Source organism: Primulina eburnea, chromosome 8 (genome assembly GCF_022965805.1).
Source record: "Primulina eburnea isolate SZY01 chromosome 8, ASM2296580v1, whole genome shotgun sequence".
NCBI classification, from domain to species: Eukaryota; Viridiplantae; Streptophyta; class Magnoliopsida; order Lamiales; family Gesneriaceae; genus Primulina; species Primulina eburnea.
The window spans coordinates 314535-378065 of NC_133108.1; the positions used below are offsets into that span (position 1 = coordinate 314535).

At 35.8% G+C, this 63531-nt stretch overlaps 2 protein-coding genes and 1 long non-coding RNA gene across 3 annotated transcripts in view; all 3 read left to right on the plus strand.

Moving 5' to 3' along the window:
• Positions 1-2421, plus strand: part of LOC140838129 (uncharacterized) — a 4155-nt gene extending 1734 nt beyond the window's left edge. The window contains exons 1-2 of the long non-coding RNA XR_012119540.1: positions 1-375; positions 422-2421. The exon at positions 1-375 is cut by the window's left edge and continues 1734 nt beyond it. This is a non-coding gene — a long non-coding RNA (uncharacterized lncRNA). The remainder of the gene's footprint in view (positions 376-421) is intronic.
• LOC140838128 (protein TPLATE) overlaps positions 1-10261 on the plus strand; it is a 16734-nt gene extending 6473 nt beyond the window's left edge. Inside the window, exons 6-7 of the mRNA XM_073204207.1 lie at positions 8230-8685; positions 9436-10261. Coding sequence (XP_073060308.1) covers positions 8230-8685; positions 9436-9969 — 990 coding nt within the window. The 3' untranslated portion in view covers positions 9970-10261. The remainder of the gene's footprint in view (positions 1-8229; positions 8686-9435) is intronic.
• Positions 10262-36987: 26726 nt separating this feature from the next.
• On the plus strand, positions 36988-38425 carry LOC140838130 (prohibitin-3, mitochondrial-like). The gene is made up of 2 exons (XM_073204209.1): positions 36988-37330; positions 37537-38425. Exons 1-2 carry the CDS (start codon positions 37075-37077, stop codon positions 38118-38120), a joined length of 840 nt encoding a protein of 279 aa, XP_073060310.1. The 5' UTR covers positions 36988-37074; the 3' UTR covers positions 38121-38425.
• Positions 38426-63531: the final 25106 nt, after the last annotated feature.

A 63531-nucleotide genomic window follows, 5' to 3' on the forward strand; every position in this document is an offset into this window, starting at 1 on the left:
CCATTCAGGGATCTTTAGAGCTTCATGTACACTATTATGAATACTAATGACATTTAACTGAGAGACAAACAAACAATAGAAGGATGACAATTTTTTATTAGGGACAAAGTTTGAAATTTGGTGTGTTTTGTGCATGATCGAGTATCTTTTTCTTTGGGCAATGGGAAGATAAATGTTGTTTTCAAGAGTGGCGGGGCATCATTCTGAGTTTCAGGATCAGGCCCACGGGTCTCCCTTTTTCTTTGCACCATTGTTCCTTGTATAAACCAACCATTTGAACTATTTCTCACCTGTCTCCACAGTTATGTTGGATTGATTAAAATTTGAAATTTCATAGTTTGTAAGTTCTATATTAAAATCAGACTCGGTTAAGTGGTCATCTTCACTATCTCTGGACTCTCTCCGAAGATGAGGAGTGTAGAAGGCAGCGAATGTTACATCCATGGAGATAAAAAAATTTTTGGTAACAGGGTCAAAACACTTGTACCCCCGTTTGTTTGCAGGATAACCAACAAAGATACACTTCCGTGCCTTTGGGTCCAGTTTCAAAATACCAGGATCAAAGTTATGAACAAATGCTAGACTACCAAATATTTTCAGAGGGATTTTAGTCAAAAGACGCATATCGGGAAGTTTTTATGAAAAATATTCATGGGGGATTGAAAATTCAAGATCCTGGATGGTAGTCTATTTATCAAATAGGTGGCTGTTAAAATTGCTTCTCCCCAAAGATACTCAGGCACTTTTGTTTCAAAACTGATTGCTCGAGCAACTTCAAAGAGATGTCTGTTTTTCCGTTCAGCCACACCATTTTGTTGAGGTGTATAGGGACAAGAGCTTTGGTGAATGATCCCTTGCTCTTGAAAAAACTTTCCAATTATATTGTTAAAGTATTCCCCCCATTATCACTTCGAAAAATTTTGATCCTAGTGTGAAATTGAGTCTGAATCATTTGGAAATTTTTTGAAATGTGACTCATGCATCAGACTTCTCTTTCAAAAAGAAAACCCAAGTCATACGTGAATGATCATCAATGAAAGACACAAAAACCACCGTTTATCAGTAATTGTTTTTACTTTGCATGGCCCCCAAACATCACTGTGAATCATTGTAAATGGTTTGGACCTTTTATAAGGTTGAGGCGAAAAAGTGGACCGATGATGTTTGGCTAACTCACAATATTCATAATGCAAAGTAGAAGTATTTTTATTGATAAACAACTTGGGAAACAATCTTTTCAAATAAATAAAGTTCGGATGACCTAACCGACTATGCAATAATAAGATATCATCGACACTCGAGTAGAAAATAGAGTTGAGAAACTTGTCTGGATCACGTCTGCCAAGTAAGGATTTGGCAGTAAGAGAGTAAAGACCACCATCCTGTCTAGCATTGCCAATTGTCGTCCCCGAGGCCAAATCCTTAAATTCACAATGAGAAGCCAAAAATATGACTCGACACTTAAGATCAGCAGTGAGTTTGCTGATTGACACAAGATTATACGATAGGGGGAACGTGTAACATATTTGTAAGAGTCGAGGAAGGTGAAATAACAAAAGTTCCTTTCCCGGCAACAGATGCAACGGAGCCATTAGCAATTTTAATTTTTTGGTTTCCTGCACACGGTATATATGAGGAGAACAAGGTCATATGATATGTGGCTCCCGAACGAATTTGCAATATTTGCACAAGGATAAAAATCTGTCTGGGCCAAGTAACACGAGGGCTTGGATTTATCAAGTCGATAATCAAACAATTGGAATAGTTGCTCTAACTGATCCTTTGTAAAGGGGAGGGAATCTGAGGAGGATGAGGGCATTCCAAAATCTTCACCATCTGCTTGAAGGGCTCAACCACCAGGATTCGATTTGTTGTTGCCAACTTTTTTCTTAAGACGGGTTGGTTTCCCATGTATTCTCCAGCATGTTTCTATAGTGTGCCATGGCTTTTTGCACATCTCACAAAATGGTCTACCTTCAGAACCCGTCTCTCTACTCACAAGGGCCGAAACTTCAGACTCTATGGTGGGTTCAGAGTGTTTCAGCATCACTTGGCGTCGAGTTTCTTCACGCCAGACCTCGGAAAACACCTCCCGAACACTGGGCAGAGGTTTTCGCCCAAGTACACGACCTTGAACCTCATACAGATCCTTATTTAATACCGCAAGAAAGACAAACATCCTGTTCGGTCCAGTTTTGCACTGTATCGAGTGCAGTCCTTGCCACTCTCTCACTCATCTACATCGAGGAGGTCCAATTCCTGCCATAGAACTATCGACTTGTTATAATAAGTTGTGACATCTTTGTTGCTTTGTTGCATCTGCCATACACGAGTATTTAGCTCGTACAGTTGAGAGTAATTTTCAGAATCGGAGTAAATTTCTCGGACGGCTTCCCAAACTTCCCGAGCCATGGGTAAGAACATGAATGGTTTGTCAATTGCTGGCTCTATAGAATTGATCAACCATGCTGTGACTAATGAATTTCGGGACGCCACTACTTGTATCTCGGGTCAGTGGAACACGGGAGTTTCACTTCGCCGTTCACAGACCTTAGATTGCCTTTTCCATCAATAACCAGCCGGACTGATTGTGCCCACTCCGAGTAATTCTTCCCATTCAATTTGTGAATCATTATTTGAAGGGAAGAATCTTGGGGAATGACATGCGATTGGGTTCTACCACTGTCACTGCTTGAACCGTCACCTTCACTACTGGAATCATCGCCGACGATGGCTGCTTTAAAATTCATGGTCAATCCCAACCTATTACTCTGATACCATATAGAATAATACAACAGACAATTTGATGAGAAAAAAATTCTCTTATTTTTCCTCTAAAGTCATGGATTAGTATATAGATCAAGGGAATAAAATCAAATCCCAATAAATCTGGAAAATATCCTATCATAACAATAACATAGGATCCTAGTTTAAAATTAAGTCTATCAAATCCTAACTACTCGACAGCGTGTATAGTATTGAAAATATTTTAACTTTAACCACACCAAGGTATTTTTCAAGCGATATATTGAACTAGGAAGACAACAAGGATTTGAAAACAATGGGGATTTGAATGATTCAGCATGAAAATGCAATGCATGTTTTGGGATGTAACATTAGACATAAGCTGCAGGATATCAAGCCTGTGAATGATAAAATATTGTGCTCGAACCTAAGCGAACAGGGTACGAGGAGTGGCTGCATTAGCATAGTTCACTCCACCAGTATACTGTCGTGTTCTAGATGCCTAACGAACCAGGATTAAGGTTCACCGTGCCTTATCGACCAATAACTACATCACAAGCCAGTCATAGCTCTGTATAATCCTCAAACTCCGCCTCAATCAAAGAATATTTATGACATGGCTAACAAGGAACATTGCCCAACATGTGCAATTTAGTCATGTATTAGTATAACAAATTAACAATAAAAAGATGCGTGCTATCAGACTACACTTTCTTCAATGCACCGTAGACAAATGTGATGCCATGGTGATCCATGTACACACGCAGGAGCACAAAAACATATTATGTTGCCTAGTTATAACGTACCTTAATCTGTCATACAATGGCTGAGTGATGTGAAACTATTAAAATGTGATCAATCACTCTAAACAATCACCATCCTCTAGACTCTAGAGTAATCAAAGTAAAAAATATGCTTTATGAAACACTGAATTCTGGTATCTTACGAAACAATAAATGAATCAAAACAAGGGATTGCTAAGTCACGTGAAACCAAATAACTCAAATACCGTTATCAAAATTATACCTTATGTCATTTTAAAGGTTGTAATACTTAATTCAAGAGCTTTAGGACCTATATCTGCCATATTCAACTTGAACAATCAAGTAACCAAGTGAGACAGACATCATTAAGAAGTTCTTGACGTGAAAAACATGGTTTGCAGTAGGTTGTTGGAGTGATGGAGGTTTCGAGGCTTGGCTTTGAAGAAAAGTATGGAGTGAGATGCTTCAGTTCTAGTTTTGGTCTACTGGGTTAATATGACCGGAGAACAAGATAAGCACTCGTATGTGTTTGTGTAGAATACTTATTATATCTATCAGAAGCATTAGTAAGGCCGTTTGCGAAAGTTTACTGTTTAATTTGACCATGGATTTGCGCTAGGTCTGTGCACGGGTCCGTTTATAGTCAAATTCAATAATTTATCATTCATTAACCCGGAGTCATAGTAACTATGTCCACGGGTCTATGTGGACTCTAGAAGCTATTGTCCTACGTGTGGACATACCACAAATTCTAAATGGATCTGTTATGACTAACTATTCAAATCAATATTATTTTTGTGGTTGGGTCCATGGTGTTTCATAGAATTTAAATTTTCTTTTGTTCGAACATATCGATGAAGAGACTTATAATGATTTTAAAATGCAATGATCCTAAGGCATTACAAAAATGCTCCACCACATGGGACCAAAATATGAAATTTTCTATAACTTTTTTTTTTATAGGAAACATTAATTTATTAAATATAAAGTAAAAAGGTTTACATCAGTGCACTAGAAGTTCACTGTCCTAATTAAGCGTAATTAAGAAGGAAAATTTCATTGATACACATAATCCCATTGTCTTAATAAATCAAAAACCGAAACGTTCTTGAAGTCTTTGTGATTTCCAATCCACATGGCAACGTTAATCCTTATCTTCTCCCAACATTTGTCAATATTTGTCTCTTTTTCTTCGAAGATTCTTTGGTTTCTCTCCAACCAAACCGTCCAACAAATGCATTGAACCACAACTTGCCAAAATATTCTTCCTCTCTTACCCGTTGACTGACCCAAGTCCATGCAGAATACTTCCTTTGATGATTTGGGCATCACCCAACTCAACCGCATCTCTTGCAAAGCTTTAACCCACAGTGAGAACGTGAATGAACAGTGGATGAGAAGATGATCTTGAGTCTCTAAATTTTTTCTGCACAAAACACACCAAGATGGAGACAAAGCGATCCCGGGGCATCTTTTTTGAATCATCTCCGATGAAGGTAATTTACCCAGAGAAGCTGACCAAGAGAAGAATTGAATCTTGGTCGGAACAGGAATTTTCCAGATAGATTTGAAAAGATCGAATTTTGGATGTAGATTATCAGGGAAGAAAGACTCATAGAATGAACTGACTGAAAATAAACCCGAGGAATCCCCGGTCCACGAAACAAAATCGTCAACCCCCTCTACTAATCTCACTGGTTCTAGGACTTCTAATAACCCTATCAACTCATCAATCTCCTCATCACTCACCCCTCTTCTGAAATGAAAATCCCACGAATGGTTACAAGTTCCATGTTCAAATTTAGCGAAGAATGAAATAGGCAAGTTTTGAAAAGCAGACAACCGAAACAAGGCTGGAAAACTAAGTTTGAATGAACTAGACCCCACCCATATATCCTCCCAGAATCTTACATTGTTCCCTCTTCTCACCTTGACTAAGGTATTATTCTTAAAATTTGGATATATCCGGGAAATAAACTTCCAAGGGCATCTAAACGTTACATTTCTAGCCAATCCCGCATCCCACCCATTTTCTTGTAACCCATATTTACTAGTGATAATTCTTTTCCATAATGTCCCTTCTTCTTGGAAAAACCTCCACCACCATTTCCCAAGCAATGCATTATTTTTGAATCTTATTTTTGAAATGCCCAATCCTCCTCTTTCCTTCGGTTTGCAAACCCGATGCCATGCTGCCAAATGTATATGTTTATCTCCGTCCGCTCCATCCCATAAGAAGTTCCTAGATATCTTGTCCATCGATTCCTCAACACTTTTTGGGACTTTGAATAATGACAAGTAATAAATCGGGATGGAATTGAGGACCGAAAGAATCAAAGTCAACCTTCCCCCCTTGGACAAAAATGCCTTCTTCCATGTAGCCATTTTTCTGGACATCTTAACAACCAGTGGTTGCCAGAATGTTGCTTGCAATGGGTTGCCTCCCAATGGGACACCCAAGTATGGGATAGGCCATGATTCTTTGCCGCATCGCAATTGTCTTGCTAACCTTTCAACCTGTTCATTGTCACGGTTGATCCCAACAATGCACTCTTTTCCCAATTAATTTTCAAACCCGACATGTCACAAAAAGAGGTCACCACTTGTACCATGAATCTAATGTGGTCTTTTTCCTTTGCGAAAAATAGTGTGTCGTCCGCGAATTGAATATGAGATATGTCAATCAATTCTCTACCTACCTCTATCCCCTTTACTAAGTTCGTTTCCTTAGCTCTGTCTATCAATCTTCCCAACACGTCAACGACCAAATTGAATAGGAAAGGAGACAAAGGATCTCCTTGACGTAGGCCTTTGAAAGCCTTGAATTTTCCTCTCGGCCTACCATTGATCATTACTGAAAATGAAACGTTTGAAACACATCCTTTTATCCAAGATCGCCACTTAGTTCCAAACCCCTTTTTCATTAAGACAAAGTCCAAAAATTCCCAGCACACATTATCATAGGCCTTCTCAAAATCTACTTTAAGAACCCATCCTTTTTTCTTCTTGATCCTCGCCTCTTCTATCGTCTCATTCGCTATTAAAGCACAATCAAGAATCTGTCTGCCCGCGACAAATGCATTTTGTGATTCTGAAATTGTCGAAGCCATCACCAATTTCAACCTTTCTGTCAAGACTTTCGATATAATCTTGTACAGACTTGTTATTAAACTGATCTGTCTGAAATCCCTTACTTTGTACGAGTCAACTTTCTTCCTAATCAAGCAAATGTAAGTCTCATTGGTGATACCGTTTATGATTCCATTTTGATAAAATTCTTCAAAAACAGACATGACATCTGTTTTGACTATTTCCCAACTTTCTTGGAAAAATCCCATGGTAAAACCGTCAGGTCCAGGGCTCTTCCCTGCATCACATTTAAAGACTGCCTCCTTCACCTCATCTTCTGAAAATTTTTTTTCTAGCATTTGATTCATTTCATCTTCGATTGGACTCCAATTCACACCTTCAATACCCCAACATCTAGCAGCCGGCTCGCTATACAGTCCCTTGTAGAAATCAGAAATTATTGAAACAATCTCATCCTCAGAATTTGTAATCGAACCATCGTTTCTTTCAAGTTTGTCAATGGTTGCCTTACTCTTACGATGATTAAGAATTGAGTGAAAAAATTTTGACTTTTGATCGCCTTCTCTGATCCATTTGATCTTGCATTTTTGATAGTTAATTTGATTCAATCGTCTTAACATCTCCTCTATCATTAATTTCGCTTCTTTTCTCTCAAAAAGTAAACCTGCTGAGCCCATCCCCTCACCCTCCAGCTTGTCAATTCTGCTGATTTTGTTAGTTAATTCTGCCACTTTCATTTCCATATTTCCAAAAACCTCTTCATTCCATTTCTTGATGTTGCCCTTAATCGACTTTAATTTCATCATCAGTCTGTAACCCGCCCAACCTTGTGAATTTGAGTAATTCCACCACACTTTAGTCAACTCTTTAAATCTCGAATCCTCTAGCCAAACTCTATAACTTGATGATGTGTGTTGTTAAAAAAATATAAATACATAGTGATGTTGCGCCAAATCACATAATTAGATGATTAATTCAAGTAATCAGCAACATTGAACAATTATCATCAAGTTGAGAGTATCATTAAAGCTAATTAATTTAACAGCAATCACTTCAAAGGGTCCAGTGAAAACAAAACAACTCTCATGAGTATGTTTTGACGGTGGATAGACAAAAATGCTGTCTTAGAACATAGAAATTTCTTCAAAAAAAATATTGAACTCTTCTGCACAAAAATCTGTGGTGCAGCATGTTTATAAGAAACAGGTAAGACCATAATTTCATCACTGCACGGAATTTCTTACATTTACAGCATTTGGCATTCCCGATATTTTCCTCGAAGGTGTAGCTCTACATATAGTTTTTGGTAGGTGCTTTATTTGCTGGTATTATCGTGGCGTGTTTCAACATATTTAGAGTATCAAGGTGCCAACATATGAGCTCACACAGTGTTTCAGACTTTATAATGCGCACTGTTCGTTTTGCATACTAGATCTTAAGTTTTTCCTCAGTTGTCATTACATTTTTTTATCCTGACATTGCTGTTGAATTGCACTAAAAATTGTTCAAATTTTTTGATCCTGACATTGCTGCTGAATTGCCTAAAAAATTGTTCAAATTCTAAATTGCTCTCGTTTTTTTGTTAGTTGTGTGGTATCTTATTCTCTTTTTACCTACTGCATTTCTTTAGGAACCAGTAATCTGCAGCGTCACTGTTGGTGTGTCCCATTTTGAGCGTTGTGCCCTTTGGGTCCAAGTCCTGTATTATCCATTCTATGGTAGTGGTGCTCCCACAGATTATGAAGGGGACTATGCTGAAGAAGATTCACAAATTACGAGACAAAAGAAAAGTCTCAGACCTGAAATAGGAGAGCCAGTTATTTTGAGATGTCAGCCATACAAAATTCCGATTACTGAACTTCTTTTACCACACAAAATTTCACCTGTTGAGTACTTCCGAATGTGGCCTAGTTTGCCTGCTATACTGGAATGTACTGGTACGTATACATATGAAGGAAGTGGGTTTAAGGCAACTGCGGCGCAGCAGTATGGGGAATCTCCATTTCTCAATGGCTTGAAATCTTTGTCTTCCAAGCCTTTCCACAAAGTTTGTTCTCACATTATCCGGACAGTTGCTGGTTTTCAGGTCTGTTTAACTTTCACGACTCCACTACTGTGCTGATACCACTCATTTAGATGGATCTTCTTCATATGCCTTAGATGTTTAATTTTTTCAAGTACTTTCTCCGCCACTGAGGTCTCTTCACATACTTTTTGATTTTTATATAGTTCTTGCACAATTTTTGCGCAAGGATGCAAAATTAAGTTCATAAATTTTTTATAAGCCCTTCTGCTACGCCCGGACGTCTATATACGGGCATGTGCAAACATATATACTTATTGGGTTATTGGGTAAATGAGAGAATAGTTCTTATATATATGTTACATAGGAATTAGCTTGTAAAAAATTGATGAAGGTTTTGTATCATGGACATGCTTTAATCTTCTAATTTTTATCTCTATCCTTAAGCTTTATAGACAACTAGTAAAAGATGCATACGCGTTGCATATGTTATTATTATTTTTAATTTGATCAAATAATACTAAACAATTAACACGAAATTATTTTTAATTTAGAAGAGTTGTTCGATTTAAAAGAAAATTTTTGTTTAGATTTTTTTCTATGTAAAATATGGAGTGACTTGAAGATGTTTTTAGTAGGGTAAGAAGGTTAATTATGAAATTAAATATTTTGGTGTCCTCTAAGGTAGTTACTCTAAGGACCTCACACTTAATAATATAGTATATATTACAATGTCTCCCCGAGCCTTTTTTGGTTTGCGTTTCAACTTTCAAGCAACCAACCTCTCTTGTACAATTTTTGGGTCTTAAACAGCTTTGCTATGCCGCTAAAACATGGTATGGAGGTTTTGTGGGCTTGATGATTTTCGGTGCCAGTGAAGTGAGTAGAAACGTCGACCTTGGAGACGAGACTACGACCATGATATGCAAATTCGTTGTTCGAGCTTCAGATGCATCTATCACAAAGGAGATTGGTTCAGATCTACAGGGATGGATGGATGACCTCACTAATGGTAGTGTTGAATACATTCCCGAAGATGAAGTCAAATCAGCTGTTGCTGAGAGGCTAAGGATCTCAATGGAACGGATAGCTCTGCTAAGAGCAGCACGACCCCGTCCAAAGTCTCCCAAATCTGATGGTGATGAAGAAGAGAAGGAAGAGGATCAAGACGACGAGAAAAGGAAAAATACAGAGAAAAAAGAAAATGAGGGGGAAGACGGTGAAGCAAAGGGGCCTTCCACATTGTTTGAATTAACTGCTGAGGAAGTTGAACATCGTGCTCTTCAAGCCGCTGTTCTACAGGAGTGGCATATGCTGTGTAAAGACAAAGGTATTAAGGCGAAGTAGCTTTTTTTGCCGGTTTAGTAAATTATGCATTCCCATCAGCTTTTGTTGTACTTCTGTTTCATATTAGTTCAATATTTTTCATTTCATCTTTCTCTGTGTATCATGGTATCTTGTAGCAGTTGAGTTGCTTATAGGTTTCTATGTGAGTACACTCTTTCTCGAACTCAACAAATTGAGCTTGAAAAAAAAGTACAGTGAGAGTGAAAGTGTGAAACACGTTCTATAGTGGCTTGTATCTTCGTTCATTTCTCGACATTGACTCGGGAATATGCTCAGAATTTTATTATTATTATTATTGTGTAGCTTTGCTCTCAAGAAAGTGTAGTTTGCTATATGTTCTATAGTCAAGCCTTTTTATACAGATTGAAATTGAACACAAATATTAGTGTGCTAGTGCAAATATAACTTCAACACAATCAAGCTGCATTTCATAGATCACATTGAAATATTTACGGTAGTGCAGGTAAACTTCTTGGACATTATCAAATAATGAGATCAAGTTTCCTGGTCAGTCAATTTTCTTTTGTAATTATTATATTATTTTAGTTATCTATATTTATCGAAATTTCTTTTATATTAAATATCATTACACTAGTCCTTCCAAATAGGGATGTAAACAAACCAAACCGTTCGCGAGCTATTCGGAGCTCGGCTCGATAAAAAGCTTGTTTGAGTTCGTTTGTTAATCATATCAAACCAAGCTCAAGCTCGACTTTGAGCTCGACAATTTAATCAAACCAAGCTCAAGCTTAAGCGTATTTGGCTCGTGAGCTCGCAAACATGTTCGTTAATAGGCACGCGAGCTCGAACTCGGCTCGTTTAGGTGGCTCGTAAGCTCGAGCTTGACTCATTTGTTGAGTTGACAAATAAAAATATTAGTACTAATAAAAGTTAAACTTTTATGTCTAATATAAAATTAGTTCATAGATATATTTAATTTTAACAAGCTCGAATCAAGCTCAAATTCGAGCTCAATTGTATGTTTTACGAGTCAGGCTTGTTAAATATGATAAACGAGCTATTAATAAACCAAGCTCGAGCCCGGCTTGATTAACATGATAAACGATCTTTTAACGAGTCGAATTCGAGCTTTTCACAAGCTTAGTAATTTCAAGACAAGTCGAATTTTAGCCTGACGATAAAAGCTCGAATAAAGCTCGAGCTTGAGCTCGAGCTCTATCAATCTTAAACGAGCCAAACTCAAGCCAGATGATAAAAGCTCGAATCAAGCTCGAGCTTGAGCTTGAGCTTGAGCTTGAATTAATCTTAAACGAGCCAAGCTCAAGCCTGATACTGTTCGGCTTGGTTTGGATCAATTACATCCCTACTTCCAAACAACATTATTTATATATTATTTTTTTTAGAAAAAACTCCTAACATAAACTTGCTTATCTGTTAATCGAAAGGTTGAAAAAATATTTTTATGACGGGACCTTCTGGCGAACGATATTTTTTAGAATCATAGGAACATGTTGAACGATAATTTGTTTTATTGGAAGATGATGATATCAAAATTTTACCACGAGTTCGGTCTGGAAAACGGATCCTCAAATCTTCACAACTGAACGGGTCGGGTCAGGCTCCTAAATTCTGCACATACGAGAATAGGGTTAGGGGGCGATGGAGAGTTTTACAGCGTGACCTATTCGATGCTTTCAGTCCGGAGAGCAAACTTAGGCGTGAAATATATTAGCGCTAAGTGAGAAGAGGAGTGTGAATGTGTAAAACCGTAGCACATATCTGGTATTTATAGAAGAGAGTTTAGTTACCTTGCTGGAGTAGGATTCTTGCTGAGTTAGAAGGAGACTCCAAACACTAGGACTCTATCCTGACGGCGGCTAGGACTCTTGTCTTATCCTGATTAGATTTACCCGAATCTCGGATTTATCGGGGCCCTTATCTATCCCTGAGAATATCTTCATATCTTTTAGTTGCATCGGGGCTCAAAATTGATACGATTTCGTGAACGAATGAAAGCAAGCACGATTATCAAAATCGCACCCTCAACTCAATAATCGAACAAGAATCGATATGTTGTCCCGATTGTTTAAAACAAGTAACAATTTGTGATATTCACCTCCAAGTAAATATACCTAGCAACAAATATCAACGATAATAACAACTGAATCAAGAACGAACCTTCACAAAACGAAGTCTATGACAATCCGAGCGAGATACAATCGACAAACGCCACAAAGATACAATCTTTGATAAGTTTGATTTAAATTTGAAACAAAGCAAAAATATGCCTTGAAAGTTTTGAGAGCAAAGCTCAAGTTTTTGATATAATCTTCAATAATGTTCTTATGATTCAATACATGAATAATATATGCAAACATACAAGAAAAAACGTGCAAAAAGAGTGCCAAAAAGTCATAAAGTGGAAAGTGTACAAATTTGACTCGGAAATGCGCATAAAACAAGAGGGCACGGACCCCGTCTGCACCTCCGTGTACAGGTCCGTGTGCTGTCGGGTCATCAAATGTCGAAGAAAAACAAAAAGCACGGACCCCGTTAAGCCATCCGTGTCAAGGTCCGTGTCGGGCACGGACCCCGTGCCCGGGTCCGTGTGGAGGTCCGTCTCCTCTCTGTCCAAGAAATTCTTCGGCTGTAAAAGGCACGGACCCCGTGTCCGGGTCCGTGTCTACGTCCGTGTAGGCTCTGTCCAAGAAATCAATGTATGAACTATATTCCTTTGGCTTTCTAACATCTTTCCATGCATCACGACCCCTTCATGCTCGCTCATTAATCCTTGTAATGCTTCCTTGAATTTCTTTAATCGACCCCTCGTGACTGGTCCTTCCGGCAACTGCAACGGATCCCATGCTTTTCTTGAAGCTTGGCCATCTACGTTCGCATCATCCTCCCCTTCTTGAAAAAGATTTGTCCTCAAATCCAGCTCATCACCTACATCAAACAACGACAAATCACTAACATTAAATGTAGAACTAACATTATACTCACCTGGCAAGTCGAGTTTGTAGGCATTGTCATTGATCCTTTCAAGAACTTGGAATGGTCCATCGCCCCTAGGTAATAGCTTGGAACGACGCTTCTCCGGAAACCTTTCCTTTCTCAAGTGTAACCACACCCAATCTCCTTTCTCAAACACCATTTTCTTCCTACCCTTGTTGGCTTGTTTCGTATATTGTAAATTCTTCTTCTCGATGTTCGCCTTGACTTTCTCGTGCAAATTCCTAACAAATTCAGCCTTCTTCTTGCCATCCATATTCAACCTTTCACTCACAGGTAAAGACATCAAATCCAACGGAGTTAAAGGATTAAAACCATAAACAATCTCAAATGGCGAATAATTTGTAGTAGAATGCACACAACGATTATAAGCAAACTCAACAAATGGCAAACAATCTTCCCAATTCTTTAAGTTCTTCTGAAGAATAGCACGCAACAGTGTTCCTAAAGTTCGATTAACGACTTCAGTTTGTCCATCCGTTTGAGGATGACATGTAGTAGAAAACATTAATTTCGTGCCAAGTTTAGACCACAAAGTTTTCCAAAAGTAACTCAAGAATTTAACATCACGATCAGAAACGATAGTCCTAGGCATGCCATGCAACCTAACGACTTCTCTAAAGAACAAATCCGCAATGTTTGATGCATCATCAGTTTTGTGACATGCAATAAAATGTGCCATCTTGGAAAATCTATCAACAACAACAAATATTGAATCCCTCCCCTTCTTAGTCCTTGGTAACCCTAATACAAAGTCCATAGAAATATCAATCCAAGGTTCACTAGGTACAGGAAGTGGTGTATACAATCCATGTGGTTGTGTTCTAGACTTAGCTTGTCTACAAGTAATGCATTTATCACAAACACGTTCAACATCACGTTTCATATGTGGCCAATAGAAATGCTCATGCAACGAACTCAAAGTTTTAGCCACACCAAAATGACCCATCAAACCACCACCATGTGCTTCCCTCACAAGTAATTCACGAATTGACGATTTTGGAATGCACAATCGATCTTCTCTAAATAAGAAACCATTATGCAAATAAAATTTGTCATTTGGACCATGCATACATGTTTCAAATATCTCCTTAAAATCTTCATCCATAGCATACAATTCTTTCACATGTTCAAATCCCAAAATCTTTGATTCCTAGGTAGAGATTAGTACGTACCTTCGTGATAGTGCATCGGCCACTACATTTTCCTTACCTTGCTTGTACTTGATTATGTAGGGAAATGTACCTATGAACGCCACCCACTTTGCATGCCGCTTGTTCAACTTTTGTTGTCCCCTAAGGTACTTTAGAGATTCATGATCCGTATGAATCACAAACTCCTTAGGCCTTAGATAGTGTTGCCACATCTCCAAAGTCCTCACAAGCGCGTACAACTCCTTGTCATACGTTGGATAATTCAACGCTGCTCCATTGAGCTTCTCACTGAAATACGCCACTGGTCGTCCTCCTTGCATCAAGACTCCACCAATACCTACACCTGAAGCATCACATTCAATTTCAAAAGTATTAGAAAAATCAGGTAAAACAAGTAAAGGCGCATTAATTAATTTTTGTTTAATAATATTAAAAGACTTCTCTTACTCCTCGCCCCAATGGAATGGAACGTTCTTCTTAATCACCGCCGTCATTGGTGCTGCAATTGTGCTAAAATCCTTTACAAACCTCCGATAAAAGCTTGCAAGACCATGAAAGCTTCGAACTTGACTAACATTGGAAGGTGTTGGCCAATCTCGAATAGCACTTACCTTGTCTTCATCGACTTGTATCCCCTGTGAACTTACCACGAAACCAAGAAAAACAAGCTTGCTTGTACAAAAATCACATTTCTTAAGATTAGCATATAAATGTTCATCTCGAAGTGTTATCAGTACAATTCTCAAATGTTCAACATGCTCATCCAAAGTTTTGCTATAAACTAAGATATCATCAAAGTATACAACAACAAATTTTCCTATGTATGCACGTAAAACATGATTCATTAACCTCATAAAGGTACTAGGAGCATTGGTTAATCCAAAAGGCATTACCATCCACTCATATAACCCGTATTTGGTTTTAAAAGCTGTTTTCCACTCGTCTCCTTCCCTCATTCGAATTTGGTGATAGCCACTCTTCAAGTCAATCTTACTAAAAATACATGCACCATGCAACTCATCTAACATATCATCTAGTCTAGGTATGGGATGCCTATACTTGATGGTTATGTTATTGATTGCCCTACAATCCACACACATACGCCATGAACCATCTTTCTTAGGAACAAGTAAAACAGGTACTGCACAAGGAGACATAGACTCACGCACAAATCCCCTATCTAACAACTCACTTACCTGCCTTTGAAGCTCCTTAGTTTCCTCCGGATTGCTTCGATAAGCTGGACGATTTGGCAATGCACTTCCGGGCACGAAATCAATTTGGTGCTCAATCCCCCTCAATGGTGGTATTCCTTGAGGTAGCTCCTCCAGAAATATATCATCAAATTCCTGCAATAGGGAAACAACAATGCTCGGAAGATTTCCGGCTATATCACTTGTGTTAAAGAGAATCTCTTTGTAAAGAATCAACACAAGTGGTTCACGTGTGTACAATAGTTGCTTCAACTCACTCTTTTGTGCCATGTACATTTTTTTCTTGGCATCTTTCCTCTCATTTTTCTTTTGTATGGTTGTTTCATTCTGTTTTTCAACCATTTCATTTTTCTTTTTCTCTAAGGCCACCTCACTTTTCTTTTCGCTCTTTCTTTCGGCCTCATCTCTTTTTTTCTTTTCTCGTTGGTCATCCATGATTTGTTTTGGTGACAATGGTAGTAAAACAATAGGTTCTTTCTTCAAAACAAATGAGTATCTATTTTTAAACCCATCATGTGTCACTTGCCTATCATATTGCCAAGGTCTCCCTAACAATATATGACAAACATGCATTGGTACCACATCACACATCACTTCATCAACATACTTCCCAATGGAAAATGCAACCAAAACTTGCTTATTCACTTTCACTTCGGCACAGTCATTCAACCACTGTAACCTATACGGTTGAGGATGTTTTAAAGTAGGTAAACCCAACTTCTCAACCATCTCAAGACTAGCAACATTGGTACAACTCCCTCCATCTATGATAATGTTGCAAACTTTGCCATTGACAAAACATCTAGTATGGAATAAGTTTTCCCTTTGGTTAGTCTCTTCTTCCTTGACTTGTGTATTCATGATACGCCTAGTCACTAATGCCTCTCCCACAACTGCTTCATATCCCTCATCAGGATCCTCTAATGCAGGCATCTCATCTTCATCCTCTCCATCATCTCCCTCACTATGAGATTCATACTCCCCATAATTGTTCAACACCATCACTCTTTTGTTGGGACATTGGCTAGCAATATGACCAATTCCTTGACACCTAAAACATTTGATATCCCTAGAACGATTAATAGGAATTTCAGGTTTACCTTGCAATCCTTGCTTTGGCGCCTCCTGTTTAACATCAACTTTAGGTTTAGTCACCACCTTGCCTTCTTCACGTTTGACAACATTGGATCGCCAAGGTGTTGATGCATTCCCCGCTTGAGTGATGCGGCCAACTCCTCTCCTCTTGAGTTGTTGCTCCACTTTTATTGCCATTTGCACCATCTCATCAATGTCCAAGTAATGTCTAAGCTCCACTTGGTCTTGAATTTCCCTGTTCAAACCACACAGAAAACGAGCCATAGTAGCCTCACTATCCTCCTCAATGTTTGTTCTTATCATGACTACTTCCAACTCTTTATAGTAGTCCTCTACACTCTTCACGCCTTGTCTCAATGTTTGTAACCTTTTAAACATGTCTCTATAATAATGATTTGGTACAAACCTCTTCCTCATCACGCTTTTCATCTCCGCCCAAGTTTCTATAGGTCGCTCATTGCATCTTCTTTTAGTGGTCACTAATTGATCCCACCAAATAAGTGCATAATCAACAAATTCAACTACGGCCAACCTAACCTTCTTTTGTTCGGAGTATTGGTGACAATCAAACACAAACTCTACTCGCTTTTCCCATTCTAAATATGCCTCCGGATCGGATTTACCATGAAATGATGGTATCTTCATCTTAATGCTTCCTATGTTACTATCTTCCTTATTACCATCATCGTATCTACCCCGTACGGCTTCTCTTCTCCCTCTACCAAATCCTCTACCTCTTCCGCTTCTACCCCAATTTTCATTTTGGCTCTCCTCTTCTCCTCCCAAATCATATTCATCCCCTTCTTCTTCAAATCTACCCAAACCTTTAGATTTAGTTTTAAATTCACTAGTACTAACTTCAAGCTTATCCAACCTCTCATGTAATGGTTCCAACTCGGCTCTCATCATTCTACTAAAATGCCCAAATAACGCCTCCATTTGAACCTTAGACAACCCCTGGTTCGAACTCTCTCCTACTTCCCTCTCCATTTTAAATTTTAGATTTTTGTACCTGCAATAAAACGTTAGTGGAAATAAAAGATAATCCTTACCCAAATTCTCACAATTCACTCCAAAGAAATAACTCTCGCACTCAAATGATTTTTCACTCGAATTTGATAGTTTTCTCAAAGGCTTGATCAATCTTTATATTTTTGTATCAAACTAACAAGATTCACTTTGTGAACACTTGCAACTGACTCACTTGGACTGCACAATAACAAGAACAAGGATACTCAAATTTTCGAAAATTTCTAGGATCACAAACAACAAAGGATGATAGAAATAACGTAGATCTGACAACAGAACAAAGGATAACATAAATCTGATAACAGAAACGTAATTTTGTTTTTTCTTTTTGATAGATATAACAATAGAAACAAAGGTATAACACAGATTTGACACAGGACGGATTTTTATTTTTGTTTTTGATGGATTTGACACTAGAAACACAAGTATAACACAGATCTGGAAACAAAACAAAGGATAGATCAGATCTGACACAAAAATGAAAACTTACTTGAATCAAACAGAACCAGAAGCTCTGATACCAAATGATACGATTTCGTGAACGAATGAAAGCAAGCACGATTATCAAAATCGCACCCTCAACTCAATAATCGAACAAGAATCGATATGTTGTCCCGATTGTTTAAAACAAGTAACAATTTGTGATATTCACCTCCAAGTAAATATACCTAGCAACAAATATCAACGATAATAACAACTGAATCAAGAACGAACCTTCACAAAACGAAGTCTATGACAATCCGAGCGAGATACAATCGACAAACGCCACAAAGATACAATCTTTGATAAGTTTGATTTAAATTTGAAACAAAGCAAAAATATGCCTTGAAAGTTTTGAGAGCAAAGCTCAAGTTTTTGATATAATCTTCAATAATGTTCTTATGATTCAATACATGAATAATATATGCAAACATACAAGAAAAAACGTGCAAAAAGAGTGCCAAAAAGTCATAAAGTGGAAAGTGTACAAATTTGACTCGGAAATGCGCATAAAACAAGAGGGCACGGACCCCGTCTGCACCTCCGTGTACAGGTCCGTGTGCTGTCGGGTCATCAAATGTCGAAGAAAAACAAAAAGCACGGACCCCGTTAAGCCATCCGTGTCAAGGTCCGTGTCGGGCATGGACCCCGTGCCCGGGTCCGTGTGGAGGTCCGTCTCCTCTCTGTCCAAGAAATTCTTCGGCTGTAAAAGGCACGGACCCCGTGTCCGGGTCCGTGTCTACGTCCGTGTAGGCTCTGTCCAAGAAATCAAAGTATGAACTATATTCCTTTGGCTTTCTAACATCTTTCCATGCATCACGACCCCTTCATGCTCGCTCATTAATCCTTGTAATGCTTCCTTGAATTTCTTTAATCGACCCCTCGTGACTGGTCCTTCCGGCAACTGCAACGGATCCCATGCTTTTCTTGAAGCTTGGCCATCTACGTTCGCATCAAAAATTCTCGACTCCTATGTGGGCTCGGATTTCCCGGCCCTTTTGTGAGCTTAGACTTCTGATAGGGTTAGGGATCCTGGGCTTGGATGGCTGATAGGGTTCGGGTCTTTTTAAGGGTGAGCTCGGATCCGTCCAGTTGTACCGAATTTAGGGAGCATTAGAACAGTTTCATCATTCGGTTTCGCTGAATGCAAACTCCTAACCTTTTGGCCCTTCGTTTTTCGCATAAGTGTTTTTCCTAATCCAGACATATACCGAATGAGTAATGATTGTGGAACTTCTTCTCCTAATCGGACCTTAGCTTCTATTAGAAGACGAATATCTTCTGGAATTCTTTTCTGCATAAATTTTTCTTAGAACATTTTTATAAACAGAGAGAAAATATTTATAAATTTTTGAGAGAATTTCATCCATTTTGAAAAGAAAAGAAATGATTTTTTTTTATTTTTGTATCAGCAATTGTGAGAAACTGATTTAACCGACTATGAGAGCTACGAAGTACCGTTATCCACCATTTAACTGGGAAAATAAAAACATTAAGGAAATCTGAAATAAAAACAAACAAAATTAATTGCAGCACAAAAAATCAAAGATCGGAAAGAGATCTGTCCATCTTGATCATAATTTTTCTGGGAATATGTGAAGTCGAGAATTATAAAGCAAAATTTTTTTACCCATCTCAAATGATTTTCTAATAATTGTTTTATCATGAAATGAATTGATTTTTGCTTTATAAATCTTTGAATTCTCATACGCGTCATTTCTGATTTCATCAAATTCATTAAGTTGCAATTTGCACAATTTGTTGGTATCATCCATGCTTGAATTAAAAGTTTTGATCGCCCAATAAGCTTTATGTTCCAATTCCACAGGCAAATGACAATGTTTTATGTAAACCAACCCATAGGGAAACATATTCAATGATGTTTTAAAAGTTGTTCGATATGCCCAAAGTGCGTCATTAAGTCGCAGAGATCAATCTTTTCTATTTGGGTTAACAGTTTTTTCCAAAATTTGTTTTATCTCCCTATTAGCTAATTCAACTTGTACATTTGTTTGAGGATGATAAGGAGTAGTTACTTTGTGAGTAATACCATATTTTTTCATTTATGAAGCAAATGATTTATTAACAAAGTGAGTTCTCCCATGACTTATCATGGCTCGACGAATTTCAAATCTATTAAAAATATTTTCTTTCAAAAATTTGATGACGATTTTATGATCATTTGTTCGATATGGAATTGCCTCTATCCATTTGAAAACATAATCAACTGCAACTAAAATATACAAGAATCCAAACGCCGGTGAAAATGGTCCTATAAAATCAATTCCCCAACAGTCAAAGATTTCAATTTCAATGATAGGATTCAAAGACATCATGTTTCTTTTTGAAATCACACCCAATTTTTGACAATTTTCACAGATCTTGCAGATTTCGTGGGTGTCTTTAAATAAAGTGGACCAATAAAATCCACACTGCAAGATTTTTGCAGTTGTTTTCTTTGAAGAAAAATGTTTCCTGCATGTTTCTGAATGACAAAATTTAATGACACTACTTATCTCATTGTCGGGTATGCAACGTCGAAAAATTTGATCTGGACAATATTTTAACAGATACGGATCATCTCATTAAAATTTTTTTACCTCATTCAAAAATTTTCTTTTATCTTGGGAACTCCATTGCGGTGGCATTTTTCCTGTCACGAGAAAATTTACTATGTTAGCAAACCAAGGTGTAGTAGTAACTGAAAATAGTTGTTCATCAGGAAAATTATCATCAATTAGTGTCATTTCACAAGATGATCCTGTTACTAGTCTCGATAAATGATCAGCTACGACATTCTCGGTTATTTTTTATCTTTAATTACAATGTCAAATTATTGGAGCAACAAAATCCATCGTATCAGTCATGACTTTGCATCCTGTTTGGTCAATAAATATCTAATAACACAATGATCAGTAAACACAATAGTCATTGATCCAATCAAATAAGAACGAAATTTATCAAATGCAAATATTACAGCAATTAGTTCTTTTTCAGTTGTGGAGTAATTCATTTAAGCATTGTTTAAAGTTCTACTTGCATAATATATCACATAAGGCTTGCTGTTTCTTCTTTGACCCAATATTGCACCGACTGCATAATCACTCGCGTCTCACATGATTTCAAATGGTAAAGACCAATCAAGAGGTTGCATGATAGGAGCTGATATTAAATGTCAAATGATTTTATCAAAAGCATTTTGACATTCTTGAGTCCATTCAAATGCAGTTTTTTTTTGTTAATGGTTACAAATGGGTTTAGAGATTAAACTAAAGTCCTTTATAAACCTCCTATAAAATCCAACATGTCCCAAAAATGAGCGAATTTCTTTAATGGTTTTTGGAGGGGGTAAATTGACAATGACATCAATTTTTGCTTTATCAACTTCAATTCCATGAAATGACACAACATGTCCCAAAAAAATCACAGAAGTAATCATGTAATGAAATTTTTCCCAATTTAAAATAAGACATTTTCTCTCACATCATTTTAAAACTTTTTCCAAATTTTCAAGACAATTATCAAATGTATTCCTAAAAACAGTTAAATCATCCATGAAAATCTCCAAACAATTTTCAACCATGTCGCTAAAAATGCTTAGCATACATCTTTGAAATGTTGTTGGGGCATTGCATAAACCAAATGGCATCTTTCTGAATGCAAATGTTCCAAAAGGACATGTGAATGTAGTTTTATCTTGATCTTCGAGTGCAATGAGAATTTGATAATAGCATGAATATCCATCAAGAAAACAGTAGTAGGGATGACCTACTACTCTTTCTAAAATTTGATCCAAAAATGGTAATGAAAAATGATCTTTTCTAGTGGCGTCATTTAATTTTCTATAATCAATACACATCTGCCAACTAGATGGGACTCGAATTGTTAACAATTCACCTTTTTCATTTTTTATGACTGTGATGCCAGATTTTTTTGGAACTACTTGTGTTGAGCTTATCCACCTACTATCAGAAATAAGGTAGATAATTCCAACATCAAGTAGTTTGAGAACTTCATTTTTCACAACATCTTTCATGTGTGAATTTATTCTCTTTTGTGGTTGTTGAGATATTTTAGCATTTTCTTCAAAGTGAATTTTGTGAGTGCAAATTAATGGATTAATATGCCCTTGAGATCTTTTAGTGTCAAATCAATTGTATTTTTATGTCTTTAAGCATATCAACTAATTTACCTTCTTGATCACTTGATAGTTTGAAAGAAATTACCACCGGATATGTTTCATCTTCTCCAAGGAATGCATATATACTTTAATTCTTCTGGCAAATGTTTTAACTCCAATATGGGTGGTTCATCTTTGTTCTCATATTTTGTCTCAAATTCTTTTTCTGATCCTAGTAACGAGTGATACCTGATAAAATCATCAAGATTAATTTCAATATTTTCTTTAACAGTATCAATTGAACAAATATCTAATTGGTCACAAGTATTCCTTTCTTGAATGTTTTCTTCCACAAGAGTTTCAATAATATTTTCATCTTCACTTTCATCTTCTTTGTCATGTGGTTTCTTACAAAGATTAAAAACATTAAGCTCCAAAGTCATGTTACCAAATGAAAACTTCATTATTCCATTAATTCAATTTATTAGAGTATTAGAAGTTGCTAAAAATGGACGACCCAAAATTACAGGAATTGCATTACAAGCTTCGATAGGTTGTGTATCTAAAACTATGAAATCGACAGGATATACAAAATTATCAACTTGATCAACACGTCTTCTACCATATCTCTTGGCACTTTAACAAATCTATCAGCAAGTAAAAGTGTTACCGAAGTAGGTTTTAACTCGACTAGATTGAATTCTTGATAAACTGAATATGGAAGTAAATTCACACTAGCTCCAAGATCAATGAACCATTTAATTAATAATTTTATAAAAACACCAATTAAAAATTCCTGAAGTTACAACTAATAAAAACTAAATGACATACAATCATCCTCAAACAATTAAACTCAAAAGTACAACTAAAATGATGCCCACATCAACGTGTCATAATCCATAATTTTTTGATCCAAAATAAGTCTACAACACCAAAAACACTAGTTATACCTAGACATGCATATTTTTTTAGCTCGGTGCTCTGGTGAAAATGTTGGCACATCATCTATCTCGAGAGTTGATTTGTAACCTTTATTCAGGGAGAGAATCAACCAAATCCAAAAAGCTTTTGACACAATAGAGGCCGAAGCGTGCCCAGTCACATGCAATTTGTTCAAAAAGGGTTCGTCTGGTTTGCTATCTAAATCCATAATTGGTTCACAGTCCCTAAGCATTCCAATCCCAGTGGACCCTTTAGTTCCAGCAACAAGAAGAACAACTGGCACAGAAAAACAATATCATCAAATTTTGAAACAAAAAAAATAACCTTTTTAATGGAAAAAGATCGAATGTGCCAGGCCTGAACTAAAGAAAAAAGCTAAAACAAGAAATTCTACAATCCATTATATTTGAAGTGTCGGCTAGTGAGTGAGTAAGAGTTAGAGATTTCTTCTCATGAACAACCAGTACAACAATTGAAACAACCAGTATAAAACTACTATATATCTCTAATTGAAGTTCAGACTTTTTACCAAAGCAATAATGCATGAGATAGTTGAAGATCAAGAAGCTGCTTTTGGACTGCAAACACAAACAAGATACTGTGAACAGAGCCCCACCAATTCACCTTACTATCATTCTGCTTAAAACAAAAGGATAAGTAACTAACTTCTAAAAAAAATAATATATTGCTCTCCATGACTATTGAAGCATCCACTCTCATCATTCATGAAATCGACATATCTACATACTAACTCAAAACATAAACATTCAAATATACACAATCCTGAATCTCTTGCAATTGCTTTTGCAAGCATTGTCTTCCCAGTGCCTGGTGGTCCATATAGCAAAATACCTTAAGAATTTTATTTTATCATATCCGTGCTTATCTGTTATTGTTAACCTTTATCATGTGTTCTTTTAATCTGGCCAATTAAAATTTCATATTTGTTGGTTAACCAAAAACCCGAAGGCAATAGATTAATATTTGCTTCACTACATCAATCAACACATGGTTAAACTGACTATAAATAGTATTTGGTTTCAATGTGCGATTTTAGGTCGAAAAACTGAAATTCCACATCGACTTAATGCAGTTGAATATAATTAAATTCAATTACAAAAAAATGGACTGTTATATTTAATTAGATGTATTAATTCGAGAAATAGTTTAATAAATAATCTTGAGAATTTCGTTGTGAATTAAGTAATTAATTTATTGAATTTGAATTTGACACTTAGATTATAAATTTTTCTTGTTATGTCTAAATTATTCTTCCATCATCTCTATTTCGATTTTTCGCTTTATTTTAATTATTTAATTTAGTTTTAATTAATTTATCTTATCTCACTCGAATTTGATTAGTAAAAAAATTAGGAAAATAATTCACATTCGAGTATTTAAACGTTGATCTTTGTGGGTACGATACTTGGACTTAGATTTATTTCTAACCAAAATCATTAGTCAAATTTTTGGCGTAGTTGCTGGAGATCAAATTATTTAATTTTAGGATTTATTATTTTCTTGATATTAGACTTTTACTTAATTTTATTGAATTTACGAATATTCATAAGTTTAAAGTTTGTTTATTTGTAGTTTTTTTTATTTCCATGTGTTATCTAGCAGTGCATGAGCCGTATTAGAGGAGACACGGATTAAAGCCTTTTGATCCAGAGAATGAGAATACTTTTCGACGTAGAAGTAGAGCACAAAGGGAGAAATTCTCATACTCTGACATGGAAGAAGAATTCAAACCAGATGATAAGGTTGAAACTGAAACACCAAAGATCGAAGTAATGGCCAACGAGAAGAATGATCGCATTGTCTATGATCTTATAGACAAACCACTAGAGGTTATGGTTCGAACATCACTCGTCCTACTGTGGAAGCAAATACTTTTGCGTTGTGGAAGAACAATTCAAATCAGATGACAATGTTGAAACTGAAGCACCAAGGATCGAAGCAGTGGCCAACGAGAAGGATGATCACATTTCCTATGATCTTACTAGACAAATTACAGGAGGTTATGGTTCGAGCATCACTCGTCCTACTGTGGAAGCAAATAATTTTGAGTTGAAGCCAGCCATCATTCAAATGATACAATATCAAGTGATTTGGAGGATCGCAGAGTGATGATCCTAATGCGCATCTGGATGGATTCTTATCTACATGTGACACGATCAATTTTAATGGAGTGAGAACGAATGCCATAAGATTGAGACCATTCTCTTTCTCTTTGCATGGTGAAGCAGTCGGATTTGCTTAGGGATCTATCAGCTGGCATTATTACAACATGGAATGGTTTGGTGGAAACATTCATAAATCAGTATTTTCCTCACACCAAGCTAGCACAACTGCGTATGGATATTTCATATTTTCGCCAGAAGGATGGGGAGAAACTACATACAGATTGGGGAAGATTTAAGAAGATGTTAATGATGCGTCCTCAACATGGTTTTTCTTCATTCGAGCAAGTTCATATTTTATATAATGAAATTGATCCTTCTGTGCGTTCCATGCTAGATGCAGTAGCCAATGGTAGTTTATACAGGAAGACCCTACGAGTTGCCTTTGAAATAATTTCAAATATGAATGAAAATAATGTGGTTTTGCTAGACATTAAATGAGAAAAGAAGGCTGAAATCCTGGAAATGGGTATGTTGAATGCACTAACTGCTAAGATTGATGGTTTGACCCATAAATTCTCTTAACTACAACCGAATCAAGCAAATCAAGTCCAATGAATAGTCATTGAGGACCAAACCACTTTTGATGAAGAAGCAGTGAATTTCGTACGAAATCAATGGAGTCACCTGTAGTAGCCCGAATCCCAAATTGGGTAATTAACGGATTATTGGTGATTAAGAAGGTTTAATGTGTAATTTTGACCGAGTCATGATCGGACGGTCCGAAGATGGTTCAGAAGCACCGAAGAGTTCGGAAGGTCCGAAGTGGGTTCGGTGGATCCGATCATTAGGTGTCAAGAGTTGATCGACACGTGGGAGTTCGGACGGTCCGAAGTGAGTTCGGTGGATCCGATCATGAGGTGTCAAGAGCAGCTGGACACGTGCATGTTCGGACGGTCCGAAGCGTATGATCGGAGGATCCGATCATGAGCTGTCAAGAGCCAATGGACACGTAGCGTTCGGACGTTCCGAAGTGATGTTCGGAGGATCCGAACATGGCCTATAAATAGTGCCCGGATTTCTCAATTGTGACTTGCCATTCCTTGAGTTAAGTCTCCTCTTTGAGAGTTTTGGAAGGATTCTAGGGCTAGTTGTTGTTCGAGCGATAGCCAAGAGCTGCCGGGATTGGTAGCATAGCAGCGCCGGAGTTTCGAGGCAATCGACATCAAAGGGCTGTCGACGGACGAAGGTAAACCCTAAACCTTTGGTAGTACTAGGGAGTACTGGTTTTGCTAGCCGAGCATGGTAGTATTGTTCATTGGGTATGCTTTTGATGAATAGGCTTGTTCTAGACCTGATTAGCGGTGTTGCGTAAGGCTAGGCTTGCTGTGATAGAGGTACGAAAGTACTATCCGAGATATCCTGGTTGAGTATACATTCTTATATGTGTTGCATGATTATGTGGTGCATTGATATATGTCATATGATGCATGCTATTATGTCACGTTTATTACTGCACGTTGCATTTCATGTTGAGCCGTATTCTCCTTCGAGATAGCCTTTACTGTTGAGCTGTATCTCTTTCGAGATAAGCTATATCTTGGGGCCGCTCAGCCCTGTCTTGTGGACGCATGGACACCGAGAGTACACAGTGGCCGACGGGTCGGGAGGGCTTCGGTGGTCCGGGACATTTTAGGTCCACGTCCGTCTTGTAGTGGATGCAGTGACCCAGAGGTGTACCGCGCGGCACTATCCACTTGGCGCCTCTAGACTGAGCATTTTGAGATCCTTTGTGATTCCTGTTTCTTGACTACCCCGGTATCATGATCATAGCATGTGCATTTCATATAGGTCTGTATACTCATACTTTTGTACTGGGCGTTCTTATCGCTCACGTCCTCGGTTTGTTTATTCGTGGACACCCCATTCCCACGGGGCAGGCCTCAGGTTGGACAGCTCAGGAGGAGCAGGAGGAGGACGTTGAGTAGCTGGTTGGGTTAGTTTTCGGTATTGTTCTATTCGATATGGTTGTACTTGTATTTTTTAGTTGAGTTATTATAGACTTCGATTGGATTGTATATTTATAGTTTGTTGACTATTTCCGCTGTTATCTCTGATTACTGTTATTAAGTAAAGTGCATGCTTAAGTTCTTGCCTAGTAGGTGATCCTGGAACGGGTCACTACATTTATGGTATCAGAGCATGCATGCGATTTTGGGATATAGATTCTGTTTTGGGATTTCCGTTGACCAATTTACTAGTTTCCCCATTCTATGTTGTAGCAATGGCTGACCACTTTGGTAATGAGAGTAGTCAGGGAAGTGTAGGTCGTTGGGGTGACCAGGACGAATTGTTAAGCGTCATAAGTTACCGCATGTTTCTCTAGACGTCATTCTTTCTGTTTCTACTCCGATGGGTCATTCGGTTTTAGCCAAGCGTCTAGTGATGGGTTATCCTTTAGATTTTGAGAGTAGTGATGTTGTTATTTTCGTTTTTTTCATTCTCTTGCCTAGATTTCGAGGACGAAATCGTTTTAAGGGGGGGAGAATGTAGTAGCCCGAATCCCAAATTGGGTAATTAACGGATTATTGGTGATTAAGAAGGTTTAATGTGTAATTTTGACCGAGTCATGATCGGACGGTCCGAAGATGGTTCAGAAGCACCGAAGAGTTCGGAAGGTCCGAAGTGGGTTCGGTGGATCCGATCATTAGGTGTCAAGAGTTGATCGACACGTGGGAGTTCGGACGGTCCGAAGTGAGTTCGGTGGATCCGATCATGAGGTGTCAAGAGCAGCTGGACACGTGCATGTTCGGACGGTCCGAAGCGTATGATCGGAGGATCCGATCATGAGCTGTCAAGAGCCAATGGACACGTAGCGTTCGGACGTTCCGAAGTGATGTTCGGAGGATCCGAACATGGCCTATAAATAGTGCCCGGATTTCTCAATTGTGACTTGCCATTCCTTGAGTTAAGTCTCCTCTTTGAGAGTTTTGGAAGGATTCTAGGGCTAGTTGTTGTTCGAGCGATAGCCAAGAGCTGCCGGGATTGGTAGCATAGCAGCGCCGGAGTTTCGAGGCAATCGACATCAAAGGGCTGTCGACGGACGAAGGTAAACCCTAAACCTTTGGTAGTACTAGGGAGTACTGGTTTTGCTAGCCGAGCATGGTAGTATTGTTCATTGGGTATGCTTTTGATGAATAGGCTTGTTCTAGACCTGATTAGCGGTGTTGCGTAAGGCTAGGCTTGCTGTGATAGAGGTACGAAAGTACTATCCGAGATATCCTGGTTGAGTATACATTCTTATATGTGTTGCATGATTATGTGGTGCATTGATATATGTCATATGATGCATGCTATTATGTCACGTTTATTACTGCACGTTGCATTTCATGTTGAGCCGTATTCTCCTTCGAGATAGCCTTTACTGTTGAGCTGTATCTCTTTCGAGATAAGCTATATCTTGGGGCCGCTCAGCCCTGTCTTGTGGACGCATGGACACCGAGAGTACACAGTGGCCGACGGGTCGGGAGGGCTTCGGTGGTCCGGGACATTTTAGGTCCACGTCCGTCTTGTAGTGGATGCAGTGACCCAGAGGTGTACCGCGCGGCACTATCCACTTGGCGCCTCTAGACTGAGCATTTTGAGATCCTTTGTGATTCCTGTTTCTTGACTACCCCGGTATCATGATCATAGCATGTGCATTTCATATAGGTCTGTATACTCATACTTTTGTACTGGGCGTTCTTATCGCTCACGTCCTCGGTTTGTTTATTCGTGGACACCCCATTCCCACGGGGCAGGCCTCAGGTTGGACAGCTCAGGAGGAGCAGGAGGAGGACGTTGAGTAGCTGGTTGGGTTAGTTTTCGGTATTGTTCTATTCGATATGGTTGTACTTGTATTTTTTAGTTGAGTTATTATAGACTTCGATTGGATTGTATATTTATAGTTTGTTGACTATTTCCGCTGTTATCTCTGATTACTGTTATTAAGTAAAGTGCATGCTTAAGTTCTTGCCTAGTAGGTGATCCTGGAACGGGTCACTACATCACCAATCCAATCGATATAGTTCAACATACAATTCAGGATGGAAGAATCATCCTAATTTTTATTGGAAGAATACTGAGAATGCTCTTAATTCAAAGCATATTCATCAACTTCCCGCTCCTCAACAAGTGAGAAAACAAGGATTATTGGTACCTACAACACCTCCAAGATTCAAGCAATGAAATCAAAGACCAAATTATGAGGATGTTATGATAAAACATGTCTCGGGGATGGAAACGAGGCTGCAAAAGCATTACGCTATCTTATTCCTTAGGGTGAAAAACTCGAATCACCATTCCATCAAACAAGAATGAAAGACTTGGCTGATACATTGGATGAAAGGCATATGTTTCATGCTTGTTTGAGTAATAGCAACCAATGTCCGTTGCTATTCACCAACTACCTGTGAACCTCTCTTCCATTTTTGGCTGGGGGCAAAGAAAGAGGCCATTGTTAAGGTATCCGGATAGGGGCATAAGATTAAAGCTAATTGTTATCCCAATAGTCAAGATCCACTATCGAATTTGAATATCATAATAGCGGATATAGTCATAATTCAATGGGTTAGGTCCACTTACTTTTTCATTTGTTGATTTCAAATCTTTCCAATAAATTTGATTGAGATATATAAGGAAAAATAAGGATATCTGGTAATTCAAGAGGTGGATTAGAATTATTATTCATTATAATGAAAATTTACTGAACAAATATTCCAATTTATAACTAGAACTATCATTATACTCTAACTTAGTATAATGATAATGTAGCTTCTAGTTAGCTAGCTTTAGGCTCCATAGACGGAATTATGTATTAGGAACGAGCGTAAACTGTTCGTTTTTCCTTCTCCGCGAGTATAGCATGATGAGCCCAAGTTACGGCAGAACTGGTGCTCGAGAAGTAGTTGTTCATATAATGATATGTACAACTTACTAGAGGCCTAGACAACAAAGAGAGGTCAGGGATGAATCGAAAAAGAAATCTTTATTGGTTCTAACTCCTATTTTTTATGAAGATAATGAATATTTTTCTCGAAAGATCGGAAAAGGGCTGAAAGCTCAAATAGGTCAAATAAACAGTCAGTTAGCAAATCGAGTCCTTGAAATACTACCAAGTGATGCTAAGAAAAATCCGAAAGGAGTGAATGCAGTGATTAAGATCGAGGATGAGGAACCAAAGAAGCAGAATTCTACAAATGTAGAGGAAAATGATGATGGAGGAGTGAAATCAAATATGAAATATGCTAAAGGGCAAAACACTCACATCACCACTATACGAAAAACGTGTAAGAAAATTAAGGAGTTTGATTCTCATGATAATATTGATATTAATGCACTATTCTTTTTAGTAATTATTGTTATTCATGTTGTGAAAAAGTAAAAATTTATGGTAAAAAGTAAAAATCTCAAACACTCAAAATTTACCAAACTACACACTTTCTAATATTTTTCTCTCAACTCAATTGTTATTTTCTTCACAAATGAGTGCTCTATTTATAGAGTTTCATATACAAATATTCCAAAATAAATTACCTCATTACTTACATCATCACACACAAATTTCTATATTTTACAACTCTTATTTTCAATATTCAACTATCACCTTTTCAACATTCAACCTTCAAATATTCAACTCACACATTTTAAATATATTTTTCAACACTCCCCCTTGTGATGATGATCATAATACGATGATGTCTTCATTACGTGTTTTTGTACTGCCTCGTTAAAAACCTTACTTGGAAAAATCCATTGGGATAAAAACCATAGTAAGGGAAAAAGAGTGCAGTCACGTAAACTCCCCCTGATGTTGACATGCAAAAATCTTCACAAATTTCGTAGATTGCGCATCCCAATATTATATATGTGCTTTCTGAATATTGACGTAGGAAGTGCCTTTGTGAAGAGATCTGATGAGTTTTCACTTGATTGAATGTGACGAACATCAATACATTTATTCTTCTCAAGCTCCTTGGTGAATGCGAAGAACTTAGGAGGAATATGTTTAGTTCTGTCGCTTTTTATGCATCCTTCTTTCATTTGAGCAACACATGCAGCATTATCTTCATATAGTATCACAGGCTTCTCATCGAATGATAATCCGCATGAAATTTGGATATGTTGGGTCATTGATTTTAACCACACACATTCACGACTTGCTTCATGTAGTGCAATAATCTCGGCATGATTTGATGAAGTTGTTACGAGCGTTTGTTTCTGTGATCGCCAAGATATTGCAGTGCCTCCACGAGTAAATACATATCCAGTTTGGGAACGTGCCTTGTGTGGATCAGATAAGTATCCAGCATCAGCATAACCAATCATACTTGGATTAGCATCTTTTGAATACAAAAGTCCCAAGTCTGTCGTTCCTCGTAGATAACGGAATATATGTTTAATTCCGTTCCAGTGTCTCTTTGTTGGATATGTGCTAAATCTTGCCAACAGATTCACGGCAAAAGATATATCAGGCCTTGTACAATTTGTAAGGTACATAAGGGCACCGATGGCACTTAGATATGGTACTTCTGGACCAAGAATATCTTCATCATCTTCACATGGACGGAATGGATCCTTTTCTATGTTTAATGATCTAACAACCATTGGAGTACTTAAAGGATTTGCTTTATCCATATTAAAACGTTTAAGGATCTTTTCTATATAATTTGTATGGTGAACAAACATTCCACATTCTTTTTGTTCAATTTGTAAACCCAGACAATACTTGGTTTTTCCAAGATCCTTCATTTCAAATTCTTCCTTCAAGTATGACACAACTTCTTGAATTTCCTTATTCGTTCCAATGATGTTTAAATCATCAACATATACAGCAATAATTACGCATCCGGATGTTGTTTTCTTAATGAAAACACAAGGGCATATTGAATTATTTACATATCCCTTTTTCATCAAGTGATCACTTAGTCGATTATACCACATTCGACCTGATTGCTTTAACCCATATAATGATCTTTGTAATTTCACAGAATAACATTCCCTGGGTTTTGAACTTTGTGCTTCAGGCATCTTAAATCCTTCAGGGATTTTCATATATATATTACTATCAAGTGATCCATATAAGTAAGCTGTAACAACATCCATAAGGCGCATTTCTAAATTTTCAGATACAGCCAAGCTAATCAAATACCGAAACGTAATTGCATCCATCACAGGAGAATACGTTTCTTCATAATCAATTCCAGGCCTTTGAGAAAAACCTTGTGCAACAAGTCGAGCTTTATATCTTACTATTTCATTTTTCTCATTTCGCTTTCGAATAAAAACCCATTTGTATCCAACAGGTTTTACACCTTCAGGTGTAAGGACTATAGGTCCAAAAACATTACGTTTATTTAGCGAATCCAATTCAACCTGGATGGCTTCTTTCCATTTTATCCAATCCTGCCGATTTTTACATTCACCAAAAGATTTTGGTTCATGATCTTCGTTATCATTTATGATGTCGATTGCCACATTATAAGAAAATATATCATCAATTTCATCTATATCTTTTCGGTTCCATATTTTTCCAGTATTAATGTAATTGATAGAGATTTCATGATTCTCGTCAGTTTGTGGTTCTGACAGAACATTTTCATCATCATGTGTTTCTTCAGGAACACCATTCTCTATTTTGTGATCATCATGTGTTTCTTCAGAAACATCATTCTTTATTTTGTGATCATCGTGTTTCTCTATGAATTTTCTTTTTCGAGGATTTTTATCCTTGGAACCGACTGGTCTCCCACGCTTCAGGCGTTTAATGACATCATGAGTATCTTCCATTTGTTTCTTTGGAATTTCAATTCGAGCAGGGGCATTTGCAGCATGTATATATGATTTAGTTACACCTTTTGTGTCTGCAAATGCATCTGGTATTTGATTTGCTATTCTTTGCAAGTGCACAATTTGTTGAACATCTTTTTCACATTGTTGTGTTCTTTGATCCAGATGTAACAATGATGATACATACCATGTAATTTCCTTTTCGGTATGTTTCTGTTCTCCCCCTGACATTGGGAAGATTTTCTCATTAAAATGACAATCAGCAAAACGTGCTGTGAACACGTCGCCTGTCTGAGGTTCAAGATATCGAATGATTGATGGACTATCATAACCGATATAAATTCCAACCTTTCTTTGAGGTCCCATTTTCTTTCGTTGTGGTGGTGCAATAGGCACATACACCATACATCCAAAAATTCTCAGATGAGAAATGTCTGGTTCTTTACCAAATGCAAGCTGCAATGGGGAGTATTTATGATATGCACTTGGTCTGATGCGAATTAATGAAGCAGCATGTAAAATTGCATGTCCCCATATAGAAATAGGGAGCTTTGTTTTCATAATCATTGGTCTAGCAATCATTTGCAGACGTTTAATCAATGATTCAGCCAATCCATTCTGTGTATGTACATGAGCAACAGGATGCTCAACAATGATTCCCATAGACATACAATAATCATTGAAAGTCTGGGAGGTAAATTCACCAGCATTATCAAGTCTAATTTTCTTGATTGTATAATCGGGAAATTGATTCCTCAATTTTATTATTTGAGCAAGTAATCTTGCAAATGCAACATTTCGAGTTGACAATAAACATACATGTGACCATCTGCTGGAGGCATCAATCAATACCATAAAATATCTGAATGGTCCACATGGTGGATGAATTGGTCCACAAATATCACCCTGAATACGTTCAAGAAACATTGGTGATTCAGTTTGGATTTTGCCTGGTGATGGTCTTATAATAAGTTTTCCGAGAGAACAAGCTTTACATTGAAACTTATTATTCTGAAAGATCTTCTGGTCTTTCAGTGGATGACCATGTGTATTTTCTATAATTCTTCGCATCATTGTTGAACCAAGATGTCCCAATCGATCATGCCAATTGGTTAATATCGAAGAATTATCAACTACCATGTTTGATTCAATGGGACTTATATGTGTATAATGCAATCCTGTAGGGAGCATTGATAGTTTTTCAATCACATATTTCTTTCCTGATTTATATGTGATAAGACACATATATTTCTCATTCCCTTCATTCATTGTTTGAGTATCATACCCATGGGAATATATATCATTAAAACTCAACAAATTTCTTTTCGATTGTGGTGAATATAAAGCATCATTGATAAAAAATTTTGTACCATTAGGTAACAAAAATTGTGCTTTACCACATCCTTGAATCAAGTCTACAGGACCTGATATTGTATTCACCGTTGTTTTTGTTGGTTTTAGTTCCAAGAAATATCTTTTATCTCGGAGGATAGTGTGCGTTGTACCACTATCGGGTATGCAAACTTCAGCTTTGCTCATGGCATTTTCCATATTTGAACTTCAAAAAATATGCAATGAAATAAATTACTGGGAATATATATTTAAATATAACACATATCAAAATTATACAATAAAATATTATTCTATGAATACATGAAAAACAAATTATTGTACATTTATATTCTACCATTATATTGTTCATTTCCAGAGAAATCGTTGAGAAAATCTGCAACATCAATATTGTTCATTTCTATCCCACCAACATTTTGATCATTTCCAGAGAAATCATTCATAAAATCACCAGCATCAAAATGAGTTGAATCACTCAAACGGTCACTGCGTTCAGTGAAGTTGGTCTCCTTTTCTTTCCCCTTTAATGATTCTTTATAAAGTTCACAAAGGTGCTCAGGGGCTCGACAAACTTTGGACCAATGTCCTGGAGTACCACATCTGTAACAAGAACTTTCATATCTTTTTGAGTGATTCTCATTAATACTTGTATTCTCATGATGCCTTTTCTGTGTATGGTTTGGGACGTTCCTTTGAGATGAGTTATTGAAGTAACTATCTCGATTATTTTCAAAACCACGGCCGCGTCCACGACCACGTCCACATCCACGTCCACGACCTCGACCAAAACCTTGTCTTTGAAATTGATTTTGGTTTCCAGGTTTAAATTCATTTTTACTTACAGCATTTACTTCTGGAAATGCTGTTGATCCAGTTGGTCGGGACTCATGATTTCTCACAAGAAGCTCGTTGTTCTTTTCCGCCACAAGAAGACAGGCGATGAGTTCGGAATATCTCGCGAATCCACGTACTCTATATTGTTGTTGTAGAGTAATATTTGATGCATGAAACGTGGAAAATGTTTTTTCAAGCATCTCAGATTCTGTGACCTCAAGTCCACAAAATTTTAATTGCGAGATTATTCTATACATCGCCGAATTGTAATCACTGACTTTTTTAAAGTCTTGGAATCTCAATGTATTCCATTCATCCCTGGCGGTCGGAAGTATAACTTCTCTTATATGCTCGAATCTTTCTTTTAATCCCTTCCACAAAGCCATGTGATTTTTTTCAGTCAGATATTCACATTTCAATCCATCGTCGAGATGTCGACGTAAAAATATTATGGCTCTTGCCTTTTCTTGTGACGTGCATATGCCATTTTCTTTAATGGTCTCGCTTAGACCCAATGACTCAAGATGCATTTCTACATCTAGAGTCCATGGCATATAATTTTTCCCAGTAATGTCAAGAGCGATGAATTCGAGCTTTGTCAAGTTTGCCATGGTGGTACTAAAAATCACGATGCATTTTATTAGTTAATGAATATTGCAATACAAAGTAATGGATAAACAACAAGTACAAGCATTTGTAAAAATAAAGAAAACATAAGAGGAGGATATTCTCCGAATAAATATAAGACTCGTGAGTATGATAACCAAAATAATTAAAAATATCCTTGAGAAAGCCATCTTCTTTTTTTCTTCGAAAATTTGATGAAGAATAATTTTTAGAGAAGAAGAGAAAGTTGGAGTAATTGAAAGAGTTTGTGAGATCATATTTATAGGGCAAAAACTAGCCGTTTTGTTACCGTTTATGACCGTTGGTGTATAAAAAAATAAATGTATGTATTTGTATAATTTTATGGTAATAATATGGTATATATAATATTAGACATGTTTAAATAATTATGTATATCATATCATAATATTATAATGAGTGTCATAATTTATTTTTTAAAAAAACCTTATAGGCTTTTATACTTGTCGTATCCCTTACCGGGAGTGTGGGATGTCGTCTTAACATCCTCCCATGATTTATAACAAGTTTATGAAAAATTTATTTTATTATTTCTAATAATAACATTATATTGTATATTAAATAAATACACAATAAATAAATAACAGTAAAATAAATATAATTACTTTTGTTACCTTTTTCTTCTGTTTGGAGCTTGGAAAAGTATGTAGCACTTTTAGAGCTTCGTGCTGATAACGTGTTGTGAAAAAGTAAAAATTTATGGTAAAAAGTAAAAATCTCAAACACTCAAAATTTACCAAACTACACACTTTCTAATATTTTTCTCTCAACTCAATTGTTATTTTCTTCACAAATGAGTGCTCTATTTATAGAGTTTCATATACAAATATTCCAAAATAAATTACCTCATTACTTACATCATCACACACAAATTTCTATATTTTACAACTCTTATTTTCAATATTCAACTATCACCTTTTCAACATTCAACCTTCAAATATTCAACTCACACATTTTAAATATATTTTTCAACAATTCACTACATTATTGTATAATATAATTTCTGATTTTATTATTTCCCTTTAAAAATTAGTATAATTATAAATTTGCTCAGATTCAGTTTTTTTTTTTAATTTAATTTAACCAAATCAAAATTTCTTTTTTTATAATCATTTTAAAATCAATTGATTTGAGAGGGTTTGTGGCTAAATAAATACACGGGCCAACATTAGCAGTCCAATATGTGTTGGGTCAAACCAAAACCCATCTTGATTTAGGGTTTAAACTTTACGGTCTTACCATTTCTTGAACAACAATTATTTCTTCTGAAGATCTTCTCTCCTCTCACTCAAAATCTCAAGTACCCAGAAATTCCAGTAATGGGTAGCAATCAAGCTGCAGTCTCATTCCTTACGAATATTGCGCGAGCCGCTTTCGGACTCGGTATCGGCGCCACCGTCCTCAATTCATCCCTCTATACCGTCGACGGCGGCCAACGTGCTGTACTCTTCGATCGTTTCCGTGGCGTTATTGATGACACCGTCGGGGAAGGGACACACTTTCTGATCCCCTGGCTTCAAAAACCATTCATCTTCGACATCCGCACGCGTCCTCACACTTTCTCTTCTGTTTCCGGTATGTCTCCTCCTCCTTTCAAAACCTAGATTAGATTTTCTGTTTGCAGTATTATTTACGATTTGTTACCGTGGATGCAATTTTTGTCCGTTTTAACCAGCTGAGACCAATTTGGCATTTCCATAGCCAGCTGAGTTGTGCTGCTTATTTATGTTTTCTCTCGCTGTTTCTATTACGGACGATACATTGTTATTGCGAATTATTAGGGACCAAGGATCTGCAGATGGTAAATCTGACACTGCGTGTACTCTCACGCCCCGAGGTACACCGCCTACCAGACATATTCAAAACCCTAGGGCTTGAATACGATGAGAAAGTCCTCCCATCCATTGGAAATGAGGTTCTCAAAGCTGTGGTTGCACAATTCAATGCTGATCAATTGCTCACTGAACGTCCCCATGTTTCTGCCCTTGTGCGTGAGAGTTTGATTCGCAGGGCAAAGGATTTCAATATTGTGCTGGATGATGTAGCTATCACACATTTGTCCTATGGTGCTGAGTTCTCCAAGGCCGTTGAACAGAAGCAGGTGGCCCAACAGGAGGCAGAGAGATCAAAGTTCGTGGTGGCAAAGGCCGAGCAAGAGAGGAGGGCTGCCATTATTAGGGCTGAAGGGGAAAGTGAATCTGCTAAGCTGATATCTGATGCAACTGCTGCTGCAGGAATGGGGCTGATCGAGCTGAGGAAGATCGAGGCCGCCAAGGAAAATGCTGCTACCATGAGCAGGAATGGGAATGTTATGTACCTGCCTAGTAACAATAACATGCTTCTTGGAATCAATCCTGGGCGCTGATTATGGGGCAGTAGCAGTCTTTAAGTCAGTTTTTGTCATCGGTTCATTTCCTTGTTTGCTACTGGAACTGGTCAATAATAATCGGTTTCCTGATAATTATGCTAAATTTTGTTCCTGGGCTTAAAATTTGTCATATGAGGATAATCCATGTGCTTCATTATTGGTTCTCAAATGTTGTTCAAAGTTGGAACCAATCTTATATTAGAATCTTAGTTTGAGATGCTTGTTGATTTTGTTTGTGCTTCTTGTGGTTGGTCTTTCCTTGCTGGCCAAGTGTTCTTTGAATAGACAATATATTTTTTTCCCGATGTGTTGTATATTCTTATACTCTCTCCAAATTGGTTCGAGAGTCGAGACTGTCGAGGTTTTCTAAGCTTCAACAAGTGTTTGGTAAAATAAATTTTAAATAGCTTCTAATATTAAAATAAATTAATTGTGACAATTTTAAAGTTTTTTCATTTTTGAAAAAATTAAGGTTCACGTCGAATTATTTTTAATATCTTATTTTATATAATTTCTAAATACCAAAAGATCCACATTATTACATAATATATTATGTATGGCTGCAAATGAGCAAGTTCATTGTGAGCAATTTAGTCAAGACTCAACTTGATTTGGCTAATATCGAGTTTGAATAATTCGAGTCTTAATGAGTAAAACTATATATATACACTTTTGATTCAAAATATATGAAATTTAAAAGATTTTTTTTTTTGTCAATATATATATAATTTAAATCCCCCCAATTTTTTTCTGTATATGCCAATAAGATTTTTGAGCCTTTTGAGCACGGAGTGAAGTATCTCGTTATGTGAATGAGTCTGTGGAGTTTGAAGTTGCTTATTCTGTAACGTCCCGAAAATTTGACGATCTACGTGAACTACATGCATGTAAGTTATCAAATTTCTTATGTATTTTAATTAAATTGTTTTAATGACATAAATTGATTATGGTAGACATGTTTAAAATGTATTTTATATTAGAATGCATAAAACTGTGTTTTTAAAAGTTATTCGAGACGCTAGACCAGAGACCATATGAGGGAAAATATTTTATTAAATAGTTATTTTTAATTTTTTAATGTGTTGTGTATTTTAAATAAATTTTTTTGAAAATGAGGTGTTTAGATGTGTTTTTATACGTTGAATCGTATTTTAAATCGGTAATCGATTTTCGATAAAAATAGAGTTTTTTTGAAAACTCGGCTAATATTTCACAAACTATCATAAACAAAATATTTTAAATAATAACTAATGGGCCTATTATACTAATTACTAGGTTAATGAGCCTATTATACTAGGTTAATGAGCTTAAGCTTGCACCATGGGTTATATATCAAAAATAAAGCCAACAAAACCTAATCCCACTACACAAAACTCATGCCCACTCTTCTAAAAGCCTTAGGATTCTTTCTCCACTAGCACACACATGAACACACAAAAATTTGAAGGCTTTTCACGTGAAACTTGAAGAAAATTCAGCAAAGTTCCTCTCCGCCAACGTTCCTCGCATCGCAAGTTGATTTTCGAGCTTAATATATGCAAAGGCACGCCTTAATCATCCTTCAAACATCTTTCACACAATATTATGTATATTTGATTATCTTTGCATGACAAATATGATGTACTATTTTTATTTGCGTTTTTATGGCTTTATATCCATAAAAGTAAAGTTTCTTTTTTTTTTTTAAACTCTTCCTAATGATACACAAAGGGGCTACCATGGTAGGGAAACTTGAAGAGATGTTTTTCCACATGTTTAAGGATCCTTAGATGCATAGGTAAGGGCTGGACGTAAGGGAAACAAGGTGGAACGAAAATTTGGAGCATGAGGGCAAGGGTGTCGAACTTTGGGGGAAACTAGGAGGGGGTTGTGCAAGGGCTTTCCGAGGCTGGGCTCATGAAGGTCCTAGCCATGAGCGATGGTGGTCCAAGGAACGCAGAATGGTTCAAGAAGGAGAGGTGCTCGGCTCGGGTTCATCAAACCCCGTGCACGATGGTTAGGGACTTATGGTGCATGTTCTCGTGCATGGGCCGTAGAGCTAGTCTAGGAAGGGTCTAAGATGTTTGTTCAAGGTCCTAGGAGGGTTAGCCAAGGTCTGGTTGGGTCAGCTAAAGTCTAGGGGCGAAGGGGGCGCATGGTTTGCAAGGCTAGGGATTTCGAATTAGGACAATAAAATTCAGTAGTTGATCTAAGCTTGATTGTGGGGGCCCGTGCTCCTGATTAACGTTTAATGACTAAACAAATATGATTCGTTAATGTAAACAGCGAAAACGATTAAAAATTTTCTTGGGTCAATAGAAATTTCGGCATGACCTTCCCGTAAGTAGGACATCCCAAAAATTTCCAAACAACATAAACAACATTTATATACTCGAAATAAAGTCATAACAGCAATTCACAAACATATAGCCGCACTGGCCAGGACTAACACATACAGAGCCGACAAGGCGCAATCATACAACTATCAATCAAAAACATAGTAAAAATAACAGTACAGCTACACATGGCATTCCATGGCAAAAGTATGACTCAATGATATAATATCTTGGAACTCTCAATCAACAACCCAAATACTGGGTACCACTACCTGACGCTTCACCAGACGCGTCAAAACCTCCTGGATAACCTGCTATGGCATCAAAACAACCACATCATAAAAGAAAAGAAGGGTCAGGCCCCAGTACGACGAACCAGTAAAATTATGACAATTCTAACTGACATGAAATAAAATAAAGTAAAATGCAATGCATGTCGATAACAACGAAATAACAGATACCAAAACGGAGTCTAAATGAAATGCATCAGCAACAGGAACAATGGCCACCCGTGTCAGGATTGCAGCAACGAAACATCAAGTCGCCGCTCATCCACGCACGTAGCATCGAGGGTCCTGTAGCGACCCGGTCAGTCCTCGTGCAGTCATCAGGAGTGTGCTAATCCTATCACTCATTCCATCGATAAGATGTCAGGAGTGATCTAATCCTATCACTCGCTCCATAGATGACTCAATAGATTAGTATGATAGCAATCAACGGAGTCAAGACTCGAAATAATATGCACTAATAGTATCAACTCAAATAAATGCATGAATGCAATCATGTTATTCACAGAAGCTTATAAAGCACGCCACAACTCATTACAAAATACTTAACGTCATTCCACATCACTAAAGACGTCATAATAAAACAGTTCATACGAACCTCAACTGAACACTTAATTTACCAATGAAATTTCTTAAGGATTTCTCGAAGAATCCAATCATGTGGCAAATAATAAATTTCATATCAAGTTCAATTTATTTTCCCCAATATTCACTAATTTAGCCTAAAATTCCAAAAAAAATCCATAAGTTTGGCTTTAAAATTTCTAAAACTCATCGCAAAGTCAAATATAGCGATTTATTTAACTTAAATCTCTCAATACCGGACAACTTGAAATTTCGAAAATTCAATCATATCGAATCTGAAAGTTTCGATATTTACTAGGAATTTCCAAAAAAATTCTTTCTATTTTTAATGCTATAAACGCATTCCAATAACATTTTAACATTTCAAATATCATAAATTCCCAAATAATTAAATGTGAATTTCTAATTTAATCCAAATAAATTCCGAAAATCTGTTAGATACCTCTAATTAGCTCCAATATAGCACCTACAATCAATAATAAAATATATATTAATTGTTGGAACTCAAATAAATCAAAATACCCAAAATTTGAAACCCTGACATTTGAATTATACCTCTGAAATTTCGAAAATTGTTCAAAGCTTTGAAATCAATCTTCAAACATCATTACCCAAGGTTTCTTCCAACTTTTCCGACGAAAACAAGCTGCGGTTCTCCGACGAGTTTCCGAGAGTCGCGAGTTTTCTTAGCAAAAGTGGTATCAATACCTTGTCGAGAGGATTCCGAAACTATGCTTAATTTCGAAAAATGATCACCGACGGCAAAGATACAGCCGGTCAAAGTAACGAGAATTTGTTTGACAAAGTAGAAGAAGAAATTTGGACAGAAGGTTACGGGAGAGAGAAAGAGCTTCTGATCCTTTCTTTTTCCTTCTTTATATTATTTTATATTATTTAGTTAATTAATAAAAATAAATGGGCTGGGCTTCTTGTTTGGCCTTAATTGGTTTGATTTGGGTTTTATATGGTTTAGTTAGGTGTCAATAAGCTTTGGTTCAAGTTTGATAAGTTTTGGTTAAGTTTCGAGTCAATACTAGTCAAAATCGGGATGTACGTCTAAGTTTAAAACGAATTGGAAAATTAGTCGAGAAACTTAAGGTTACGTCTAAGAAATATTTTTAGGTGTATTTTAAGGTGATATGTTAAGTTTCAAATGATTTGGGTCGTTGTTTTAAGGTCTAAGGATAAATTGGGAAAGTTAGGGTTTTAAAAGAAAAATGATCATTTTACACCTAAAAATGTTAGACGTCCTGACAGTGCGCTGAATACTGTAAATAATGTTAAAATGTTTATGTTACGCCTTAAACGCATACAAATCTCGAGGATGAGATTAATGTTTTTAATGCTGTAACATATCCCAAAGTTTTTGTTTTGATGATACCAAAACTTGGCTTAAAAATGTACTAATGTTTTATATTGAGGCATGCAGGAAACTAAGAACAAAGTTAAGTTCGGAAGATCCGAAGTTGGTTCGGACGTTCCGAAAAGGTGCCGATCAGAAGCAAAGTGGAAGCTGTTCGGAAGCTGCGAGGAGCCAGTTCGGACGGTCCGAAGACGTGATCGGACGTTCCGAACACAAGCAATCAAATCACTTGAATGCGGAGACAAATTGATCTGACTGTTGATTGAGTAAGATTTCGGACGCTACGAAGGACATGATCGGACGCTACGAAGTGTTGAAGATTTCAAATCTCTGGAAACGCGGGAATGTTCGGACGATACGAACTTGAGTTCGGACCTTCCGAAGCTGGTCATACACTGTCTGAAAGAACCGTTCGGAAGAAACGAAGCTGGATCGGTCCCTCCGAAGCATATGTTCGGACCCTACGAAGTCAAGAACGGACGATCCGAAGTCATCCCAGAATTACGCAAATCACATCGGACGTTCCGAATCATAAACAGAAGATCCGAACCTTGGCGTCCAAGACTAGTATAAATAGGCCTTTGAGGATGCATTTTCAATCATCCCACTCCACACTCTCTTGTCTCTTACAAAGCTTTCTACTATCTCTTGTGTGCGTTGATTAAAAGAGTTGTAATATCAAAAGAGTTGTAGAAAAAAAGTGAAAGTAATACTCTCGAGTGGGTTGTAAAGTTCGTGGCTATCCTTGGAGCCCTCAAGGCCAAGTAGACGCATCGAGGCGTGGTTGTAAAAGCTAGCTTGGAGCTCCTAAAGCCAAGTCGATATAGTGATACCTCGATCCTCATCGAGAAGGGGAGACGTAGACGATTCTTCGTCGAACTTCCATAAACATCTCTATCCCTCTTTACTTTACGCATTTACTTTACTACGCATTTATTTTACGCACTTACTTTACGCATTCATTTTATTTGTGATTGTCCCTCAAGTCTTCCGCTTGCAATTTTTGCAAACTCGTTTTAAAAACGCTAAAGGGCCTAAAAGAACCTATTCACCCCCCCTTTAGGTTCTTCAAGTGGTATCAGAGCAAGGTTTTTCAAAATCTTTTAAATGGCCAATCTAGCAAGCGAGTATGCCCAAGGACAATCCACAAATCGTCCCCCTCTTTTCAATGGTACTAATTACGGATATTGGAAAAATAGAATATCTCTATACATCCAATCCGTCGATTACGACCTTTGGAAAATAACGGTGAAAGGTCCCTATATCCCCATGAAAACGGTGGATAATAAGGAAATTCCTAAGGGAATGGATGACTTCACCAAGGACGATATGAAACTTATCTCTCAAAATGCTAAAGCTATGAATATTCTTCATTGTTCTCTAGATATGAATGAATACAACCGAATCTCGGCTTGTACCTCCGCCAAAGAGATTTGGGACAAATTGGAGATTTGCCACGAGGGAACCAATCAAGTCAAAGAAACGAAGATAGACCTTCTCCAACTCAAGTACGAGACCTTTGAGATGGAACCCAAGGAGGATATCGACACCATGTTCCGGCGGCTCACCCAAATCATCAATGAGCTTGCCCAACTTGGTGAGAACTACCCAACTAAACAAGTGTGGAGAAGAGCCCTTCGAGCATTACCGGCGGAATGGGATGCAAAGCGCACGGCTATCATTGAATCCAACAAGGGAGATGCGGCATCCTACGACCTTGATCAACTTCATGGGACCCTAAAGACCCATGAACTTGAAGTATCTACCCGGAAGGAGACAAAGAAAGATGACGACAAAGTAAAGGCGAAAGGGATCGCCTTGACCAGTCAACTTGAAGATAGCGACGATGAAGAAATGGCACTCCTCACTAGAAAGTTCAAAAGATTCATGCGGAGTTCCAACTTCAACAAGAAAGACAAAAAGTTTGAGAAGGAAGTGACCTGCTACAACTGTCAACAAAAGGGTCACTATGCAAACGAGTGTCCCTCCAAGAAGAAGGCCGGCAAAGACAAGAAAAAGGCCCTTCTAGCCACGTGGAGCGACAGCGACAACGAAGAGGAGTCTACCCTATGCTTCATGGCGAAGGAAGATCATCTGACCGACTCGGATGACGACGAGGTACCCTCTTACGATGAATTACTCTCCGCTTACACTAGTATGTACAATAAGGCTAAGTCACTTAGAAATGAGAATAAGCAACTTAAAACTGAACTAGAAGCTAGGATGCATGACAACACTAAGCTCAAAACAAACCTAAGAGACTTAGAGAAAGCCTTCAACAAGTTCAATGTGAGTAGCGGTAAACTAGAAAACCTCTTGAGCATGCAAAGGTGTAACTTCGACAAAGGAGGTCTAGGATATGAAAAGAAATCAGTCAACTTCGCTAGTCTTATCGCAAAGGCAAAACCAAGAACACCACCAACATGCACTTACTGTTGTAAGATAGGCCACATAAGACCTAAATGCAAGAAACTTAGACACCAACACAACAAGAATAGTTATTGGAAATGGATCCCCAAATCCCCAACTACTACTAACCTCAAAGGACCCAAAGAAACGGGTACCAACTATCAAACTGTATCTCAACCTTGTAGGGACAAAGGGGAGACAAGTCATCGAGCACTTGGTATCTTGACAGTGGATGCTCTCGACACATGACGGGAGAAAAGAAGCTGCTACAATCCATTCGACCAAAAGAAAAGGGATCGGTGACCTTCGGAGACAACAGCAAAGGGATCATAGAAGGCATCGGCTCAATAGGTATATCTAACTCTACTATTATTGATGATGTACTTCTTGTGAAAGGGCTTAAACATAACCTCCTAAGCATTAGTCAATTGTGCGATAGGGGTTATGAAGTCAAATTCACACCACACGATTGCACTGTATCACTCACAACTGACAAAACCATTAGTTTCAAAGGTTATAGAAGTGAAAATGTTTACAAGGTCGATTTAAAGATTTCATCTTTTTTAAAAATAAAAAGCCTTGTAACATTAAATGTTGATGACAACATTCTTTGGCATAGACGACTTGGTCATGTTGGGATGAGCACCATAGAAAAACTTTTAAAACTTGACCTAGTTTCCGGAATGCCAAAGCTGAATTTAAAATTAGATTCTTTTTGTGATGCTTGTCAACTTGGTAAACACACAAAGGAATCTTTCAAAAATAAAAATTTTGTATCCACTTCTATGCCCCTTGAATTACTTCACCTAGATTTATGTGGTCCCTCGAGGACAACTAGTCTAGGAGGAAAATCTTATGCTTTTGTCATTGTAGATGATTTTTCACGTTTTACTTGGACATTGTTTTTAGCCCACAAAAATGATGCCTTTGATCATTTCAAAATTTTTGTCAAAAGGGTTGAAAATGAGAAAAATCTTTTGATCAAACAAATCCGTAGTGACCACGGAACGGAATTTCAAAATGAAAATTTTTCAATTTTTTGTCAAAGCAAAGGCATTGGTCACAACTTTTCTTGTCCTAGAACTCCTCAACAAAACGGTGTCGTTGAGAGGAAGAATAGGACCCTAGTAGAGATTGCAAGGACCATGCTATGTGAGCATTCTCTACCAAAATATTTTTGGGCTGAAGCAATGAGTTCTGCTTGTTACATCATCAATCGCGTATCAATAAGGCCAATTCTCAAGAAAACTCCATACGAACTATGGAGAGGGAGAAAGCCTAACATTTCTTACTTCCGCGCTTTTGGATCAAAATGCTTCATCCACAACAATGGTAAGGACAACCTGGGTAAGTTCGATGCTAAATCGGACAAAGGTATCTTTCTTGGTTACTCTACTTCTAGCAAAGCATATAGAGTCTTTAATAAACGTACTTTACTAGTTGAAGAATCTATTCATGTCATATTTGATGAAACTAACCCTTGCTTGCCTAGACCTATTGTTTCTGATGATGATGATATAGATATCCTTGGCGAAAAGTTGGAGTCCACAAGCCTAGATGATGTTCCTAAAGATCAAGAGGACGCACCTCTTCCGAAGGAGTGGACTACACACAAGGATCATCCCATGGACCTCATCATTGGTAGCCCATCGAAGGGAGTATCTACTCGCTCTTCTAATATGTGCAATTATCTTGCTTTTCTTTCTCACATAGAGCCTAAGAACATAGAAGAAGCTTTACTTGATGATTCTTGGATTATTGCTATGCAAGATGAACTAAATGAATTTAGAAGGAATAAAGTTTGGAATCTTGTACCTAGACCCACTGATAGACCTGTCATAGGAACTAAATGGGTATTTAGGAACAAGTTAGATGAGCATGGTACAATCACTAGAAATAAAGCTAGGCTAGTAGCTAAAGGATATAGTCAAGAAGAGGGAATTGATTATGATGAGACTTATGCCCCTGTTGCTAGACTAGAATCCATTCGCATGCTACTTGCTTTTGCTTGCTCTAGAGACTTTAAATTGTTTCAAATGGATGTTAAAAGTGCTTTTCTTAATGGTGATTTGAAAGAAGAAGTGTATGTTGAGCAACCTGTTGGTTTTGAAGATGTGCACTTATCTGATTATGTGTATAAACTTGACAAGGCTTTGTATGGTTTGAAACAAGCTCCTAGAGCTTGGTATGAGAAATTATCTACCTTTTTGTTGTCTAATGGTTTTTGTAGGGGTAAAGTTGATATTACCTTATTTACCTTGACTAAAAATAATGATTTGCTGATAGTACAAATATATGTAGATGATATTATTTTTGGTGCTACTAATGAACACTTGTGTAGAGATTTTTCCAAGCTTATGCAGGATCACTTTGAGATGAGCATGATGGGCGAGCTCAACTACTTCCTTGGTCTCCAAATCAAGCAATGCAAGGATGGTTTATTTGTCAACCAAGGGAAGTACATCAAGGATATGCTAAAAAAGTTTGGGATGGAGTCTTCCAAAGCCTCATCCACACCTATGAGCACGACAGTCAGACTCGACAAAGATGAGGGAGGTAAACCTGTTGACCAAAAGTTATTTCGTAGCATGATTGGCTCCCTACTCTATGCGACTGCTAGTAGACCTGACATTATGTTTAGTGTTTGCTTGTGTGCACGATTTCAATCATGTCCAAAGGAATCACACTTATTCGCCTTAAAACGCATTTTCAAATACTCCAAATCTCGGATTATGGTATTCTAAGAACTCATTTTTCGATTTAAAAGCTTACTGTGATGCCGACTTTGGAGGATATAAGGTGGATAGAAAGAGCACTAGTGGAACTTGTTTCTTTTTGGGAAATTGCTTGGTGTCATGGTTTTCTAAAAAGCAAAACTGTGTTGCACTTTCAACGACCGAGGCCGAGTATATGGCTGCCGGTAGTTGTTGTGCACAAATTCTTTGGATGAAGTATCAATTACTCGACTGTGGTGTTACTTTTTCAAAAATTCCAATCTTTTGTGATAATACAAGCACCATATGTCTAACAAAGAATCCAGTTCAACATTCTCGTACTAAACATATTGACATTCGACATCATTTCATTCGTGATCACATTGAGCAAAATGATGTTGAACTTCACTATGTTGACACCAAGAATCAAATTGCTGATATTTTTACAAAACCACTAGATGAATCTACTTTTACTTGTTTGCGTGGTGAACTTGGCATGATTGAGTTGTAAACACTAGTCGAATACTCTCGTACATATTTGTTAAATTGAGGGGGAGTATTATTAATGTGAGCATTATAATGTCGGATAATACAAATTAATTGTATTTATCCATAATTATGGCTCAACATTCATTTATGTGCTAAATATTTTAAAATTTAGGTGTTCCTCATCTTGGCTACTTCGGAATCCACCGAACGTGTTCGGATCGTCCGAACCGAGCCATAGAGAGTCACGGGATGCGGATTCTTAGCTTATGTTTTTGTTATCTTTATGCATAATTGTATAAAAGACTTGCATTTATTAGTTGATATTTTACATGTTTATTTGTCTCTCTTTATGCTTATGTCTTTTTTATTATCGCAAAAAGGGGGAGAATTTATTTGGTTAAAATTGCTATTAATTCAACCTCTTAGACTTGTTATTTGATTAAGGGGGAGTTATTTAATAACATTTAGATTATGTTGATTATTGTTTCTCAATTTTTAACCAAGTTTTGTGATCATCAAAAAGGGGGAGATTGTTACGCCTTAAACGCATACAAATCTCGAGGATGAGATTAATGTTTTTAATGCTGTAACATATCCCAAAGTTTTTGTTTTGATGATACCAAAACTTGGCTTAAAAATGTACTAATGTTTTATATTGAGGCATGCAGGAAACTAAGAACAAAGTTAAGTTCGGAAGATCCGAAGTTGGTTCGGACGTTCCGAAAAGGTGCCGATCAGAATCAAAGTGGAAGCTGTTCGGAAGCTGCGAGGAGCCAGTTCGGACGGTCCGAAGACGTGATCGGACGTTCCGAACACAAGCAATCAAATCACTTGAATGCGGAGACAAATTGATCTGACTGTTGATTGAGTAAGATTTCGGACGCTACGAAGGACATGATCGGACGCTACGAAGTGTTGAAGATTTCAAATCTCTGGAAACGCGGGAATGTTCGGACGGTACGAACTTGAGTTCGGACCTTCCGAAGCTGGTCATACACTGTCTGAAAGAACCGTTCGGAAGAAACGAAGCTGGATCGGTCCCTCCGAAGCGTATGTTCGGACCCTACGAAGTCAAGAACGGACGATCCGAAGTCATCCCAGAATTACGCAAATCACATCGGACGTTCCGAATCATAAACAGAAGATCCGAACCTTGGCGTCCAAGACTAGTATAAATAGGCCTTTGAGGATGCATTTTCAATCATCCCACTCCACTCTCTCTTGTCTCTTACAAAGCTTTCTACTATCTCTTGTGTGCGTTGATTAAAAGAGTTGTAATATCAAAAGAGTTGTAGAAAAAAAGTGAAAGTAATACTCTCGAGTGGGTTGTAAAGTTCGTGGCTATCCTTGGAGCCCTCAAGGCCAAGTAGACGCATCGAGGCGTGGTTGTAAAAGCTAGCTTGGAGCTCCTAAAGCCAAGTCGATATAGTGATACCTCGATCCTCATCGAGAAGGGGAGACGTAGACGATTCTTCGTCGAACTTCCATAAACATCTCTATCCCTCTTTACTTTACGCATTTACTTTACTACGCATTTATTTTACGCACTTACTTTATGCATTCATTTTATTTGTGATTGTCCCTCAAGTCTTCCGCTTGCAATTTTTGCAAACTCGTTTTAAAAACGCTAAAGGGCCTAAAAGAACCTATTCACCCCCCCTTTAGGTTCTTCAGTTTATGTCAAATGTTTATGGAATTTTAAGATGAAACGTTAATGCTAAAAGATATGTTGTATTCTTGGTTTAAAAGAAAAATGATTTATATGTGCATGAATTTGTATAAGTGATGGAAATACAAAATGTTGAAGGAGGTGGATTGATTGTGACTGATACGATGATACGATAATATGTAAGACCAATGCTTAATTGACTGGTAAAAGTGTTGCTGATATCCCCGTCGCTCGGTACCGTGGTAATACATAGATAGATCCATCGATCTTCAGCTAATACGAAAGTCACAATTGAGGATTTGAATTCAATAAAAATTGAAACATATACGTATATGATGAAAATAAATATTATATGATATGTTGAAAAAAATATATATTAAAGTTTATGTTAATGAAAAGCTATTTTATTAAAAGTATTTTCACTATTGCTTATGAATGTATATGTATTACTTGCTCTCATGTTTAAGGTTTGCTGAGTCAATAGAATTACTAGGTGTGATCGATGCAGGTGAGCATGAGATTGATGTTAATGGAGATCTTGATGGTTGATCTTGTTGGACTGAAGGTGCACACAACCCGAGGACCGTCGATGGTTTCTGCAAATAAAATAAGTTTATCATTTATGCTTACTTAAAGATTTTTATGACTTATGATGCTTTTGAGAGGTTTTGAAGAGGATGTTAGAGTTAAGTTTATTTTTGAAATAATATTAGTTTAGGGTTGGTCGACATTTTACGACTTTATGTTTTGAATTATTTTCTTTTGGATTTTCAAATAATGGTTGGTTGATTTATTTTTAAAGGGTGCAAAATATTCATATTTTAAATGTTTAGTGTTTCGGCCGAATGAATTAGGAAGAAAAAAATTCTAGTATTTTTTAAGAAAAACGAGTAGTGGGCGTTTCAGTTCGTAATAGAGCAATATTCCTGCAAAGGGTTGTGCCACCGACAGTTCCGGAAAGCTCAGTCGTCAAGCCTCGAGTTTGTAAGTTTAAATGTTTTTAATTTTATCACCTGCATGTTTACATAATTTATACGTTTAAGCCACATATTTAAATACTTTTTGAAGTTAAATGGTATTTATGTTTAAGTTTGCATGATATGATTTTTATGATTAAAACCTGCATGGTTGAATGTTTTTTTTAGTTTTTTTTTTTTTTGTATGTTACGATATGAGATAAAAAAAAAAATATTATATGATTTTCATGCATGCTGGCTTCGTAGTGGAATCGGACATGTTTAAGAATTTGGATAATGAGTGTTAGGAAATGTTAAAAATGATTTGACTATATTCATTTTTGGGTTTTAGTACCGATGTTCTACTTTTTGGGTCATAAGTTAAACATGAAGATTATGAATGCTTTTGAGACATTTAGATTTTCTAAGAAAATACTGATCCGTGGTTACTAGTTGAGTTAATTTTTGAGAATTTCATATAAGAAATAATGATTCTTATACTGCGTCGGTCTTTAGAAGTATAAAAATGTACAATTTGGGATTTTAGGTTTTGATGGAAATATAAGATTGATTATGATAATTGATTTTGGGTTGAATAACCTTAAAATTATTGAACTTTATTTTATGAGAAACCTATAGAATGAAATTAGGAATGTCAAGAACTTATGGGTCAATTGTAGAATTTTCGAAATTAATGACCAATTGGATGATTTTAATTTTGCAATTGTTAAGGAATTTGGGGACTAGTTTAGCAATAAGTGAGAATTGAATGGTTTAAATGATAGGAATTTTCGATGATTTATGCTTTAAGGGATATTTAGGACCTTGAAATATCTTTGTTATAAGGTTATAAGGAATGATAATCAAGGACATTGTATGACGAATCAATATTGGGTTTGAAAATCTAAGAGTTAGTGGAATAATGTTGTGGTAAATTAAGAATTTAGATTGATGAAAATTTAAGTTAAAGTTGATCAATTAGTTAAGTTATAGGATTAGACATTAAGTTAACATATTTTTGGGGAACTTAAGGTTTGATGTATCAGAAATTTTAGTCATGATCTGAAATGTTAAATCATACCTTTGTTAGAGTTAATTTTTTTCTAGAAAGTTGAGTATCATTTATGGTTAGTTTACTTGAAAGACGCATGTAAGAATTGAGATAGACACTATGTCTTGAGGAATTTTTGAAAGTTATTAAAAACCTTGGGATTACGTGGATATGTGTGTTAGAATTGTGTTATCTAAAACTATTTGGGTTGTCTAAGTTTGAATTACAACTTTATGAGACACGTGTGTATATGAAAATTCGGGGTGAAATTTAAAATTTGCAGCAATTTTACATTTGGAATGTATTTATAAATAGTTAAGTTATGTTAGTTTGGTACTGTAACATAAAGATTCGATTCAAAGATATTGGACTAATACTATTATGGTAATTATTAAGTGTATTACCCAGTATAGAAGTCGATTAGTAAATTTTGATGCTAAGATCTCTTAAGTTGAACTACATAAATGCTAATATTTGAATTTAAAGCCTCAGCATACCTTGAGTTCCATAAATTTAAGAAAAGATGCCTTTGGGATTTTAATGTTGAAGTATAATAGGCGATGAACATCTTGGGTACTGTATAAGGAAAGTAAGATACGATAAGTTTGAAACTCCATTTTTAATACTGAGAATTGTGAGAAAATTCGAAATTCGAAGTTATAATAAAATAGAACTAAGTCATCATAAGTCATTTTAAGTCACGATTCGCAAACGAGGATTTAGAAGGCAAATTTAATTAGGATGGGAGAAATAAGGACACTCTAAAACTTATTTTATCTGAGTAGCGTAGCGTAAACGTGAATTACTGGGATATGAGAATTTAGAGTCTAAAGTTTTTGATTATTGAGGATAAGCGAATTTCTGGGACGAAATTCAACTTAAAGGGGGTAGATTGTAACGTCCCGAAAATTTGAAGGTCCACGTGAACCACATGCATGAAAGTTGTGAAATTTCTTAAGTATTTTAATTAAATTGTTTTAATTGCATAAATTGATTATGGTAGGCATGTTTACATGTTTAAAATGTAGTTTATATTAGAATGCATAAAACTGTGTTTTTAAAGGCTATTCGAGACGCGATCGATGAACGGAGACCGGAGACCATATGTGAGAAAATATTTTATTAAATAATTATTTTTAATTGTTTAATGTGTTGTGTATTTTAAATAGAAATTTTCGAAAATGATGTGTTTTTATACGCCGAATCGTATTTTAAACCGTTAATCGATTTTCTATAAAAATTGAGAACTCAGCTAATATTTTCACAAACTTTCCTGAACAAAATATTTTAAATAATAACTAATGAGCCTATTATATTAGGTTAATAGGCCTAAGCTTGCACCATGGGTTATATATAAAACATAAAGCCAACAAAACCTAATCCCACTACACAAAACTCACGCTCCACCAGCACAGACATGAACACACACAAATTTGAAGGCTTTTCACGTGAAACTTTAAGAAAATTTAGCAAGGTTCCTCTCCGTCGACGTTCCTCGCATCGCAAGTTGATTTTCGAGCGTAATATACGCAAAGGCACACCTTAATACTCTTTCAAATATCTTTCACACCATATTATGTATATTTGATTATCCTTGCATAAAAAATATGATGCACTATTTTTATTTTCGTTTTTATGGCTTTATATACATAAAATTAGAGTTTTTTTTTTAAACTCTTCCTAATGATGCACAAAGAGGCTTCCATGGTAGGAAAACTTGAAGAGATGTTTTTCCACATATCTAAGGATCTCTAGATGCATAGGTAAGGGCTAGACGCAAGGGAAACAAGGTGGAATGAAAATTTGGAGCATGAGGGCAAGGGTGTCAACTTTTGGGGGAATCTAAGGAGGGAGCTGTGCAAGGGCTTACCAGGTGAGGGGATGGGCTCATGAGGGTCCTAGCCATGAGCCATGGTGGTCCAAGGACGACAGAATGGTTCAGGAAGGAGAGGCGCTCGGCTCGGGTTCATCAAACCTGCGCGCATGATGGTTAGGGACTTATGGTGCATGTTCTCGTGCATGGGCCGTAGAGCTAGTCTAGGATGGGTCTAAGGGGTTCGTTCAACGTCCTAGGAGGGTTAGCCAGGGTCTGGTTGGCTCAACTAAAGGCCAGCAACGAAGGAGGCACATGGTTTGAAAGGCTAGGGTTTTCGAATTAGGATAAGAAAATTCAGTAGCTGACCTAGGCTTGATTGAGGGTCTTAAATGGCTTGATTTTGGTTGTATATGGTTTAGTTAGGTGTTAATAAGCTTTGGTTCAAGTTTGGTAAGTTTTGGTTAAGTTTCGAGTCAATACGAGTCAAAACCGGGATGCACATCTAAATTTAAAAACAAATTGAGAAATTAGTCGAAAAGCTTAAGGTTACGTCTAAGAAATATTTATGGGTGTATTATAAGGTGATATGTTAAGTTTGGAATGATTTGGGTCGTTGTTTTAAGGTTCAAGGATAAATTGAGAAAGTTAGGGTTTCAAGAGCAAAACGATCATTTTACGCCTGAAAAATGTTAGACGTTCTAGCAGTGCCCTGAATGTTATAAATAATGTTAAAATGTTTTTATGGAATTTCAAGATGAAAAGTTAATATTAAAAGATATGCCGCATGCTTAGTTTAAAAGAAAATTGATTTATATGTGTATGCATTTTTATAAGTGATGGAAATATGAAAAGTTGAAGGAGATGAATTGATTGTGGCTGATACGATGATACGATAATATGTAAGACCAATGCTTAGTTGACTGGTGAAAGTATCGTTGATGTCCCCGCCGCTCGGTACCGTTGTAATACATAAATGGATCCATCGACCTTCAACTAATACGAAAGTCACAATTAAAGATCTAAATTCACTAAAAAGGGAAACATTTACGTATATGATGAAAGGAAATATGATATGATATGTTGAAAGGAAAATGTTAAAGTTTATTTTTATGAAAAACTATTTTATCAAAAGTATTTTCACTGTTGTTTGTGAATGTATATGTATTACTTGCTATCATGGTTAATGTTTGCTGAGTCAATAGAATCACTATGTGTGATCGATGCAGGTCAGCATGAGATGGATGCTAATGGAGGTCTTGATGGTTGATCTTGCTGGATTGAAGTTGCACACAACCCGAGGACCGTCCTTAGTTTTCTGCAAATAAAATAAGTTTATCATTTATGATTACTTAAATATTTTTTTGACTTATGATGCTTTTGAGAGATTTTTGAGAGGATGTTATAGTTAAGTGTATTTTTAAAATAATTCAGTTTATGTTGGTTGACGTTTTACGACTTTATGCTTTGAATTTACTTTCTTTTCGATTTTCAAATAATGGTTGATTGGTTTATTTTTAAAGGGTACAAAATATTTATATTTTAAATGCTTAGTGTTTCGACCGAATGAATTAAGAATAAAAAAAATTCTAGCACTTTTCAAGAAAAATGAGTAGTGAACGTTTCGATCGAATCCGAGTTCAAACAAATAATGTTTAAATTGAGTTGAGTCGAATATAGCCTAGATTTTCATGTATCCAAAATCAAATTCAATATAATAGCCCATCCTGTTTTTTCTTTTGTTTCCACCCTTTCTGTTTTAGGAGTTCCGATAAATCAAACCAAGACAATCCAAAGTGACAAAGTTGATCAAATTGCACGGTATAGATTATTTTTAGTTAATCATCATTTTGAATCAGTCTTAAAGTCAACTAAACCAAAAAATGGAATATTTCAATTGAAAAAATTAAAGCAAATCTAAACAAAACAATTATGAATATTATAATAATGATAATAATAACATATAATTGTAAAAGAAAAAACACATTTTAATTAGATATGTATATAAATTGAATTAAAACATTTTGCAACAGATATTGTAACGTTTGTTGTTGAACATATTGATTAATTAGAAAAAATAATAGAAATTTGTGGTTATGACTTACAAGAATAAAGGTTGTAACCGACGAGTTTCCGAGAGTCGCGAGTTTTCTTAGCAAAAGTGGTATCAATACCTTGTCGAGAGGATTCCGAAACTATGCTTAATTTCGAAAAATGATCACCGACGGCAAAGATACAGCCGGTCAAAGTAACGAGAATTTGTTTGACAAAGAAGAAGAAGAAATTTTGACAGAAGGTTACGGGAGAGAGAAAGAGCTTCTGATCCTTTCTTTTTCCTTCTTTATATTATTTTATATTATTTAGTTAATTAATAAAAATAAATGGGCTGGGCTTCTTGTTTGGCCTTAATTGGTTTGATTTGGGTTTTATATGGTTTAGTTAGGTGACAATAAGCTTTGGTTCAAGTTTGATAAGTTTTGGTTAAGTTTCGAGTCAATACTAGTCAAAACCGGGATGTACGTCTAAGTTTAACACAAATTGGAAAATTTGTCGAGAATCTTAAGGTTACGTCTAAGAAATATTTTTAGGTGTATTTTAAGGTGATATGTTAAGTTTCAAATGATTTGGGTCGTTGTTTTAAGGTCTAAGGATAAATTGGGAAGGTTGGGGTTTTAAAAGAAAAATGATCATTTTACACCTAAAAATGTTAGACGTCCTGACAGTGCGCTGAATACTGTAAATAATGTTAAAATGTTTATGTCAAATGTTTATGGAATTTTAAGATGAAACGTTAATGCTAAAAGATATGTTGTATTCTTGGTTTAAAAGAAAAATGATTTATATGTGCATGAATTTGTATAAGTGATGGAAATACAAAATGTTGAAGGAGGTGGATTGATTGTGACTGATACGATGATACGATAATATGTAAGACCAAGGCTTAATTGACTGGTAAAAGTGTTGCTGATATCCCCGTCGCTCGGTACCGTGGTAATACATAGATAGATCCATCGATCTTCAGCTAATACGAAAGTCACAATTGAGAATTTGAATTCAATAAAAATTGAAACATATACGTATATGATGAAAATAAATATTATATGATATGTTGAAAAAAATATATATTAAAGTTTATGTTAATGAAAAGCTATTTTATTAAAAATATTTTCACTATTGCTTATGAATGTATATGTATTACTTGCTCTCATGTTTAAGGTTTGCTGAGTCAATAGAATTACTAGGTGTGATCGATGCAGTTGAGCATGAGATTGATGTTAATGGAGATCTTGATGGTTGATCTTGTTGGACTGAAGGTGCACACAACCCGAGGACCGTCGATGGTTTCTGCAAATAAAATAAGTTTATCATTTATGATTACTTAAAGATTTTTATGACTTATGATGCTTTTGAAAGGTTTTGAAGAGGATGTTAGAGTTAAGTTTATTTTTGAAATAATATTAGTTTAGGGTTGGTCGACATTTTACGACTTTATGTTTTGAATTATTTTCTTTTGGATTTTCAAATAATGGTTGGTTGGTTTATTTTTAAAGGGTGCAAAATATTCATATTTTAAATGTTTATTGTTTCGGCCGAATGAATTAGGAAGAAAAAAATTCTAGTATTTTTTAAGAAAAACGAGTAGTGGGCGTTTCAGTTCGTAATAGAGCAATATTCCTGCAAAGGATTGTGCCAACGACAGTTCCTGGAAAGCTCAGTCGTCAAGCCTCGAGTTTGTAAGTTTAAATGTTTTTAATTTTATCACCTGCATGTTTACATAATTTATACGTTTAAGCCACATATTTAAATACTTTTTGAAGTTAAATGGTATTTATGTTTAAGTTTGCATGATATGATTTTTATGATTAAAACCTGCATGGTTGAATGTTTTTTTTAGTTTTTTTTTTTTTTTTTGCATGTTACGATATGAGATAAAAAAAAATATTATATGATTTTCATGCATGCTGGCTTCGTAGTGGAATCGGACATGTTTAAGAATTTGGATAATGAGTGTTAGGAAATGTTAAAAATGATTTGACTATATTCATTTTTGGGTTTTAGTACCGATGTTCTACTTTTTGGGTCATAAGTTAAACATGAAGATTATGAATGCTTTTGAGACATTTAGATTTTCTAAGAAAATACTGATCCGTGGTTACTAGTTGAGTTAATTTTTGAGAATTTCATATAAGAAATAATGATTCTTATACTGCGTCGGTCTTTAGAAGTATAAAAATGTACAATTTGGGATTTTAGGTTTTGATGGAAATATAAGATTGATTATGATAATTGATTTTGGGTTGAATAACCTTAAAATTATTGAACTTTATTTTATGAGAAACCTATAGAATGAAATTAGGAATGTCAAGAACTTATGGGTCAATTGTAGAATTTTCGAAATTAATGACCAATTGGATGATTTTAATTTTGCAATTGTTAAGGAATTTGGGGACTAGTTTAGCAATAAGTGAGAATTGAATGGTTTAAATGATAGGAATTTTCGATGATTTATGCTTTAAGGGATATTTAGGACCTTGAAATATCTTTGTTATAAGGTTATAAGGAATGATAATCAAGGACATTGTATGACGAATCAATATTGGGTTTGAAAATCTAAGAGTTAGTGGAATAATGTTGTGGCAAATTAAGAATTTAGATTGATGAAAATTTAAGTTAAAGTTGATCAATTAGTTAAGTTATAGGATTAGACATTAAGTTAACATATTTTTGGGGAACTTAAGGTTTGATGTATCAGAAATTTTAGTCATGATCTGAAATGTTAAATCATACCTTTGTTAGAGTTAATTTTTTTCTAGAAAGTTGAGTATCATTTATGGTTAGTTTACTTGAAAGACGCATGTAAGAATTGAGATAGACACTATGTCTTGAGGAATTTTTGAAAGTTATTAAAAACCTTGGGATTACGTGGATATGTGTGTTAGAATTGTGTTATCTAAAACTATTTGGGTTGTCTAAGTTTGAATTACAACTTTATGAGACACGTGTGTATATGAAAATTCGGGGTGAAATTTAAAATTTGCAGCAATTTTACATTTGGAATGTATTTATAAATAGTTAAGTTATGTTAGTTTGGTACTGTAACATAAAGATTCGATTCAAAGATATTGGACTAATACTATTATGGTAATTATTAAGTGTATTACCCAGTATAGAAGTCGATTAGTAAATTTTGGTGCTAAGATCTCTTAAGTTGAACTACATAATGCTAATATTTGAATTTAAAGCCTCAGCATACCTTGAGTTCCATAAATTTAAGAAAAGATGCCTTTGGGATTTTAATGTTGAAGTATAATAGGCGATGAACATCTTGGGTACTGTATAAGGAAAGTAAGATACGATAAGTTTGAAACTCCATTTTTAATACTGAGAATTGTGAGAAAATTCGAAATTCGAAGTTATAATAAAATAGAACTAAGTCATCATAAGTCATTTTAAGTCACGATTCGCAAACGAGGATTTAGAAGGCAAATTTAATTAGGATGGGAGAAATAAGGACACTCTAAAACTTATTTTATCTGAGTAGCGTAGCGTAAACGTGAATTACTGGGATATGAGAATTTAGAGTCTAAAGTTTTTGATTATTGAGGATAAGCGAATTTCTGGGACGAAATTCAATTTAAAGGGGGTAGATTGTAACGTCCCGAAAATTTGAAGGTCCACGTGAACCACATGCATGAAAGTTGTGAAATTTCTTAAGTATTTTAATTAAATTGTTTTAATTGCATAAATTGATTATGGTAGGCATGTTTACATGTTTAAAATGTAGTTTATATTAGAATGCATAAAACTGTGTTTTTAAAGGCTACTAGTATTTAACCCGTGCGATGCACGGCATGCTATTATTAAAAATTAGTGAAAAATGAATAAATATTTAAATTGAAAAAATAATATAATTTAAAAAATTAAAAATAAAAACTATTTTTCGCTAATTTAAAAAAACTTTCTTAAATATAACGCATGTCGATTAATTTTTTTGACTAATGATCACTATCATATATCAAAATTTTAGATTATGTTAGTCTAAGGCAATGACACGATTCTTATCGTGTTTAGTGTATTGATGTCGAACATCAACCTTAATACATATTTAATTCTTTAATTTTCGAGAAGCTATATGATTTTTTTTAATATGTGATAAAATAAATATTTTTAAATCACATTCAATAAAATTAATGAGAACTTTTTTAAAAATTCAATAATTTCGTCTAAATCCACATTCACAAACAATTTTGTGACATGACACGTGTTTGACACATTTGAATGATAACAATAATTGTTTCATCAATATCTTTATCCAAATGGGTTGTGATTTTATCTACAAAATATCTTCATAATATACACAACAGCCTATTATTTTGAAAGAAAAATGAAACATGTGATCATAAGTAAATCATGTATAAATCAGAAAAGTTATTTTATTAACATTTACTATGTGTTTTCCAAAACAATGTCAATAAATTTTATAAGATGTCTTCTAATAAGATGCGTACTTTCTTTGGAATTCGTTTAATCATTTCAATTACGGAGCATTTTATACTATCATGTATCCGTGACTCTGTAGCATAGAAGAAAATTATCACATTAGTAATACGTAATAATTAAAATTTTGTACAAATAGAAAAATAATATTTTTTACTCCTCGATCATGAAAGACATATTTCAAATTTAATGTCTCGTTGTTCTCGCTGTTTTCATATGTAAGTAGTTCATAACAACGAACAAATCTAAATTTAAACGAACATTACATCTTGGAAGGATTCAACTCATATATGGTGTTGAAAAGAGGAGTCATTTCAGAATTCAATTTTGGAGTAGATAAATTTAGTAAGGTAAATAGAACAAAATTGGTTTTTAATATAATATGCAATATTATATTACTTATAGTTTAAAATTCAAATAAGACATCCCAAGGGGCAAAAATTATACATTGGATGCTTTTGACAGAATTATACCATACATTAACTCTATCAAATTATGAAAATCTCAAATTGCATGCACTGGGTGTCAAATATTTCTGATTATTGAGGGTGATATACATGTTTATTGAGAGTAATTTAATGTCCATTTGAAACTCTTTTGAATCTATCTATTTTAATTCTCTTGTGCTATTTTATTTGAATTTTTAAAAAGACAATTCAAAATATATAATATACTTATGGTAAAAAGACAATTCAAAATATACAATATACATATGGTTTTGGAAGAAAATTACAATGCATTAGTTCTTTCAAATTAAGGTAATTTCGAAATAATATGCATTTGAGATCAAAAAATTATGATTATTAAATGATAATTAAATGTCCATTGAAAAACCTTGTTGTAGTGATAACTTTTAACAATCGACCAATTTTATTTTTAGAAAAAATTAATATTATATTTCTTTTTTAGAAAGTAATTTGGACAAAAAATTACTTAAAATAGCAAAATGTATTTTTGAATGATTTACATAATGAGTGATACTGAACATTGCAATCATTTGTATTTAAAATTTATTTATATATTTTTTAATTAAATTGATTGATATAATCAATGCAAAAATTTAATGTATTTTATGTTTTCAATAGAGTTTAGTTTCAATTTGAATAAAAAACATATAATACATAAATTATATTTGAATTAATATAAAAATGAATTAAATTCAAATTTGAATTAAATGAATTGATATAATCAATGCAAACAATAATTGAAGTGATCATTTATTGCAGTATATATATATATGACATTTTGACGGAAAATTATTATTTTTTGCAAAAACTCTGCTTATATATAGATTTAAATAAAAAAACATATAATTTATAAATTACATTCAAATTGATATAAAAATAATAAAATTCAAATTTGAATTAATAAAAGAATTGATGTAATCAATGCAAACAATAATTAAAATTATCATTTATTACAGTACACCTATTTCGAGATTCATTGTATTTATATCTTTCCTTTTTTAGAAATGACATTTTGGCGGGAAACTACTATTTTTGGCAAAAACTCTGTTTTTATATATATAATATATAGATTCGAGACGCGATCGATGAACGGAGACCGGAGACCATATGTGAGAAAATATTTTATTAAATAATTATTTTTAATTGTTTAATGTGTTGTGTATTTTAAATAGAAATTTTCGAAAATGATGTGTTTTTATACGCCGAATCGTATTTTAAACCGTTAATCGATTTTCTATAAAAATTGAGAACTCAGCTAATATTTTCACAAACTTTCCTGAACAAAATATTTTAAATAATAACTAATGAGCCTATTATATTAGGTTAATAGGCCTAAGCTTGCACCATGGGTTATATATAAAACATAAAGCCAACAAAACCTAATCCCACTACACAAAACTCACGCTCCACCAGCACAGACATGAACACACACAAATTTGAAGGCTTTTCACGTGAAACTTTAAGAAAATTTAGCAAGGTTCCTCTCCGTCGACGTTCCTCGCATCGCAAGTTGGTTTTCGAGCGTAATATACGCAAAGGCACACCTTAATACTCTTTCAAATATCTTTCACACCATATTATGTATATTTGATTATCCTTGCATAAAAAGTATGATGCACTATTTTTATTTTCGTTTTTATGGCTTTATATACATAAAATTAGAGTTTTTTTTTAAACTCTTCCTAATGATGCACAAAGAGGCTTCCATGGTAGGAAAACTTGAAGAGATGTTTTTCCACATATCTAAGGATCTCTAGATGCATAGGTAAGGGCTAGACGCAAGGGAAACAAGGTGGAATGAAAATTTGGAGCATGAGGGCAAGGGTGTCAACTTTTGGGGGAATCTAAGGAGGGGGCTGTGCAAGGGCTTACCAGGTGAGGGGATGGGCTCATGAGGGTCCTAGCCATGAGCCATGGTGGTCCAAGGACGGCAGAATGGTTCAGGAAGGAGAGGCGCTCGGCTCGGGTTCATCAAACCTGCGCGCATGATGGTTAGGGACTTATGGTGCATGTTCTCGTGCATGGGCCGTAGAGCTAGTCTAGGATGGGTCTAAGGGGTTCGTTCAACGTCCTAGGAGGGTTAGCCAGGGTCTGGTTGGCTCAAATAAAGGTCAGCAGCGAAGGAGGCACATGGTTTGAAAGGCTAGGGTTTTCGAATTAGGATAAGAAAATTCAGTAGCTGATCTTGGCTTGATTGAGGGTCTTAAATGGCTTGATTTGGGTTGTATATGGTTTAGTTAGGTGTTAATAAGCTTTGGTTCAAGTTTGGTAAGTTTTGGTTAAGTTTCGAGTCAATACGAGTCAAAACCGAGATGCACATCTAAATTTAAAAACAAATTGAGAAATTAGTCGAAAAGCTTAAGGTTACATCAAAGAAATATTTATGGGTGTATTATAAGGTGATATGTTAAGTTTGGAATGATTTGGGTCGTTGTTTTAAGGTTCAAGGATAAATTGGGAAAGTTAGGGTTTCAAGAGCAAAACGATTATTTTACACGTGAAAAATGTTAGACGTTCTAGCAGTAGCCCTGAATGTTATAAATAATGTTAAAATGTTTTTATGCAATTTCAAGATGAAAAGTTAATATTAAAAGATATGTCGCATGCTTAGTTTAAAAGAAAATTGATTTATATGTGTATGCATTTTTATAAGTGATGGAAATATGAAAAGTTGAAGGAGATGAATTGATTGTGGCTGATACGATGATACGATAATATGTAAGACCAATGCTTAGTTGACTGGTGAAAGTATCGTTGATGTCCCCGCCGCTCGGTACCGTTGTAATACATAA

Coding starts and splice junctions, on each gene's coding strand:
- LOC140838130 (XM_073204209.1), top strand. CDS start 37,075: ATGGGTAGCAATCAAGCTGCAGTCTCATTCCTTACGAATATTGCGCGA. Junction 37,331..37,536: donor CACTTTCTCTTCTGTTTCCG/GTATGTCTCCTC, acceptor GCGAATTATTAG/GGACCAAGGATCTGCAGATG.